The 65,725-nt window shown below is 46.6% G+C and overlaps 1 protein-coding gene across 1 annotated transcript; it reads left to right on the plus strand.

The window, feature by feature from the left end:
* Positions 1–15,079: 15,079 nt before the first annotated feature.
* Positions 15,080–44,290, plus strand: LOC119465833 (arylsulfatase B). Its single transcript, XM_037726304.2, has 11 exons — positions 15,080–15,312; positions 16,924–17,029; positions 20,030–20,189; positions 21,809–21,921; positions 28,197–28,307; positions 34,006–34,143; positions 35,118–35,244; positions 38,072–38,383; positions 39,639–39,777; positions 40,072–40,417; positions 44,055–44,290. The coding sequence occupies exons 1-11, from the start codon at positions 15,290–15,292 to the stop codon at positions 44,217–44,219; spliced, it is 1,740 nt and encodes a 579-aa protein (XP_037582232.1). The 5' UTR covers positions 15,080–15,289; the 3' UTR covers positions 44,220–44,290.
* The last annotated feature ends 21,435 nt before the right edge of the window (positions 44,291–65,725 follow it).

Below are 65,725 nucleotides of genomic sequence, written 5' to 3' on the forward strand. Positions count from 1 at the left end.
TATTCTCGCAGTCGACAAGCTAGTTAGTTACAATTTCGATATACGTTTGGTCAGATCTCTCAAGAATGAAGCTCCGGTTGCGTTAATTCCAACAGCATATCTGGCGAATACTAACAATACGCTAGGCTTGCTTCAGGCAATAACTTCCGTATCCCGAAAATACGTGCTAACTACAGTAAACAGACAGTCATCTTTTCATCTCTTTTACCGGGCAACAAAATTCCACCAATAATAAAATCATCCCACTCTACTTATTCTCTTAAAAAAACAAAATTTTGATGATGAAGCCAGAATAAGCGTAGTTGTTTTTTATTGTGACATGTTTTAGTGATGTTAAAAGTAATGTCCTGTATTTTATGCATTGTTATTTTACCTTGTATATCTGGCATATATGTTAAACATTTTTTTCTTTGTTATTTTAATGGCCTATTACTTCTAATAATTCCAATATGTCCACACCTTCTTCTTACAGCGCTGAAGTTTTGGTCATTATGCTTGCCTTTTATCGGCTTCTTGGTAATCTTAATATTGCACTGTATACTTACTTTCTGATTGATTCTTTCATTGAATTTTATCGTACTAATTTCAAAGCATTGTATAGTGTTCTTTCTATTAGCACTTGCCATTGTTAAAGGTATAACAAATAACTTCTTAATACGTTTTGTCATTGCAAATTACTTTTTCTACTCAGTGCATCATCATGACAGATCTTCGTACAGTCTCCGACTATGGGACCTCCTCCTGTATATGACACCCATCCAAATATGTATAACTCTATCGCACCAATAGGTCTTCAACATTTTTTTCCCCTTCATCTGTTCTATACAGAGCAAGCATATTTGCTGCGCTGTGGCGACGAACAAACCTTAGTTGTAAATCAGCGCTCTGTGTCTGTCTTCGTGTGGTCTCCCCTTCTTTTTGCATTGTTTTAATCCAGATTGCTGGGACTTGAGCGTCTCTTGCATGACAGCCAACAAGAGCACGACAAAACGGTGTGCTTCTTGTTGACCTCCACTGGACGTGACCCGGCGCTCACGTGACGGATGGTAAAGCTGGGAATTGGCTCTGAAAGCGCACTTTGATTCCTCTGCACTGTGTAAATACGCTGGAGAAACAGGTGGTCATGCCAAGAATGGTCCTCGAACGAACCCTAAAAACGTAGCCATGTGGCGCGAGTTCAACGTGCGATGTGTCAAAGCGAATCAATAGAACTGAGGAACTGAAGCGTTCGATCTGCATGGTCAAAATAAAAACGAGAAGCTCCCGCTAAATTCCGCGGCAAGCATGCGGAGAAATACTGAATAAAAAAAAGCAAAAGCTAGGTGCGACTTATTATTGTTTATAGCAGGTGTTTATACACCGGTGTTAAGCCAAACGGAAGTAACTATGACACTAGTCGACATTAAAATTGCTATTAACTAAACTTTCCTTTCTCCGGGAAAATGAAGTAAAAGCTGCAGGTTGCAGTTTTGCAGCTTTCAGGTACACTGTACAGTTCAGAGACCAGGTGGAGTACACTTGCTAATATTAGGGAGACAAGACACACACGCTCTAGTAAAAGAATAGGCTTCAATTAAGGTTCTCAAACCAAAGCGAGTATTAAAACGTGGGAGTCTTCAATGGCTGTCGCGGAGTATGCAACGCTACGACGTGGAAGGGGACCGGAGGAGACTAGCCAAGACTAGCCAAGTGCGTCTGTAGTCGAGGAGTCGGGATATTGACAAGGACGCAGCTCAGCAAAAGTTAACAATTAAGTTACATCGTGAAGGTCAGAACAAGAGTGCTAGAAATGGCGGGGCCGCCTAAAGGGCCCCTGAACCATCCCGAGGTCGAAATTTAGTTGTGATGTTGCAGTTGTGCACGAGTCTGCAACGAACACGTCGCCACGAGAATATTTCGAAATGGTGCCGTAATAGCGGAGTTACACGCGTTTGATGATCAAAACACGGCCCTCGCTCGTTTCGCTCTTTCCTTCGCTAAACTCCGTTCGCAAATCCAACAGCAAATAAAATGCCCAATTATAATAATGATGACACCAAGGATGATGCCAATGTTTATTTCTTCAGCGTTTTACTCAGTCTTGAAAGAGCTTGATAGGGCCAAGAAGCCGGTCTGCAGAGCAGTGCACGTGGTGGTCATCCGTGGAAGCTCTTACCTAAACGGTCCGTGGCAGCAGTGAGTGGTGGCGTTGTCTGCGGAGGTCACTTATGACTGATGGAATGGGAGAACTCAGAAATGTCACTAATAGCGTGGATAAAGCACCAAACTCGGCCTCGGGGGGGGGGGGGGGGGGGGGGCAGTTAGAACCCCCTCCCCCCCGTCCCTGCGCCACTGGCTCCTATCTAAATACGCGGAAAAGGAAAAATCGCATTTCTCGGCAACCACTGCCTCAGATTTGATGAGGTTTGTTGAATTTAAACTAAAATGTTACCATCTAGTGAATGTTGCTTGCGAATTTTCGATTTAGGTCGTCAATTTTTCAATAAAAATTCGCAAAAATCGAAAAGTTTCAGAAAACAACACTATGAAGTTCTGTAACTCGGCAATGAAAAGCGATATCACAGTTCTGTCAATTGCACCTAATAGTACATCTAAACCGGCCAAAATTGATATATATTACATGGCTCTCAAATAAACGACTAATATGTGAGTAGAACGTTTGCAAAGCCCTTGTAAACAATATAAAAAATTCACACAAGATATAAATTGACATCAAATTTGTCCGCTTTGGATGCTCTAACGGTTGCAGTTTACAGAACTGCGATATCTGTTCTTTGTGTAGAACTACGAATTTCTAAACTTTGTGCTTCTATTTTTTTTTCAAGCCTAACATTTTCTAAAAATTCCTTTTAAGAACTTGAGGCCTTAAATCGAAATTCCGCTTCCAACGTTCACTAGAATTTAATTTTATCTCTCAAATGCACAAATTTCACAAAAATCAGCACAGTAGTTATCTCAGAAAGGTGTTTTTTTTTGCGTTTTACGTGTATTTGAATAGACGGCATCGGAGTTTGGCCCGAGCTAAAGCTTCCTCTTAACCTTAACATCACTGTTTGCCAGACACAAAGCCCATCATGTTGAAACGTTCCCCACCTTGCGCTTATTTTGACCCTGAGTACTACATTTCTTGCAGCTTTAGCTGTGGAAACTCGAGTTACTGAAGACTACGTCAAGCTGGATACGGGCTTCGAGACGCAGGAATAAATTACGATGACTGGCGTCATCGAAGGTAACCTCGACCCTCTCCCTGCCGGTAAGAAATACGTCGTCACTTTCGCGTTTGCCATCAAATGGGCCGCACCAAGACTTGACGGGGCCTTCGGCTGGTAGGCACTCCTGGCGGCTCGCGTCGCAAACAGCAATGGGCTCAAGTCCAAGAGGTCAAATGTCGTACAAGTACTGTACACGCCTTCTCCTGTAACGACCACAGTGGCCACTACCACGGCGGTCACTACGACGAAGGTGACCACAACGGAAGCAACTGCAACTGAGATAACCACAACGGAAGCAACCACAAACGAAGTAACCACAGCGGAAGCAGTCACTACAGAAGCCAGGTCTACGACGGGAAGAGCTACGACGACGACCGCTGAAGATGAGCGCACGCAGAAATCACGTGGTGTACCGCAACCGTGGGTGTGCGCCTTGATAGGTGGGCTCACAGCAATGATCGTGATTGCTACTGTTCTGGGCGTGCAACTCAGAGTGAGCACGAAAAGCCGGAGAATGTACGATTTTCTGGCCGGCCGACCACGGACAGATCAACATGTATCTGCCAGTGCTTCAGCTGTGCTGTAGCGATACATGTTTCCACGGCATCGAAATGATGACAAAAAAAAAATGTCGGATTTCGGACTGTGCCAGACGTGTTGTTACCTCGCTCCTCAACTGTCTATACTTCGAACGAGTGCCCCCACACTAGCTGTATGCGGTCATTGATGACCACATAAAGCCAACAGATAATGAAGCCAAGGAAAGCATCGGGGAAATTAAGCGTGGATAAAATTAGAATGTAGAAAATAATGAAGAAAAGGTGAATGAACGTGGACGAAAAGATAACATGTCGCCGGCGGGAGCCGAACCCGCAACCTCCACATTACGCGTGCGTTGCACTACCAATTGTGCTACGGCGACGGCCATCAATTCGTCCACTAACTTGGGTATTTATGTTTACTATAGATCTAGTCCTAGAAGGGTTAGCCAGCGCCACTCAGAACCATGGTGGGCTGATGCCCTTTTTAGCCCGATGGCGTCATGTAACACGTGGTCTTGGGAGAGCAGGCGCGTGGCGAATAAACCCTCGCGTGCTATACCTAATGACATCAAGGCTGCCAGATTCGAGACCCTCGCAATGAATAAACGAGAGAAGTTGGGAAACGAGGGGCTCAATTTTGTTAATCACGATCAGATAAAGCCAACAGACAATGAAGTCAAAGGAAAGCATCGGGTAAATTAAGTGTCGAGGAAATTGTAATGTAGGAAATAATGAAGAAAGGGAAATCAAAGTGGACGAAAAGATAACTTTAAGCCGGCGGGAGCCAAACCCGCAACCTCCGCATTACGCGTGCTTTACACTACCATTCGTGCTGCGGCAACGGCCATCAGTTCGTCCACTAACTTGGGTACTAATTTGGGTACCGGCGCTCAGCTTACATCGGTGCCAGCTTTTTGACAAGAGATAGAGAGAGAGAGAGAATTTATATGAAGGGAGATCAGAGAGGTCGGCCTGAGATAGCGCGCTCTAGCCTGCTTTTCTGCACAGGAGGAGGGGAAACGGGGACGTGAAGGTGCTTTGAGGGATGGTGACGACACAAGAGGGATGCGTGAAGACAGGTTGGTACGCCTCCTGATAGGCGGCAACCGGAAGATCCTTTAGACACTGCGTCCCGGCTGTTTCGAATTGAAGGTCTCCAAATGGTGTCCTTTCGAGCAGAGTTCAATCCGGGGGAACAAAAAGAAGTCGGCCGGGGAAAAGTCAAGACGTGGCTGCGTGGCGTTTCCACGTTGTGCTTGGCCGACAATTCCCTCACTTTCAACGATGTTTGCCTCTGCGCACTGTCGTGATGGGGGATCCAGGTAGTATGCAATCTCACTGCCGACGCGGGGAGCCCTGGTTATTTCCCTAGCGATCGAGTACTTCCGTGCAAGATCAAGCGTCGACACTTTGAACATATGTAGCGCGCCATTTTGAACTCTTACCTAGGTAAAGAAAATGAAATCAAAGCACCTTTCTTAAAGAAAGGTGGTTGAACGCGAAGCTTTCTTCCATGCAAAATGAATCACAGTCAAAGCCCAAAGCAAACGACCACGCAGCGAAATAAAGAAATGCTGAGTGACCCGAAGCGATGCATATGTGATTTGATTGCTCGTTTATGATTGTATTTCTTGAATGTTGTAGTTGAATGAGGAGACATTTCGTTGAGTTGCTTAACCTTTATTTTAGATCATGTAGCTTTTGATTATACGCGCACACTCACCATGCACTTTCACGGACGACTCTACACTTGAACAGTGTTGCCTTGTGATCGCTGTGGTAGACGGTCAGTCTCTGGCGTTGCTGATACACGGGATCGGCCTTACGGGCACGATCGCGCTCGCATTTACGCTCGCGTACGGCAGCCTCTTCTGCCGTGCGCTGCACCCACGGCCTACCCATTGTGACGGCCGGGAATGCATTGCGTGACACGCGTAATGCAATGCAGATATATACAGTTCGTCTGGATAGCGTGGCATTGCAGTACCCATTGCTCTTATCGGTACAACTGCGAATATAAACTGTAGTGTTCTACGATACGTATGTCGTGCTCCGTTGTTCTATTGTGTGCGCAGATAGTTGCATTGTGTAAGCTGGCTTTCCTGCAGTGCGTTTTCGGCGCTCACGGACGAATCAGTGAGACATAGAAAGCTTCGCTTTAAAAAAAAACAAAGAAAGGTACTTCGTTTAGCAATCGAGTGTTTCTCCCTGTACCGCCTCGCCGACACCTGCAGTGGCTCGCATGCATAGCTTCAACACCCCTGCCTACCAATTTTGCCTGCGTGCGCCGTCGTGCAGCTGTACAAACAAGAACATAATTGGAACGCTACACGAACACAGAGCGATGTCTGCTCGGCATTTGCGCATCGAGCACGAATAAAATGCGTGAAAAGCGTTTTCAGATATTTTCTTTTTTAAACGATTTTCATGGAATCTACGCAGAAGATCATCAACGTTCAGAAATTGTTACTATCCGCCTCTTCACTGGTTGCAAAGCGCGCTTGCCTGAAACCCCTTGCGAGAGGTGTGTGCTGGTCGCACGTGAAGGACGAAGTTGACGGAAGGAGCTGCACGCGTTGCATCAGGCTCGAAGTTTTCTGCTAAATTTACCACTGGGAACACTGGCACTGCAATCGCTTGGCTAGAATGGGAATGATGGTTAGTATTAGAATTTGTCTCGTCTCGGTGCTTGTGGATTCAGACGTTCTCGTCACGGTCTTGCGCTTTATCTTTCTAAATTTCCAAGCAATAACGTTCTTCAGAAGGCATCAAGGCAATAAGACTCTGCGTACATGAATATACCACCTTATAACGCAATGTTTTGTTGATTAAGATCAATTTTCACAGTCATCAAGTCGTTTCAAGGCTAACCCATGCAGGCAGTTTCCAATCATTCCCATACTGGCAGAACCACCATGATTGATCCTTGCACAAAAGCGCCAGAATTTCCTTGGTGATGTCTTACAGAAAACTGAAACTCGGAAGCAAAACGCGCATGGTTGAAATGCCGTGGCACATTTGTCACACTCTTGTTTTTGTTGTTTTTATTCCGTCTGCGCTACTGGGGGTCCGGCCAAGAATTTGGCGGTTTCCGTAAAATGAGTAGTAACAGATTAGAAAATAAAAACCTAAAGACAATTATTTCACGGCTTTCATAGTGGAATGGTCATCGTATTAGAATTGATAGAATTCGAACGCACTGCCTTTCGGTATACCTCTTTGGGTATTGATGATCACACCTCGTCCACTGGAGGCCCCGCGAGCGCGAAAAGGAGATCTATGTGTTCCACCACAATGGCCGGGGCGCCAACTCCCAAGCAAAATAGGAGAGTGGATAACCGGGCCAGTTGGTATATATTCATGGTTGTTTGGAAGCGCAAACACACGTGAAAAAGGCTGATTTCCATACTTTGGTGATCGCAGGCTTTTTCTCTGACCTGCAATGCAGAAGGTACCGTTATATACGCGGTATGGAGAGCAAGACGAAGAAAGTCGAGCACTAACTTGCAACCATGCAGGAATTAAATAAACTAGAAGGGAGCATCACGTCACACAGCCAATCTTGGCAAACGAACTCTTCGTGAAGCGATTCCCTTCGCCTTTTCCCTCGCACTGCCGTGCCAACACGTGACCTCTGAGACTCAACGTATTGGCCGAAAATCATTAGTTCCCGGTAGTTTTTAATCGATGCCCACTTGTTCGGCTGCCCTGCCGTAGCTCTGCCTGCAAAGCGGGAGCACTAAAGCCTACCGCATGCTTTGACGTAAAGATCACGTGTTGGTCTGACTCGTTGAGCTTCAATTGTGTTGCGCCATGCTTGCGCCCAAACATACACGGGGAAGCTATCACTTTGTCAAACAGTCACACATGCGTACGTCAAGCCGTTTTGCACCAATGTCCTTTTCTGTTACTTTCACCTAGTAAAGGTGACTATTGCAGCGATATCAGCTGGTTATATTCAGTTACATGCTTCGACTGAAGGGTGAATGATAGGAAATGCATGCACCCTGCAAATACACTGCTGATAATTGCGTTGAGAAAGCACGTTGGCAGCTTCTTTATAAATAAGCTGCTGCCGTAATTTCTCAACAAATTCCTTTCAGGAATGCACGACTGCAGCAGACGATTTCATTTCATTATTTATTTCTTTACGATCGACGTTTGTGTAATACCTGCACCGCCCTGAAAGTAAATCTTTCAGGGCCGTTGGGGCAATAGTGTGAGGGTGTCGAACCGAAATCTTTTGGGGTTCGGTTTGCGTTCGAGTTCACGCTTTTCGGTTTGGTTCAGGTTCAGCTCCTGAGCGAAAATAATAACGGTTCGAACCGGTTTGTAACATCCTGAACCGGTTCGTTGGGGTTCGCATGGTTTCAAAGGGAAAAAAAAAGAAGACTCGCTTGCCCCTGGTTAAGAATTACGAGATGATTCTGGAGAACTATACTTTTTTTTTCTTTTTTGCACGGGCATTACCTTGAAAATGTTATCACAAAAAACTATGCGACATCCACAGTTTCATTTAGGGGTCGCGATTTGTAAATTCCATGTGCTTCGTGCCTATGCAACCCCCCCCCCCCCCCCAAAAAAAAAAAATTGTCTTCGTTGAATTCGTGAAATTGTCGGCGGTGGTTGTCCATACAGTACAAATGACATACCCAGTCTACTGTTAACTACCCTTGCGTTTACATTTTATTAAGGAAGGCACCTAAGAGGACGTTGCAAAGCGGGCTGCTGGGCTAGTTGACTCATGGCAAGAAACCGAGCACGAAAGCAGGACAGGACGGGAGAGGCGGCAAAACCGGCGCTCGACTCACAAACAGGTGCATCCGCACGAGTCGCGCGAAATACAGCTGTGGCGGTGAGATTTACCCGAACTACGTTTTCAAGTGAATTGAGAGGCCGAAAATTTTGGCCTCCAAACGGGTGATGCATAGGACATCAAAGGCGGATGTCAACTGGGTTTAAAGACTACTCCATTTTGAAAAACGTAAGTTAACAGAAGGAAATAATTTCTTTTCTTTTTTTTTCCGGATGTCGTTTAGACGTTCAGTAACGGTTAGGTTCGAACAAAAAATAACGCCAAGGATTTTATTTTTAAAACGAAGCTTTATATTTCTAGGCAAGATCGTATATGGCTAGGCGAAATCGCCTGTGTACAGAAAGCTATCATCATCAGCATTGGCTCGAGGGTCATCATCTTATTCCGCAGCTGGCTCGTTGGCGCCTCTCGGGTTGCGCTCGCTCGTGCTCGGCAGGCGCTCGTGCCTCCGCTCCCGCGTTCGTCATCGTGGTCGTCGTCTTCCACAGCTGGCTGCGTTGCCGCTAATCATTCCAGCGAAGAATTTCGCTTCTCTTCTGCCGTCGTAATGGGGAGGGCGCGTTTCCGGGGTTATGAGCCATCGCGTAAGGGGGTATGAGCCAATAATTGTCTTACGCAACGGACAGGTTTAATTTTGAAGCAATTTACCTTCAAAGAATCGCAATTGCGACAGTGGCGGGCGAATGCTGCTAACCACGCCGCCGAACAAACTCGAGACATCGAGCGCAAGCGACAACGGCTCACTGCGGGCATACCGTCGGTGACGTCGTTCTCTCCGTCGCAGCCGAACGTGTGTGTAACCTCATAATTGCGAAATACTTTAATGAACCCTCGGGATTAACCCAATGATAAATACCGGGGCCGCGCGTTTCAGCTTCGCTGGTTAACCATCTGCACGAAGTAAAAGAGCCAACGATTTGTTTTAGTTGGCATTTGAGGGCGATGGTACTTAAACGGGTTGCCTTTCTGGTATTCTGGGGTCGCGTATTGACAAGGCTATTGTAGAAGTATAGGAAACTTGATTTATCTGGTGCTGATGCTCACTTTTGCACGACGCGCCCAACCAGAGATAACATGAGTGCCTCGCGTGCCCCAACATCATGATCCGAGCGATTGTCCGCGTATGCCTATGCTGACACACTTGGCAGGAAGAAAATATTAAGAAAGGTCAAACTTCGTATGTTTGTTGATGATTGGGTGCTTTATACAAACTTTTCTAGCATTGAAGACCAACTCGAGTTGAAGAGCGTTCTTGCTTCGTTTTGCCAATGAAGCCACTCCTTGCAAATGTCGATTAACATTAAGAAAATAGTGTCGATGCCTTTTACTGACAAGAAAGGGCCTTTGTATTTCGCTTACAGTAACGCAAACAAATATCTCTAGTGCGTCAACGAATTTAAGTATCTGGGAGTCACTTTCACGAATAATTTGATATGGCACAAGCACGTTGACCTCATCTATTAAAAAGCGCTTCAGAGACTTGGTTACGTCAAACGCACGCTGACAAATTCCACTAAGGAGTGCAAACTCACGGCCTACAAAACGGTAGTTCGACCCATCCTTGAAATTTGGTCTCCTCACCATCAATGCGACATAGATAAACTTGAAGCTGTACAAAAATAAAGCAACAAGATTTATATAGGGCAGGTACGATCGCCATTTCTCACTCTCCTCGCGTGCTCAGCTATTATCCCTACTGTCGCTGGCTCAGACACGCACATGTGATCGTCTTATCGTGCTTCACAAAATTGCGAGTTCTTCTGTTCATGTCCGCGTGCCTTTTTTTTTTTTTTTTTTCGTCACAAGCTCTGTGCGCAGAACCAGGCGTACAGATTCGATGAACATTGTCCCGCTCAGGTCGCAACTGAACTGCTTCAAATTTTTTATTTCTTCCGTCAACAATTGAATTGTGGAGCAAGTTTGATGGATCCGTTAGAAGACTACCCACGGAACAATCTTCTACAGAAGTGATAAAATATATGTCGTGTTAGTATTCGTTAGCATTTTTAGTTTTGATCTGCGTTCTGTAAACCTGTTTTACCTCTTCTGTGTGACCAATTAACCTGTTATATTTTGTAATCGCGTTCTTGAATCTTCAAGGTTTTGTATTGACCCACCCTTGCTATGTCTAAGTATGGAGACAGCAGTATTTGTAAATAATAATAAATGAAAGAAAAGAAAAAAAGAACAAATAATAAATTCCGCAGTAGGCGACTGATTGGTGAACACTCACGACTTCCATTTTAAGGTGGCCCAGGCGCTAGAGGGGTAAATGACAGTTCTGTGTTCAAGGAAAGGTTTTATCAACTGGAAGAGGTTTTTACAGCAGTTATGAGATGTGAGAAACTGTAATACTGTGAAGTGCCAGACGCTGTGGAAAGCACCTTTGAAACCAAAAGAGAATAATGAGGCATGTAGCTTTTTTATCTTTAATTTCATCGAGTTTCTTAGGGAGCGCGTATAAGGGGTGAGAGAGAGAAGCTACTTATGTGAAAGCAGACATTTTTGTCTGCGTGCACACGACCGCTGACATGCTACTCTGCATGGGAAAAAGGAATAAATGATTCCAGAGGGGAGTGGAAAAAAGCAAAATAAATGGGGTGCCCTATTTTCATGTGTAAAACCAAATTATGTAGGATCGAGGAGATTATCAAAGTAATATCGACGGGAATTTAAAAAGTCGTTATAAATGTTGGTAAAATATAGAATTCATTATATTAGACCGGTATGGCGAGAGTGAATAGGCACCGTGGTTAGGTTTTCCTACAAAAATAGTGCAACCTTTTCGCCGACCAATACGACAGTTCAATAATTAAAAAAATTATATATGAAAAGGAAATGTCGGTTGCTTATAAGAAATGGAACTTTCGACGTGGGAAAAGTGTGCTCGCCCAACCCCTGAGCATAACGGGTGTTACCTAAGGTAGTTCGATTTCCTTAATGGTGAAAGGCCAGTCGCAAGTCAGATTCTGGTAAGTCACCCGCCGTGGTTGCTCAGTGGCTATGGTGTTGGGCTGCTGAGCACGAGGTCGCGGGATCGAATCCCGGCCACGGCGGCCGCATTTCGATGGGGGCGAAATGCGAAAACGCCCGTGTACTTAGATTTAGGTGCACGTTAAAGAACCCCAGGTGGTCCAAATTTCCGGAGTACCCCACTACGGCGTGCCTCATAATCAGAACTGGTTTTGGCACGTAAAACTCCATAATTTAATTTTTTTTTCTGGTAAGTCACTAATTGCCGGAGTGTAATAACCATCGTCAGTGGATAGACCTACAGAAATTTGCGCGGATAATCAACTCAGCGGAGTGTAAAACCCTTGCGAAAGCGCCAGCCTAGAGTGGACGCAATGGAAGTGAGAGAGAGAAGCTCTTTATTTGAAAGCAGATATTTTTGTCTGCGTGCACTCGACCACTGACATGCTACTCTGCATGGAAAAAGGGAATAAATGATTTCAGAGGGGAGTGTAAAAAAGCAAAATAAAGTTAAATCTAAAACGAACGAGCAAACCTGATAATGATGTTTACAGATCAGGTGACGGACTAATTCAGTCTTCTCTATATCTTGAAGTGAACCTTGCTTAAACCTTTCCGAGAAGGTCAATTTCTGAGAGCTATCGGAAAAATTTACGGGAATATTGGAATAAGTCCAAGACCCACCGCTGTTTTACACGGCAGCGCACAGGACCTAAGGTGCCATGCAATGTTAGTGGAGCGTAACAAACCATGTGCATTTGGCACTCCAAACAATATATCTCGTCGCGGGTACTGTGAAAGCTTTGTAAGTAACAGTCAGAGTGGAACAGATAATGAAGTGAGCGAAGTTGTTGCATGGCGTTCTGGTTTACAAGTGAGATTTTTAATGGGAGCCGAATTATTTAGCTATGCGCCAAGCCGCTTGAAAACGGATGGTCAAGCAAGATCAATGTGCACTTCATAAGTGGCAAAAGCGCCGTAGCACTGATATTTGTAAATGTCGCCGAGTTGCGGTTCTGGTGTTTTCCGAAAATGCGTACGCGTTGCCCTGATGCGCTTGCGTTCAATCGTCAAATATGGAGTTCATCAGGAAATGCTCCCGCCTGGTCGCGGAACAACTCATCGCAAGGTAGTTTGCCTAATGCGTTTTGGACAGGCGCGCGCGTCGGGGCAATAGCAAACAAATAATAAAATAATTAAAAAAAAAGCTCCTAGGGCCTTGACATTTTAATATAAGACGACTTATATTACCCCTGAAAAAACGTCTTCCCAGCAATGCATTTCTGTTTAATAGTGAAGCCGACTTTAAGGGGATCGGTGTAAGCTTGGTCTTTGTAATGTGGCTTTCCCACGTTCTGTTTTGCGGTGAAGCCTGCTCAAAGAAGAATGCGATGCGAACGGGGCCCGATAACGCTATCGCGTTTCCCTCTTAAAGGCAAAGCTTCAGCGTCCTCCAATGTTTATCGCTATAACCGTTGGTACAGAAAGTAATGTGGCTCAGCTTCGACAGCATTTTTAACGCGATAGAGTTAACGGCCCCGTGTCGCAGAAAAGCAGGTGTCGGCGTTTGCTGCCGGCGGCGTGCTCCATCAGAAAAAAATAATCCCGAACCACTACCACGCCGGTAGTAATTCTCACCTTCCGCGTGGCTCAGAAGCGTAACTGAACTAATTGAATTTCTCTAAGTAAAATGTGCAATTCAATTCGTAAAGTCTGATATATACACAACCTGCAGACATGATGGCGTGGCATAGTAATTTGAATATACGAGAAAACATAATTCTGTCACGTAGAAACACAAATCCCTTTTTCCTTGCTTAAGGGGGTATGAACCATTGATGAGTCACTGCTTGTAGCCTCTGCCTTACGGGGGTATGAGCCATTGCTCTGCGCCGCACGGCCGCCGGGATTGGCCCACCATTGTTTTCTATCGGGACCCGTGTCGCAGAAAATCCGGTGTCGGTGTCGGCGTCCACCGCGCCCGATAACGCTATCACGTTCCACTCTTAAAGGCTAAGCTTAGGGGTCCTCCAAGTTGTTTAGTGAATTGTGGAATACCGAGTATTCTCGATACAACCCCCGGTTTCTTTACATCCGGATATCTAAATCAAGTCAAGAAAAAGACTAAGGATGTACCAAACGGAGCAACTGCTGACGTTGGGATGGAAGTAGTCCTAAACGGTACATAACCCTAGTTTCCCTCAAATAATAACCAGCGCGAAAGCACTCACGGGTCACAATGTATCCTCGTTGTTACATCTTTGCTCAATAACACGGAAGTCGGCAATATTCCATATGCCCTTAAAATGCGCAAATGCCACATCGAACGTGAGCCACATCGAAAAGGCACATCAAACATGAGTTTTGATTTAGCTGTGATAGGCAGGGTCCCTTGCTAGGGTTGTAAAGCAGCCTACACCTTCTATTAATAATAAAAAAAGAGAAAGAAACAACATACGTGTGGTGTGGCGAAAGCGAACTCTGCATTCGACGCGTTGGCCAAGCATCACGGGAAGACAGGCCATATCATCGACTGGAACGCGGTAGCTATCGCTTCCAGAGAAAGAAAGATCCTAAATTATTTAAACTCTGGGGTTTGACGTGCCAAATCCACAATATGATTATGAGGCACGCTGCAATGTGACACTCTTGATCAATTTTGATCACACGGGATACTTTAACGTGCACCTAAATTTATGCGCACAGGCGTCTTTTGCATTTCGACAACGGCAAAATGCTGTCGTCGGTGCCGGTAATTTACCATGCGCCCTCGGGCTTAGCAACGCACGTTTCCTGTTTTCGCGTTGTTTGCCGCTTAGCTGACGTCAAATGAAAAGTGTGCCCTTCACGGCCACCAGCTGCTCGAAAAGCATCGCCTTGTTATAATGAAGTGGAACATTTATGAGCCACTTCAACCAGTCAGCCGATCGATATTCGCCAGAGAGAGATGTGCGGTCGGGGCCGTGTTTCCTGTCACACTTCGCCACATGCGGGGATTCTTGCCTGCCTGTAACACTGCCCAGCTGTGTTACATAATTACTAGAGACCGATTTATTGGCTTGTTCTTATGCAAACAAGCGTGCCAGGAATAATAGATACACATCTGAGTATGCGCTTCAGATCTCATTATTGAACATTAGCAAAAGTAGGTTAATTAAGTGACATAAGCCGACGAAGCAATGATCCCTTAAAGCTTGTCATTTTCTGTGCCTTTTTTTTTTCTGAAGAAACCTTTTGCAAAAAAAAAAAACCACCTAGGGGGGGATGTAGAGTTCCGATATATGTCGTGCAGGAAGGTTCTATCTTATGGTTAACCTCCCTGCCTTTGGCATCTCATTTATCTCTCTCTCTCTCACTCTATGCAGTACAAAACAGAACATATAAGAAGCAAGGCAAAAGTACATCTAGATGTCAATGTTACCCTTACTGAAAGTGTTTTATGCTACTGGTTTCGCCTGTGCTACAGCAGCTGTTGAATATATATATATATATATATATATATATATATATATATTTGTCGCTAGAGCGCTGACGTAGGCTCGAACACCGACAGTGTCACACAGGCCGGTCGACCGCGTATGGGTGCGAGTCCTTGATTGGTGCTCAGTGGTAAGTGGTAAACGACGCGCTCACTACGCGCGCGGTGCGAATCGTGCCAATTTACTCGGCTTCTGCGCTTCCGGAGCGGCAACACATCTGACCGGAGCCACAGGGTAGGGCGTGGACGACTGTTATCCGGGCGTGCGATGTACACGAATGCTGTGCTTCGGTAAGAAAACACAGCTCATTTATTTGAACAGGGTAGCGATTTAGGTGCGTTGGTTATTGATAGTAATCCCACGGAGCGCTTCGTGTCTCCTGTGCCTCCTACTTGAGTCGATGTCTGGCAGCGCTAGAACCGGCTCATTTGATTCCAATTCATTTATTTGATTGCAATCTTTATGGTGCAAGGCACCTATATCAGTTCCCATTCTCGTGTGCTTTCCGATATAGAAACACACCCGCCGCGGTGGCTAAGTCCAGCTGAGGCGTTGCGCTGCTGAGCACGAGGTCGCGGGATCGAATCCCGGCCGCGACCGTCGCATTTCCAGGGAGGCGAAATGCAAAAACGCCCGTGTGCTTGCGTTGTAGTGCACGTTAAAGAACCCCGGGTGGTCAAAATTAATCCGGAGCCTTCCACTACGGCGTGCCTCAAAATCAGAACTGGTTTTGGCACGTAAAACCCCACAAAGAAGAAGATAAAGAACCACGATCCCTATATAGTTATACTTTCAACCCTTGCTGTAATAGACAGTGCTAGTCAATACATGTCATATCTTTCTATCTACTTATGTTTTTATCTATCTTTGCCTGTGTGGCCTTCGCAGACTGCGTGACAGTGCCCACAGAAACAGTTCTGTTTTGTGTGCGTGTGTGATTTTCTTTTCTTTCCTTCCTTTTTTATTCTTTATTTTTACTTTTTTTCTCTCTCTCCTTTCGCATCTCTTTACCCCTCCCCCGGTACAGGGTAGCCAACCGGAGATAACCTCTGGTTAACCTCCCTGTCTTTCCTTTACCTTTTTCTTTCTTTCTCTCTCTCTCTCTCTCTTTGCCTGTGTCGTTGGCTATGCCTATCTGCCTATAGGGCTGCCTTAAGTTGGAATTAAATTTCTTCCATTAAAAAAAAAGATATCACGGAGTGCCGAGTGGTCGAGGCAGATTTTTTGTAGTTAACCTCATATTATTTGTAAATATTGATACATTTGACAAAACTACGAGAACTTTATGCGCGACTTTATGAGGTGCAGAACTCCGCGACAGAAACAACATAATGGTATCGTAAATTGTGATCACTTTTGGATAGATTAAACTACACAAATTCCGCACATTCCGGTTTACGTTCAACAACGCTTACCTTGATAACAGAACATTTCGCAAAGCTCACAGAACCAATATAGAAATGCGCGTAAAACTTGCTATGTAACGTGTCTGTTAATATCAGATTTAAACTCTATTAGTGGTAAATTGGAGATTTAGCAATATTTTATGATTGTGTAGTTACGGAGACGTAAACTAATAGCAGCCATCACGGATTGGCCGCATAGCACTTTCTTTCTAACTTATCAACGTCTAAAACCTTTGTGATAAAATGCAAAATACTTTATTGCAGCTCAACTTGTAACTTCAGGGGACCCTGAGGCTCCAGAATTTCCACAAGTCACTTAGCTATCTTACCTTTGCTCAATAATCTCTCATAGCGCCTCTGTTTCCACAAGTCTGTAAGGGTGAAAACCCCACGTCGGTTACGGCTTTTTCTTGTACTAGTGTCCTAGACTGCTTGGTTTGTTCAGACAGCAAAGATGATATTCATTTTTATTCTTCTCATGCTTCTTATCGCTAGTCTATGCACCATCGTTATCTGCGTGTGCTTGGCAACATCTCAGAAGCCGAAATCCGGCAAGGCTTCCAGATCTCCCCACATTATCTTCATCCTGGCTGACGATCTTGTGAGTACTTATGTTTTGACAATCACCTTTGTCAAGCTAGTGCAATACAAGCCTTAACCACAGGAACGATTTCATATACGTCTTCATTTTTTTCTCCAAATGCTCGTGCAGCCGGTTAATAATGACTGTTGTCGTGAAGGCCGCGAGAATTGACAAAACGTAGTTCATCGGCTCACATTTTCAGGTGCATTGTGCCTAATATCTTGATTTTTCTTCTCCTGCCTTTCTCATATCACTGTCTATTTATTGCGATAGCAATTTATAGACACTTAAGCCACATTCCGGCCATCGTCGTTATCGCTGCATTCTGCCTGATAGCGTTACTTCTGTCTTTCTCCTATCACTGTCTTTTTTTACACAACAAACTTCTGAACGTACGGTCGTTAGCGAAAAATCTCGAGCCACAGCATCTCTCCGAACAGTTGCACCGACCACTTGGCGGAACTGCTGCCCTCAATTCTGGCAATGCGAAACTGAATATTGTGAGAAGCAATCGCCCCTATACTTTCTCATCAGTTTTGTCCACGATCGCTAAGATCGGCTTATCAGAACGTTGTGAACGCGCTCCGAAGGGTTTTACAGCGTAAGCTGTTATGGGCTCATTCCAACAGCCGTTTCTGGTCGCGATGATGCCGCCGCCGCCCCGTAACCGCTATCGCCGAAATGCTCTACCCGCTCTCCGCCGGGATCGAGCCCAGGCCCGCTGCGTGGGAGTCGGATACTTTACCACTGAGCCACGCAAGCGCTTGCTATCAGGCAGAAGAAAAATTCCCTTTATACGCGCCCTATAGGCCGGCGCGCAGGCGCAGACGACCCAAGCCTCCGCCAGTATCTGCTAGCGCTCTGCTCGTGCGTTGCGTTTCGATTTGGGGAGTTATTGGGGATATTTTGGCATGCCCATGTGGTATGGTAGAGGGTAGCTCGCTCTGTACAGAAAGGACAAAGGGGCTGATAAAGGGTGGGGTACATCGCGTAAAGGAGCGTGAGGTGAGGATAGGTGTTGGTACGGAGTTGCCTCCAGGTCGTGGCTTCAGCTCTGGTGAGGGATGGGTGCGGTGGCGGCATCGTTCTTCTCTAAAGGCGGTAGTGCTGAAGCATATCGTAGTAAGTGTGTAGTGTTTCTGGACTTGGGTCTTCTGGAGCCTCTTGCCGTGCCCGGTTGCAGTGACCTCGGGCTATCGTGTGTGCACGATGGTTTCCGCTGAAGGCTTCGTGTCCCGGTGTCCAGATTATCGTGGTGCGGGGTATTTCGTTGAGGCGATTAAGAATATGCTATTTTATGTAGACGGCCATTCGCGTAGGCTCGACATGCTGACAGTCTGTAAGAATATATAGTTCTTCATTTCATCCCGATGCCGAGATGACGAGGGCAATGGCGGCCTCTTCTGCTGCGGTGACGTTCTGCGTACGAACGGAGGCGGATACCAGTTCCTGCTGTCTGTGTCCAGCCACGCTGATTACCATGCCCTCTCCATTCGGGTACATGGCCGCATCTGTCCGGCGAGCAGTGGATAGAGTGCCGTATCTCCTTTCTATTGTTTTCGCTCGTGATTTTCTCCTACCCAAGTGATATTCCGGGTGCATGTTACGCGGAACAGGGGCCACCATTATTTGCTCATGTAGGGACTTGAGGAGTACTGGTTGATTGTTGGTTCCGCCATGGGGTATTGCAACCTTCGAAGAGTTGCTCCGCCTGCTCTAGTGAGGTTGAGGCGAGCGATTTCCACATGTCGGTGTGCTTCAATTAGTTCTTCCAAGGTGTTGTGGATTCCCGGGGATAGAAGTTTCGTCGATCCGGTGCCTAGATGAAGGCCGATGGCTTGTTTGAACGCTTTCCGCAGTAACACATTTATTTGGGCTGTTTCGGTAGATGGTAGGTTCAGATAAAGTGTCGCGTACGTGACTCTACTGAGGATAAGGGACACGGGGCCCTTAACGCTGTCGCGTTAAAAATAGAAGGAAACATCTGTGTGATAACGCTAAGGGCAGAGCCTTGATATTTGAGGCTCTATCTGCTTGCCTAAGGACAATAACATACCGGAACAAACATTCTCGACAAGATGAGGCATGTGTCTGCTGCAGCAAAAAATCTAGCGAGGCCCGTAGGTAACGTACACCTGACTGAGTGCTTGCATTTAAAGGGGATGGAACCATCAACCAGTCAGCAGTCGAGATAAGCAAGAGACGTGTTAGCGTATTGGTAGAAAAAAAAGCAGGGAAGTGATTGGTAGGACCGGATCCGTTACAGGCGTAAGTAGCGGTACAAGGTAGATAAGAAGTTTTAAGAAATAAAAAAAAAGAATAAGGAGATGAATACAAGATGGTAGAATGAAAAACATGTATAGCATACCCGATTAAAACAAGCAAGTTAGGGGACTATTTCTCACCCCTCAATTTTAAAGGGGATGCCAATAAATCATAACCATCGTCATTATCATCGAAGCGGTAAAGAGGAATCCCGCTGCGGTACACGCCTGACACATAAATCGTTTCGACGGCAGCAATACGTTCCATCGCTATATTAATTTATTGCTAAACGCATTACCGTCGACAGTCAGCAAATGATGGGCTCCGCCGATATTTTTTTTTTTCACAGATCCAGTGAGTGAGTGAAACAACTTTATTGAAACCAGTGGATTGAGGCCTGGGCCTAGGCCGTGCCAGGAGTGGTAGAGAGACCCTGTCTCCCAGCCGCCTCTCGAGCTCGCTGGATGGCCCATAGTTAATCTCGCACATCTGAGCTGATCAGCGCGGCCGCGCCCCAAGCTGTTCTGAAGAGACTGCATTTTTATCTTGTACTTGTGTGCAATCCCATAGAACATGTTCTAGGGTGGCGTGTTCTGTCCCACATAATTTATTTAAGTCATCTGGGTACGGTTCGGGGTAGCTGCGATGTAGGTCCAGTGTCCGGTAAGCTTTTGCAGGCGACTCCATCTCTGCAACGTCTATAAAGTGCACCTCTTGAAATTCCACACTGTCGTGGACGTTCCCACTTCGCAGGGCTGGAACGACGTGAGCTTCCATGGATCGCCGCAGATTCCCACGCCCAACATTGACGCCCTCGCGGCTAGCGGCATCATCCTGCAGCGACACTATACGTCGCCAGACTGCACGCCTTCCCGGACAGCTCTGCTGACAGGGCGCTACCCGTCGCGTACCGGTACGCATACGTTTTTAACAACGGAGTTGCTTAAGGCGGCCGTAATTTGTAGCGCGTTAACAGAAAAAAAAAAGGAAGAAAGTTGGATGTGGGCCGATCCTGGCGGTAGTGCAGAAAGAGTCCAAGCGCAATGGCACATACCCCTGTGAACTAGCGAAGCTGAGTCTGGATAAGTCTAGCTAAGCATGGTTGGGACTACTTAAGCTGAGTCAGCCATCGATAGTCAATCGATAGTCAATTGATAGCTAACCGATAATCGACAAATAATCAATAAATTCCGTGAAGTGCTGGGGATGTCTTGGTAGTGCTTAGTCTAGCCCAAATAGCTGGCCAATACCTTGCGATAGCAAATCGATAGCCAATCAATAGCTAAACGATAATCTACAAATATCCATAAATTCCGGGAAGTGCTGGGGCCTGTGCTCTTTTCGACGCCGGCGGTCCGTGAGTTCCGCGGCGCGGGTTTTGCGCCAACTCCTTCGAGAGATGGCGCCACGCTGCGTGACCAGTCCGGCAGCGTCCGGCGCGCCGAGGAGGGTTGATTGGCCGAGACGAGACTTGCAACGAGGTTCGGCTCAAAACAGGTTCATTTCGGCTCAGTAAGCTTTCAAGCCTGAGTCACGGCACAATTATACTTTGCCGGAAGCAATTTCATGCTTACATCTACTCTCGATTACGGGAAGGCCAGCAATTTTTTTGCATTTCGCGGGCATCTGCACTAAGTAGAAAAAAAAGTAATACTTAATAGATAGAAAGTTAGGAACTGTTTAATCGGACGTTTTGCAAACCGTTCTACAACTTTCTAATTGAAAATTTGCGCCCAACTTCGTTACTTCAGAAGTTCGTTAAATATTCTTGTCTAATTATGGAATTAAGCAGAATAAAAAATGGTGGCTCTTCCGACTGCACCACAAACGTGTCGCTGTCTACTGCGAAAGTGAAAGCGGCGACGAGGAAAGACCTTGACTTACGTCAAGGTCTCTCCTTACGTCATCAACCTTACGTCATTGCGGATTCCATCAGAGCAAACTAAGCGAAAAAGAGGCAATCAAATCACGAAGCGCGGCATGCTATGACATCTTCTGTATACTACTGAAGTGAAGACGCAATGTAGCCAGGTTCGAAAACTATTTAGGTGACAAAACGGCCTAACTACGCCCAATGACGGAATCCGTGCCGTAACATTGACTTGTACCTGCTCTGCAATGAGGGCTGGAAATTAAAAGACAAGTTCGACCTTCTTTTCTCGCCTGTACAGTCAACCTTTTCTCGCCGTGGTTGGTGAAAATAGCGTTTTGAAATAATGTTATGCCAGCCTAAATTAACTTAGTGTTTCCTTGTATTAACTAACAGATTGATCGAAAACACTTCATATTGCCGATTTTGTGCATGTCTGTTGCTATGGTAGCTGAAACGGCTGGTAATAGGGACCCTAAATAGACGAAGTCTTTCTCAACTATCAACGACCTCTTGCTGGTTGCCCTGCAAGGGGCGTGTAGTGACGGCTCCGTGATTGGATTTGCATTCGCAGCCCTGAAGCCTAGCGCCCACTGTCCTTTTGAACTAACGTGTCCGTTCTCTCGCATATATTTTCTTTTTTTTCTCTCTCATGTCGACAGACGTGGGATACGAGGTGCTCATTCCAGCAGGGTCAAACGCTCTCTCGCTGCGCTTCGAGCTGCTGCCGCAGTGGCTGAAGCACCTCGGATACAGCACACACATGGTGGGAAAGGTAAGCTTCATTACAGTCACAAACGGCACCGTTTAAGAGGCGGCACGGAGAACATTGTCGTCCGCCAGGCATGTTACGCATCAGATGCTTACATACGAGGTTGATCATGTCGTAGAGAATCTCTTGCCGAGTCCTATACAATCCGACCGGTCTCGCAGGATCGCGTAGTTTCTTACAGATCAGATCTAATCAACGACGAGAATATGGGCATATATTGATCATCATCAGCCTAAGCCCAATCACTGCTGGAAAAGAATTCAGTTTCGCCTATATTAGTAAACCAAAGAAATACAGGAACAAGTCGCACATGTAAGACATACATTTCTACTAAAAAAAAAAAACCATCAAGGAAAACAACTTAAAACAATGTACAGCGTGAGTTAATTCCACACATCCTGAAGTCCTGACACACGATGTATTGGTAAGTTCAAAATATTTACAATCTGTCCACCGGCGTGGACCGCATCGCCTCGATCGTCGTCGCTATTTCCGATGAAAAGCCGTTGGGTCCGCCGAGGCGTCGTGGATTCGACGTCGCTGTCTATCTGGCCAGACGGTCAGGACGACGGGGCGACCGAAGCGCCTGAATTGCTGCGCCGGCTCCGCTAAGCTGTGGATTGTAGCCGCAGAGACTCTCGGAAACGGCGCCAGTCAGCCTGTAGCTCAGGTCTTCGGTGGCGCGCCCGCTCAGCTCACGGATCGCGCCCGCGGCAGCTGAAGCACTGCCTCCACTCAATTGTCACCATCTCCACGAGCCATCCGTCCCGTCCGGCCACCAGCTCCTTCTCCTGCCCGTCGTCCCAGAGCTTAGCTGGTCTACTCCATTTTAGATGTAGAGACATGGTAGTGGCACATACCAATCTGGGGATTGGCTAAGAACCGCGTAGTTGGATATAACAATAAGAAAAGAGAACTGCCTGCTATGTATCCCTCGTTGCTTGCTTGCTTGCCTGCCTGCCTTCGAGAGTGGCTCATACCCACTATGGGGAACTGACCAAGAATCGGGTGATTTAAGAAAAGAATTATAGGAACTAAAAAGAATGAGAGTCATAAAATTGAAGAATGTAGCAACGAAATCGTCTTGATTCAATTACATACCTCACAGCAGCAGCACTTCTTCTTCCTTTAACTTATGGCACGTACCCACAAGGGGGGATTGGGCATGGTTCGCAATGGAGACATAATATGGAGTCCTTGCTTCCTGTTAACATATTCATCAGCACTCCATATATTTGAATATTAGTGATTACAAATTATTTTTCTTTTTTTTCTTGAAAAGTTATCATGCCAATTCTGACGAAGATGCTAGATTCCTTTCGCAGTGTTGGCCACGTACCTCTACGTGCACTTTTGCGCTTCTTCTTCTTGCATATATTCAGCTCTTTTTGCCCGGCCACTTCCTTATTTTCGCACATCTTCTTTCTATTTATCTCTTCCTCTGCCACCTCGTGCTGTCTTGCTCTTTTTCAACTTCTTTTTCTTCATTTCCCTGTTCCTTTGTTAACTCATGACATGCCTACCTTCAAGGGTTTTTCCATGTTAAAAACCCTTGAAGTGCGTAAGCATTTCTGTGGTTACCCAACGAGAAAACTGTCCGTGCGTCCCTCCGTCCATTGTGGAAGACGACGACGAACGCGCGAGCAGTGGCACGAGTACGTCTCTGTGACCACGTGACGTGTGCAATCAGGCACGCACTAGGCACACCTTTAGTAAGCCAGAAATGTGGTGCAACCGTGGTTTCGGATCGGAACGTCAGCAGTAATTTGCTTATCTCATCAGTTCACGTTGCGCCGCCTTCCGCAGCAGCACTGTCGCATCTACCGTAATGGCGCCAAGACAACTGTAGCCGCTGATCAGTGCTAGGATTACCAGCAGTGTTGAGTGTGAGCCCTCAACACCACGTCGTAACTGCGAATGCTTACGCATCATTCAGATAACGTAGACTCCCTGAGGAGTCTACGTAAATTTTTCATCATTCTCCTTGTATTGATGTTTGTGCCGTCTTCTTATCTCTGCGCGACACTACCACATCATATCCTTCACCATTTTATCGTTTGCACCAATATGTACACTCGCCGCACATCACTTCCCTTCACGTATTCACTTCACGCTTCACAGAGTTCACTTTCTAACACCAAAAATCTAAACAAATTCCGAGAATTGTCTACTAAAGCGTAAGCATTTTTTAGCCCGTCTGTGACTTCGTTTTTGCTTAGTGTTGCTTACTTGCCTTTCTTCGCTTATGCACGTCTAGCCATGGCCTTTCCGGTGGCAAAGAGCGCTTAGGCTTTAGTAGACAATTGTCAGATTTTCTTGCCGCATCCGAACACTTCAATGCAATTGTACCGATTAAGCCGGAACACCGGGCACAAGCGGGCCTCGAAGGAGCAGTGTGGTCGAAAGGGAACACCAGCTGCCGCAGTAGCACGTGAGACGTAACGTGAGGGGAAAGTGCATCCCTGCAATGGCATGTCACACTCAGTGTCGCTCTCGCAAGCCTGTGTTATGCGCGTGCTCTTTTGTCCACACAAAATATCGGCTGCGTTCTGACTCTGCCTCGGTCAGGCCCAATAAAAACGTGCCAAGCGTCTCAACTCGCTCGCTTGCCCCCGAGGTTTTCATAATTCGAAGGACCCTCAGCAGTGTTCAATTGGACATTGGGCAACCCCAAAATCTCAAGTAGGCCCACACCCAAATTCCAAGTTGGCACACCCCCAAATTCTAAGTTGGCACACCCCCAGATATCGAGTTGGTCCACGTTCAAATTTAATGTTGGCCCACCAACAAATTTATATTTGGGCCATGTCCAAATTTATTTTAGCCCATCTCCAAATTTCAACTTGGCCCACTCCCAAATTTTAAGTTGGCCCATCCTGTTAATTAAATACCCCCAAATTTTAAGTTGGCCCACTTGCAAATATCAAGTTCAACCACCCCCCAATTTATGTTGGCCCACCCCCAAATTTCAAGTTGGCCCACGCCAAACTTTCACTTAGCCCACCTCAAATTTCAAGTTGACCCACCCCCAAAATTCAGTTGTCCCGCCCCTACCTATAAGCTTCTCCGTGCATTTTCTAAGGAGCCTTATGCATCTCTATGGGGTTTCTCTTTATATTTCATTTTTGCTTTAAATTGTTCCTTATCGCTTAAAAAAGCTACCAATCTCTACATTTACACTATCATAACTTTGCAAATTAACCATTTTTGTGCATCACACGCTTTGCGTGACAGGGCTGGGGAGCTCGCCAACGAAAGCTTATGGTTTAATACCCTGGTAAAAAACCATCCAAATCCAAATGCGAGTTACATTCTGATTCCTCACGCATAACCTACATTATGTTTTAAACAGCAGTAGTGTTCCCCATCAGTTTATCAATTGATCCGAATCTCATAAGAACCCGTGTCCTCTCCCTATTGAAATTCCACTTGATACCCTCCGTGCTGTCGCTGTGACTTTCTTTTGCGTCACTGTCGAGACTTCCTAGGGTGCCTGCTTCTCTTCCTAATTCTTCTATTTCCTGCACCTGGACGGTTCCTGTCTGGCTTTGAAAGCTTCCAGACCTCATGCTTGATCTCATCTTCCATCTGTGCTTTCTGAATGCACGCCTTCTTGAGCGATTAGTGTAGCTGCTGGCTTTGTCCTTAAATTCGCAGTTGAAAAAAAAAAAAAGCTCTTCAATATTTATTTTTTGTTATGGGGGCATGCTGCGGTTCTGTAGTTTGCTCTTGCTATTGCTCTGAACCTTTGTGACATTCTCCGCAGTCTTCATATTCAGATGTTCTACGGCTGATCACCCCAATTTAAATGTCGCTTTTATAGTGGCTCTGCAATAAACACCATCATCATCATCAGTCCTATATTTGTGTCCACTGCAAGACGAAGGCCTCTCCCTGTGATCTCGTCTGAAACAATACCATAAAGCGTCGCTAATCGGTGCTTTCTTCGAGTCTTCCTCCAGGGTGGTGATTTCCACTTTCTTCCCCCTTTTCTTGAAGCCTTTCTTCGATATGTTCTTTCTCTTTCGCTTATTTCTCTTCTCTTTCTCTGCTTTCTCTACTCGCTCTGTCTCTCTGTCTGCTGCCATCGCTCGCTTAATGCACGCTTCCTTTTCGTCACTCATGCAACTTCTACACCTGTGTTCACTTGGAACAGAAACGTCTTCCTTGCTCGTCACTAGCTTGTGTTCACAGAGGTTGCGGCTGTCGAAAGTCACCATCTCTTCAAAGCCTTGCCGCGGTCGGGTACTCTCCCTTCTTGCACGACATCAATTGCTCTCCTCCCAGCAGGCACCATTTGCGGCAATGAGCTACTCCCTCCCTCTTCAATGTCCTTCTCGATTTTCGTTGCTGAGGATTGTTCACCTTCATGAGCACGGCCTTCCCGTAGGTACACTGCACCACTGAAAATATCCTCATCACTCGGGTGTTCTACCTATTAAGCTCTAGTCCCTTAGGATTCGGCGGTGCGGTCATCCATAGCCTTACAGGGGTAGTTCGTCTGTAGCAGCAGCTCACATGTGCCAGGTTTCGCTTCAAGTATGCTATTAGTGCTACGTATCACGTTGACTCCTTCTGGAATCTTCATCCCTTCCTGTTGGATCTGTTTCCTCCTCTCGTATACTTTCTGAACTGCAATACGTTCTGCTAATCGAGCGGCATGGCAACGGTTCCTTTCATGCTCAATTAGTTTGAGGCCCTGGTCCTTGATAAGCTTTTGATCACGAACAGTACCTAATATGCTGTCCCAATCCATCTCCAGACTACCAAGATCCGTGAAAGGGCCGGAAGTAAATCCTGACAGGGCTCGCCAATTGCCGCCAATTTCGGCAAATTAAAGATAGAGATGGACAAGTCACACGTTTCCTCCCGATTCCCTTATTAAAATAGACGTAAAACGCAGAAAATCATTGGCAATACAACCGCTGGACCAATTTGAATAAACGTTGTTGCATTAAACAATTAAGGTTAAATTAGAGTCACATGTGTGAGTAGAAATTTGATTTCGAGCATCGACATTTTTTTTTAAATTGCCGGAAATAGGTTAGCCTTAAAAATAAGCAGAAGCACAAGTTTGCAAATCCATAACTCTGCATGAAAAGCACATGTTTCAGTCCTGTAAGTTGCTGCCGTTAGTGCACCTTGAGCGCACTAATTTGATATACAAGTTAACTACTCACGGAAACTTGGTACAATGTTAGGAGCGTTTTGCAAACGTCCTACTTACAAATAAGTATATTACATAGCGTTGTGTAATACCTAAAGTTTGTCCGCCTGAGATGTAGTATTAAATGCAGCTGACGGAATTTCGATATCGTGTTTTATTACTTAGATCTTGCAAGCTTGACCGATGATTTTTGTTTATTTGCAATAATTTTCGTTAGAAAAAACAATTCACGGCTTCAATAAAAAATATGTATCCTACTGTCACTAGATTGTAGCTTATCTCTCTCTGTTTTTTTTTTTTTTCTCTTTTTTTTTTGAAACGCAATAAAGCTCACCAAAATTGTTGCCGTGGTTGGCGGGAAAGACGATTCCTCCGTTCTCATGTATTCAGATAGCAGCGCCCGAGCTAAATCTTCCTCTGTTCCACGCATTTGATGGCCTTCACCGGCTATGCTGTTCTGATGACGAGCAGGAGGCCACGTCGGAATGCAAACACGCTCACGCACTTAAATTTAGGTTCACGTGAAAGAAGCCCACATACTTTAAACTAAACCACGGAGTCCCAAAATACGGCGTGTTTCGTAGCCCTATGTTGTCACTTTGGGCCGTCAAAGCCTCACTCTGTTTCTTTCATCGCTCGCCATTTTATCTGGTCTAGCCTGTCGGTATAGGCTAACCTCTCCATAAACCATCATACTTCCTATCTCTCGCTGTACTCCATAATCTGATTTGATCATATTACCTGCCCAAACAGTATTTTTTAACCTAAAGTCAAGCAGAACACCACCTAACAGAATTTCACCTGTAATTCATACATTTGTCTATCTTTAAGCATTGACACCTATATTTCGTGATCAAAATCACAATCAAATTTATATTTCAGCTCCGGCTTAGATGGGTGTCCTCGTTTATAGATCGCAGATGCTGGGTATCACTCGTAACTCCTTGTCCCTGATCAGTCCTTTCGACATTACTTAAGTGTTTCGCACATATACCTTCGACCCTGCCCTAAGACTTGCTTGCTCACGTGATTGTGCTTTTCAGGTAGCCCCGATAGCAATACACGGTCAAACTGCATAACTGAACGACGGACGGTGCTGTACGTTACGCAGTGGCACGTGGGATACAAGAGTCTCAAGCACACACCGACCTGGCGTGGCTTCGACACGTTCTTCGGCTACTACAACGGCGACATCTTTTACTTCAACCACACACTCAAATACGTGAGTAAACGCTTTGAAATCTGAACGCCTTCTCATGGCAGACGAGCGCCCTAAGTGGGGACGCCAAAAAAAAATGAAGCTCGACTTCATTTGGTGGTCTCGGTAAGAGATATTTATTATAAATTATCGCGCCTTAAAATAAAAATACTAGTTAGGAGTTGGCGTTCACGTCATTCATGTCTGGTCTTGGCCATGCGTTTATCGCGCAACCCACACTGTGTCTTGGTTGGAGAATTAGTCTGCATGTCTCTGACTGGACTCTACTCGGCGTTCAGGTCATCAGGCTCTTGAGGTAGCCACCTTTTAATCAGATAGCAATTATACGGACACTCCAAGCGAACATTTGCCGTCGCCATCGGTGTCGCCGTGACATTCCGTATATATCTATAGGTATATTTAGGCTATAAGCCATGTCATGCTATATGACATGCGGTAAATGCGGGTTATATTGTCACACATGCCATTCTATCCCTAAGTCGTTCATACTAGGTATTACAGCCGTAATTTGTGGTGCGTATGTGCGTATCAAGAAACTACCAAGAAAGAAAATAAACTTCATTGCAGAGGCGGTATTCGAGCCCGCGTACCCCCGGTCCCAAAGCGAGCGTTAATAAAACATAAATGAAATTGTCCGATGGCAGAATTCAAATAGAGGAATCCTAGCACAACAGCGCGTTTTTATTTAGTCAGCTTACGTTTACTTCAGTTCATATACCGCCACTACATGTACGAGTCTTGCACTTCGTGTAATATTCATGTTGCTGTCGCATTCGTTGCTTGGCCCTTATGGTGCAACTGTGAAATTCTATTTCCTTGAACAGGTAACTATATAAGGCCTGCACCTGCCGTGCCTGTACCAACACGTGTAGCAGCAGCGTCTGTGTGCCTCACGCATTCATCCGAAAAATATCACACTGCGCTGCAGTACCTACGCGTTGGGTTTTTTTCCGTATACAGCCGAGTGATTTATTGTCTGCATGCACAGTTTATTTCCGGGTAGGCGATTCATCGGCCCGATGCACCGACAGGGATGTGTTCCGGAAGTAGGCGAGAAGTTTACCCTCTACAGGAACAAGTTATCTTTTAAACTACACTAGTCGCCATATGGGCGTATATGTAGCGCGCGAGAGAGACGCAATTGCCCTCATCGCGTCCTGATTAATGACTTCAAGTTGGGTCCGCTGCTTCAGTGTCAACCAGCGAAACTGGGCTTCAGTCAGGCGAGAATGACATCCTGTGTTTTAGTTCATGTTCGCTTTGAAAAAGTTATATGCGTCAAATTCTTTTCTCGGGATATTTATGTGGTTCAAGTATATCTAGTCCTTGTGTCATCGTAAACTGTGCTTCTTTCTGTGGTGTCACTGTTGCCGCTCTGATATGATGTTTAATACATTTTGCGGCGAGTTTCCTTTGCGTCTGTAATATCCTGTTGCGTGTGGTATATTTCTACGCTTATCATGTGTAATGTGGCCGGAATCATGTCTTAGTGCCAGCATCTACTCATTTAGTCATGTCCATGAAAAAAAAAAAAAGGGGGGGGGGGGGGCACAGTGTATCGACGTTATGCTGTATTGCAGAACCGTCCATGATAGCGAATCAACATTAAGCTAGACAACAAAGTCCTTAAAACATAGAGGAAGCTTTAGCACGGTGGCGCCAATCTAAAAACAAGGAAACGAAGAAATCGTTTTTCTCGGCAACTACTGTACCGACTTTGATCAGGTTTGTCGCATTTAAAATAAAAAGTTAGTTAAAGCCTAGTGACAGCAGAAAGCAAATTTCAGGCTTCAATTTTTCACAAGAATTGATGAAAATCGCAAAACTGAAAGAAACCTTATGTACAAACTTTTTTAACCCTGTAACTCTTCGAATAATAAATGACAACACGATTCTGCAAACTTGACCTAATAATGCATCTGAAGCGGACAAAACTGAAGTATTATACACCGCTGCAAGATATTCCCCTACATTCTCAGTAAAACGTTTGTGAAACCATCATAAACACTGTAAACATTTCACGTAAGCTGTAAACTTATAGATCAAACTTGTTCGTTTTAGAAGATCAAACAGATGTAGTTTACAGGACTGCAACATCTGTTTTAGAGCGCGGCTCTTAGGCATCCGTTCCTGCGACAAGCGTTGGCGTCGTCCCTCGGGGTCTTCGTAACCTTGCGAACGAGCACAGCGAAGGATGAAAGAGCGAACGCGGAGCGTGGATAAAAGACGGCGATAGCCAAGAGATCACGAGGAGCAAAGCGGAGGAGGAGGGTATGGCGAAAGCGTGATAAGAAAAGCGTAGTGACGCGCAACACTTGCTCTGCGGCGACGACGGCTACAAGATGGCGCCTGAGTAGTGCGCGTCGTCTGTTCACCGATGACGCCACCGATACCATATATGGAAACAAAGCGCTGCATGAGCAGAGGTCTGTATGTATGCGGCGGCTGCTGCGAATCGCGCCCACGCGTCACCCACGCGCTGCCTTTCGCAATCTCCCGATTAGCGAGGCAATCGCGCCCCACACTTCGGTCCGTTTGCAACATGCCGCACGAGACAGATTGTACGCGCTAGCCAGTATATCGCGAAATGAAAACACGTATACAGCTGTGCTCGAATTTCGCATTACAGAGTATAGTAATCGTCGGTAATGTGTTTTTTTTTCTTTACAGAGTTAGAAATTTGTAAGCATCGTTTATTTTTTAAGCCTACCAGTTCTCAGCAAGTTGTAAAACATTCCAGGTCCTAAATCAAAATTCTGCTTCGGAGTGTCAAGAGCATTTAACTTTCTCAAATGCAAAAAAAAAACTGATTCATATCGGTACAGCGGTTGTCTCATAAAAAAATTATTGCGTTTTATGTGTACCTGAATATGGAAATCGGAGTTGGACCCGTGCTAAAGCTTCCTCTTAAGTACGGTTCCCAGTTAACAGATGTATTTTTAACGCGATTAGCATTATTTGCCTATTAGGCGCTCAAAGTCTATCCGTCCGTCCGATCGTCTCTCTGTCTGTATGTCTGTCTCTCTGTCCGTCCGTTCATCCGTCCGTCCCTCTGTCCATCCTCCTACGCCAATCCAGTGGCCCAAGTTGTCTACCCGCTTCGGCCACCAAGCATGTGCTCGTGGTCGCAATGCCACCACGGTAGTTCCATCGTCGTTTTCGGCTTCGTCATATGACTCTCGTCATGCCACCGTCATCAAGCCTTCTTCGCCGACCCAGTGGACCTAGTTTCGTCATAGCTTGGGCCACAAAGTATGTGCTCGTGGTCTAGATGCTATCGTAGTTGTTGCACCGTCGTCATTCCAGCTTTGTCATCCGACCCTCGTTATGCCGTCGACGTCACGACGACGTCGACATACAGTCGTGATAAATTCGTTGTCACACCACGACGTCGTAGTGCCATCGTGGTCGTGCCATTGTCATCACTTTAACTTCGTCATCCGAATTTCCTGATGCCGTCGTTGTTTGGCCACCGTCGCCATACCGGCTTCATGATAAAGTCGTAATCACGCCATTGTCGTCATACACTCGTCCTCCCATTGACCTCCTACCGTTCGTGTCGCAAATGTGTCTCGCATCTCTCCACCGCACCCCTCCAACCACTTCCCTGCCAAGCTGACCCAATTTACCGTGTCGGCATTGATTTATACGGGCCTCTTCTATCTACTGGCGCTGCCAACCGATGGATTGTCGTCACCGTAGATCATTTGACACGATATGCTGAAACCGCCGCCTTACCTGACGCATCAGCAAAAGACGTCGCCTCGTTCATTCTACACAACTTTGTTCTCCGCCACGGCGCACGTCGTGAACTGCTGAGCGATCGGGATGGCATATTCCTCTCGGACGTGCTGCAGTCACTCCTATCGGAATGCCAAATTATTCAGCGCACCACTCCCGCTTATCACCCACAGAGGAATGGCTTCACAAAAAGATTCAACAGAACTCTTGGCGACATGCTATCAATGTATGTAGGCGTCAGACCACTCCAACTGGGATCTTGTACTTCCCTTCGTCACATACGCATATAACACTGGCTCCCAAGCCACTACCAGGTTCTCACCATTCTTTCTGCTTTACGGCCGCCAGCCCTCCAGCACCATTGATACGGTTCTCCCGTACCGGCCGGACCCTGCCGACTGCTCACCTGTTGCTACGGTCGCTCAGCACGCCGAGAAATGCCGACAACTGGCCCGTTCGTTGACGTCTGCTCAACAGTGTCGCCAAAAACAGCGTCATGACCACAAACCACCTCCTCACCCTTTCGCCATTGACTCCCTCGTGTAGCTTTGGGTCCCGCCTGTTGCTGCTCCTGGCCTTTCGTCGAAGCTCCTTCCCAGGTACCACGGGCCCTACCGCGTGGTTGCGCAAACATCACCAGTTAATTACGTGGTTGAACCCGTGTCGCCATCTTCCGACCTCCGTCGTCGCGGGCGAGAGACTGTGGACACTGACCGGCTCAAGCCGTACTACGATCCGCTGAACTCTCCCTAGGTCGCCAGGATGGCTACTCTTCCATAGCGGGGGTGATTGTGAGGAAGAAGATCGGCACGCTGAACAGCCCCGTTGCCATCGTGTGGCTCGTGCCCAGTTCGCTCTCTGGCTACGCCCTATACCTGCTGGTGCTGCGCTTGTCCCTGCCGCTCGACGACCCGAATTAACCCCCTTTACACATCGTCATCATTCTAACATCGTCATGCCGATCACGTAGTCATCACTTCAGTAAAGTTATTCCAATGTCGTCATGACATCATCGTCATAACGTCATCATCGTCATAACGCCATCATCGATCCATGGACGTCATTTCTTCTTCGTCATTGGTTGTTGTCATACCGTAGTCGCCAGGCCATCGTCATCCCACCACCTTTGTCCTTGCGTCGACGTCATACCTTCTTCGTTATTTCATCGTCCGTCACTGCGTCACTGCTTCGGTCGCATCCATAAAGTCATACCGCCATGCTCATGGGTGAACTTGGTAAGCGAGAGCGATAGCAAAGTGGGACGACACCGAAGTATGTCTCATGTAGTGGAAACAACGGTAGTCTCAGAAAGACCACTATTTATGTTACGTAAACGTGACTTCAGAAATGTTTTGGGTTGCTACATGGCTCGAATGCTAATCGCATTAGCTTCGACAGTCATCGTGAGATGGGTTCTGTCGTATTTTTTTCATAGCAGTGACTCTTAGCGGTGCTTCAGGCAATTGTCTTGGTTTGTGGCAGGTTTTAATTGTTTATACAATCGTCATCACGTTTTCGTAGAAGTCGCCACGAAACACAATTTTTTTACCCATCTATATTTTATTTAATGCCCCCTCTACCTAAATCTAAGTTGCATTGCACCCCGATCGAAATGCGGCCGCACGGCCGGAGTCGAACTCCCGACTTCGAGCTTTGCAACGCAACGCAACACCATACCCACTAAGTTATCGCGACGGGTCATATGAATGATTGGAGATGTGTGTAGCACAAGAAGATGTTTCCTACAGAGAGAGAGAGAGAGAGAGCAACAGAAGAGAGGAAAGGCAGGGAGGTTAACCAGACGCACGTACGATGTTTCATACAGAAAACTGGTAGAGTGTTCGTAGTGCTGCTCACAAGGGGGAGTCATATGCGAAGAGTGTCAGCTAGAGTGGTGGCGTAGCCTGAGCTTTAGACCACCGAGTAATGGCACGCATCGGTCTGGTACGTGTCGACGCAGGAAGGTCACTGCGGCTTGGACTTATGGCGCAACGTGGGCCATTCAACGAAATCTGTCGCCGACCTCAACGGCACCTACTCGACGAAGGCGTTCACTGACGAGGCAAAGCGTATCATAGACGAACATGACGTTCGAAAGGTGAGCTTATAGTTCGCAGCTTTTCTTTTTTCCAACAAATCAAAACAAGACAAAAGAGTCGCATGACGACGGAGACTTGTATTGACCGCTAGCAGACGACTAGAAGAGGTCGCATCCGGAGCCGACGTTTCGACGAGGGCAATTCTCGAAGAAATGTCCTTTTGTGACACGGCTCTGCGAGGTCAAGTTCCCTAGTAGAAATGCTGACTCTCAGTTGAGGCTTGACATGTTCGCCGACTGTTAATCAGTACACTAGAAAAGTGGTTTAGTGCGTCTTCAGCACATTCGCGGCGAATCTATGTGTGGAATCAAAGTAAATATTAGTGCAGTGAACTCTTGGATGAGTTGGCGTGCATATTTGTTGGTGGAAAACGAACACGAATAACAGGTACAAGAATGGACCTCTGCTATTTGTACGTTCACGTCCGAGTGATCTTGGGCTCCTTCCGAACTTTCAAAGTTAGGCTTCATTGTGGTCCAGGACCCATACGCAACAAATATCTTGAGTAATTAACAGCTACGACTGGACATTGCAGCAGCAATAGTCTCAATATTACACAGGTGGCCATCGTGCGCAGCGGGAGTCAGAACGCCGAACAGAAATATGTTCTTTTGGAATAGTCTTGTCGTCTCTGCAGAATGGAGAGATAAACTGCCTTGTAATAAAAGCCAAGAATGCCAGCCAGGCATGCAACTTCGGGTGTATGCCGTAATATCCATCAAGTGATAGTAGGTTATGCTTAGCTAAGTAAAACGATAAAGAAACGAGTCTGTAAAATTATTCGTGCTCGAAGGTGAGTCAGACGAGCATAGTGTCTGAAATTCTCACACGCACAGTGTGGACACAGGCAAAGCATTACAAGGAGCACATAATCAAGGAGAGACATCACAAAGCGTTTTTTTTTTTTTCGGTTTCCTTCAAACATTTGGTGGCGAGTGCTAAAGTAATGACATCTATTGTCGTTATTCTGCAGCCCCTGTTTCTATACGTGAGCCACGAAGCCGGTCACACCATTTGCAGCAACTGCACTGTAGAGGCCCCCAAGGAGAATGTGGACCACTTCAAGTACATCGCAAACTACAACAGAACAGTCTTGGCAGGCGAGTTTCTTCTTAATTTTTTTTTAACTCGGAGGATATTTTTGTGCCCCTATATCATGCATGAGTACCCGTACTTCAGAGCGCCTAGTAACGTAAGAGTGATCGCTCTACGAACTGTATATATAGACATCTTTATCTACGGCGGCGCCATCTTGAAAAAGAGGCGCCATCTATCGTCGGATCGGGCTAGTTCATCAGCTTACACTTACATGATACTTGGCTGTACGAGAAAAGCCGTTGTCCGCGCTGCACGATTGCTTTGTTTGCAGTTTTCTTCCAAAAATTTTGTGTGTGCATGTACTATTGCGGTGGTTGTGTTGTCAAAAGTTATAATTTAGGTTTTCTTTTTACCGCTGTCTCTGGAGAGATATATTTCGCAAATTGTTTCGCTTAGAGGGGCATCCGCACTGCCAGACAAATTTCCTCAAAAAACTATAAACCATACTTTATAGACAGCGAGAAAAATGTTAATGGACACCAGAGAGATGTGCACAGCTCACGCATGCATTGCTGACTGCCCACACAAAATACTCAAAATACCTATTTTCCCCCCTCTCCCCCCATACACCCATGCACACACACCTTCCGCTCGCTAAATAAACAAAAAAAATATCAAAAGCCAATTAACATTTCACTGACATAGTACATCCGCTGCTGCTCACGCAGGCGTGGAAGCACTTCTAATGTACATACATGCATGTTGAAGCCATCGTAGTGCAAAGAAACACGGACAAAGAAGAGGTCAAGGCACCATGGGCGCTATGGTATCTTGCAAACGTGTACATGTATGCGGCTGCATGCGAAGGTCGTGTGATGCAGGCCCTCCTGTGCATTGCACATGGGGGGCGTATTGCGAATAAATCACTTCTTTTGCAGCGCTCAAGAACAAGGGCACAGAGACGCAAAGATGACACAGCAATGTGTCGTGTTTCCTTCTGCGCGTTAGTGTTATTGAGCGCTGCATAAGCGATTTATCACCAACCAGTCCAGACGACGCCTCCACTTCAAATAAGAGAGTGCAGAGCAACTGTAAACACGTGCTGAGCTGGATCCTACAAGACGTCGAATCGAAGATCACAGTGTCAGCTGAAACAGCTGAAACGCACGACAGGGCTGAAGATGCTCAGTTGCTATAGTATCTCTCGCTTCCGAAAGGTATTTTTACAGCCGAAAACAGTTCATTTCATCCGCCTGCCACGCGGAGTCACCGGAGTGCGAAGTAAACTGGAGTCACCTGACGCCAAATTATTAGACATAAAGCACGTTAAATTCACAGTAATTCACAATGGCGTCACTACCGGTGAGCGCCGCCGCTGGAAAACAAGGCTGTGCGCGCATTGCACGGAGTAGAATAGGACAGTGGCGAGGTGGAGAGTGGAGAAATTATTGCTCCGAGTTCAAGCTTCCTCCTCGCCGCGAAAAAAGGTCTATAAAGTATTGGTCTATTATAGACCATAGAGATCAAACCACCATAACATAATAGAGCAAAGACTGTGAATAGGATTGAAGCAAACCAAAGTGGTCACTGGATGGTGGAGACTCGAGGGAACCAACAGCGGCCAGACAAGGGCAATTTCACGTTGTGCCCAAAGTCTCGACAAGGACCGAAAAGCTGGCTGCAGGGTCAGGCTTCCGTTGTTCGCCATTTACTGTTGAGAGACAGAAAGAGGATCACTACAGCTTACTGCACGCTTCAGGCTCAATCTTTCGGGAAAAGTAAGTAAACAATTAAGATAAGAAAAAGAACAAGCGGTACCCAAATTGCTGTGCAGCAATAAGCGAGCGCTCTTGAAAGATTGGTATTGTACAAGCAAATGTTTATGCGTTTCGCAGCACGTTCCACAAGCAGGACAGTGAAAGCCTCGATACTTATCCTAGTCGGCGTATAGACGACTTGCCACATTATCGGGGTTAACGAATGACAAAGTAAAGCCTACACACTATAACAGCAAAGTTAGCAGAGGTAAACCTGTTGAAATTACTCGCTTTAGGCGACGCTGTGGTCGTTACAAGTGGAGTGTGTACAGAAAAAGTGCAAGAAGTGAACGGCAGTGGGCAGACAGATGAGCCACCTTGAATGCGCGCACTTTTACAGCGACGCTTTTGCTAGGTTCCAGGAGATCACATCCGACAACGGAAGTAGATAGATAGACCGGAAGTAGATCAAGAAATTCGGCTCCATGTACAGCGGTTGGCTCCATGTGCGTGGTGGTTTGGCTACATGTGCGTGGCGGTTTCCCGCCAGTTGTGCCTTAGCACATGTGTCAAAACGGATGATGGATGGCCCATTGTTATACCCCTCGCCACCGCCGATGCCTCTTTCCCAAGTGTCGCGATACTCGGCAGCGGCACGTCCCACCAATCATTGTGCCCCTTTGTCTCGTGACGTATAGATCGCGATAACGCTGTTTTCAGCAGTTGCCCTTTGAACTCGCTATTGGACGGACGCTCGTTTAAGTACATCTGTACGGCATCTAGGATTCTGAAGTCAGAATCCTGACGATGCCGTACAGTGTGCCGCGGCTATGAACGCTGTGCTTCATACGCTAGTCTATGACGATGGGGCGGACTTGGCGCAGCAAACGCACTACTTGGCCATCGCGCCGGCCGAAAACAAGACGCCGGTGTCCTTGCTCTTTGACGAACATGCCGAAGACGCTCATTATAGTCAATCATTATAATATATAAATTCACTATAGCAATATTCACTATAGCAGACCTACTATACTGCCAGCTTCGCTGGCTTCCATCTTCACAGTAGTGAAAAAAGGGGCTCCTAACGTTTGTTTGTTTGTTTGTTGTTGTTTTTTTTTTTTTTTTTTTGCAGGCGCTTATGAAGTCATGGACCGTTCCATCGGGGAAGTGTTGGCGGCGCTGCAGTCTCGCGGCATGCTCGCCGACAGCCTGGTGGTGTTTACCAGCGACAACGGCGGCGGTCCACTGGCCTCGCCGGCCGTCGAGTACGCCAACGCCGGCTCCAACTGGCCCCTCCGCGGGGTCAAGCAGGAAGTGTGGGAAGGCGGTGTGCGGACGCCGGCGGTGCTGTGGTCCGGACGCCTCAGCGGAAGCTTACCCCTACCCCCGTCGCAGCAAGTGGTGCACATGTCCGACTGGGCGCCCACGCTATACGCAGCCGCAGGTATCGCACACAACGCATTACCTTGGAGATATATAGCATCGCCGTCGTCATCATCATCACCACCATTGTATAGCCACCTTAAGCGTAGTGCGGAACGAAGGCCTCTGTAACAAATCTGCAGTGACGAGATGACGAGGTTTGCGGGTAAAGAATTGCCCCTGTCCTGTGTTTGCTGACGCAGGACATGGGTAATTCTATTCCCGCAAACTTCGTAGTTTCATCCCTCTCCATATGCCCGCTACTGCGTTCTCTAACTCTTGGCAACCATTGTGCTATCCAAAGACAACACCGGTTATTTGCCTAAAGCATTACAGAGCATGGTCGCCTCCATTGATTCCTTAGGTTGCAATTGTGCCGCTATGGCATGATGTCTTTTACTGGGTTATTTAATGACGGTATACAGAGAACGAAACCTTCATGTAAAGGAGCTTCGTTTAAATTTACTCTGAAGCATTTCATAACATCGCAAATAACTCGCCCAAATTTTTAGACGGTACGCTCACGGACGTCGCAGAGAAGCATTATTTCTCTTTAATCCCCAAACAGAGCTTTATTATACGCAGTTTTATCAAAAGTGGGCTCCATAAGTGTTTAGCGTGTGCCAAGACAACCTTCTCGTATCCAATAAATAGCGTCGGCGACACTACGCAAGCGCGCACAAGCAAGCTCGGCTTTGTTTATTCAGCGTTCAGCACTAGTAGCGCTCACTAACGTACGGGCACATTCGACTGGTCGCTTTCTAGTGCTCTCGAGCACTCGCGTGGTTCTACTTACATTCGGTTGGTCGAAATCGAGCGCTCGGTACACATTCGCCTAGTTCATTCAGAGCCCCGATCTCCGGCTCAGAGCACTCTGAGGCGTTCCCACCTCTAACCTAGGAGCGCGGTCGAGATACGACAGAAATTCGATCACGTGGCTGCTTCGAATGCTCTGGAAGCTGGGGAGTCCGGGGAGTCCGGCGACAGGCCTTCTCTGGCTCCAGTCTCGAGATGGCTCCGCATCGCTCCGAACTAATTAGGACCGCGGTAGAGAGTAGTCGAACGTACCATTACTTGTACAGCTCAGACAGCTAGCCCTACCCCGCACCTTTTCCATGTCGGTGTCATTCTGTGTCCTATGGCATGTCTCTGTTCGCATAGCAGAGAAACGGCCCTTGCAAACAAAAACTGCATCGGCACGAATCAGGACTCACCTTATCCGTCAGGTACCTTCATTAGCCCATCCATGCTCGCTGACATTCTCTTGTCTTTTCAAGGCGGCGACCCTAAAGACCTTGGTGACGTGGACGGCAGGAACCTGTGGGATGTGCTGTCCACCGGTAAAGGCAACGGGCGCCAAGAGGTGCTCCTGGAAATAGAAGGCAAGCTAGAAATGGCAGCTCTCATCTCCGGCAGGTATACAACGCCCATATTTTACTCTTCAATAGGCGCAGAAAATACTAGGATAAAATAAGCTCAATATGCTTTCAGAAGTGCGTCGGGTTACTTGTCGCCTTTATTGTCGCCATCGGCTCCATTTGGCTCAGTGCCTAAAGAAAAGGCACATTCCCGAAAGATTTCTAATTATGCCTGCCCTGGACCCGCCGATTTAGGTACAAAAATACACTCAAGTCATGTACTTGTGTTTTGTGCTTGTGTGAAATGCTTGGGCGAAAATTAATGGTACGTGAAATTCATTTGCGTGCTCAGGTACAAGCTAATCAGCCGACCCAGCGGGCCAAATGACCCGCAGCTCGACGTTCAAGTGGCCCCGCCGCAAGGGCAGCCTCCGGAGGACCTCGACCTAGACGCCCTCGTGACGTCATCGGCAGCCTGGCAGGCGCTTCAGAACGCCTCCATCGACGCCGGCGGGCGAGGCCAGTCTTCACCGAGACCAAACTGGCGCCAAGAGGCAACGCTCAACTGCAGCGGCAATGGCAACTCAGCGAACAACGACAGCGCGCAGAGCAACTTCAATCCGTACGACACGGTCTTCGTGTTCGACATCTTCAGCGACCCGTGCGAGCGTAACAACCTCGCATCGTCCAATACTAAGGTACTAAATGAATGTTGCAGTCGGCAATCTGCTCTAGTTATCTACGCAGGCATATCTGCCCTTCTACGAAAACCACGTGCAGCGCTAGCTCGAGCGCCTTTACGTAATTTGCTTTCAGGTGATTACTGGCCATCAGATGCTATAAAAATGCCCCCGAACAAATTGAGCACTCTTGAGATATCTAATCACGCATGCTGTGATTTACTATTTCCGTGTAAGAAATAAAATTGCAACTGCCTATAGTAGTGACGCAGACCACGTGGGGCCATGTGGCGTAGGAGGGGGCAAACTTAGCCACATGTTCAGAACTCATGTCTACGGAGAAGGTTTCAAATACAGGTGGCAGTCCATGACAACAAACTCCGCACGCAGAATATCGAGGTAGAAATACAGTACAACTCACTTGTCCGCAGCTTTGTCTAAATTTTCGCGGCACATATCGCTTGCATCATCTTCATGTTTTCTCGGTATAAGTCGTCGCAGCAGCAGGCTATCTGCCTTCGCTCAGTATCCGTCAACGTGTTCGGTGTCATTTTACCGTCACACCATCGCACACCTTGTTGCTGATGATGATAATACCCTAAAGCGATACACATACCACTAACGTCCTTAGTTGTGACTGTCGCGTCGTGTCAGGTCTGATCGATTCACCTGCAGCACCTGAACCAGCTCAAAGAGAGAAGTAGTTTAATGATTTGAAAATGTCGAGAGGTCGGCCGGAAAATGGAACATCTGGCCTGCTACTCTATGTAAGGGAAGGGGAAGAGGGGAAGAAAGAGGGTCACAATAGGGGATGACAATGGGAGGAACAAAGTGAAAGGACACATTGCATAAATATCACAATCGTGAGTCCAGACCCATGTCGCCTAAGAAACGTGAACCAGCTCAAGAGGTATACTGCACCCTGTCACTTCTTTCAGTGGTGCAGCAACAGGGTCCTCTGTACCACGCCGTTAGTTTGAAAAGCTACAGGAAATGTGCAAGTCGGGTTCACGATTTGGCTGCACCCTCCCTACTGACGGTACCGATTGGCGCAGACGTGCAGGTGCCATTCATCAGTGAAGCTAGACGACTAGGCGCTATTGAAACCCCGCTTACGCACGTCTGCTGTGTCTACGCAACGCGGTGCGTGTTTGCGCCTCAGAAGCCGACCAAACCTGCGGTTCGGGACTTCTCAAACTGACAGGACGGCAGATTTTAGGAGGACAGAACAAAACGCCCGCATCGCGTCTGCATCTCGGCAATCGTTACGAGTATCGAGTTGCGCCTGCACCTCTGAAATTAAGCTGCACAATTTCTGAGCTTCTGCTGCCCCGCCGTTCGCGAGGAGCAGGCGAATCGAACGGTCTAGACCTGTCGTTATCCTTTTCGTCTGGCCAGCCACTGCAGTCTAGACTGGCCCCAAAGCTTTCCTTCGAATATGCCTCTACAACATTCTATTTTTCGTCTCCATCTTATGCATTCTTTTTCTTTGTGATATAGATAAGTGTTTAAATGGTACACGAAGTTGACGCCATGATCGCTTGTTTCATGTACGTGTGACTTGCACACACACACACACACACACACACACACACACACACACACACACACACACACACACACACACACACACACACACACACACACGTCTCAAACCTCTTGAGTGTTTTATATACATCCGATATGTGCAACCACGCATTTTACCTTTGGATAGGAAGTTAAAGTTAGCGTTTGCATTGGTTTGTATCATCTTCTATGAAGGCTCCAGTGTCTTCTGTGTAATCCACGCAAAAAGGCGGGAGAGGGCGCCAAGGTGTGTGCGCAGATATTTCGGAGGCAACAGCCGTCATTCTTCGTATCCATGCTAGATGGCGCCAGATTACCACATTTCTGGCACCAGTTAGTATGAACGTTGGAGCACGTATTCGCAACAAGATGATGCCTGTGTCTCCTCCAACAAAATTCCGGAGATGTTTCAGCAGAATGTAACGGATTGTTACCTAGCCTGGACCGTGGGCTACGTCCACCTTCCAGAAGGTTTCAAAGGAGATGCCATTACAAAATATCATCGTAATGAGCAGCAGCAGCAAACAGACTTCACCAAGGCACGTATTCGCGTGTTGCTAGATGAAGTTAGTGGATGTGCACCTGAAGCGGCGATTGATGAGCAAAGAGCACGTACTTCAGCGACACCGCGTGCCAAAGAGACAAACTTGCTATCCCAAACCTTTTCTCTCGCACTAAAGGCCTTAGGAGTGTATCATCATCATCAGTCTATATTTATGTCCACTGCAGGACGAAGGCCTCTCCCTGCGATCTCCAATTACCCGTCCTGCGCTGGCTGATTCCAACATGCACCTGCAAATTTCCTAACTTCATCATCCCACCTAGTTTTCTGCCGTCCTCGACTACGCTTCCCTTCTCTTGGTATCGATTCTGTCACTCTAATGGTCCACCGGTTATCCATCCTACGCATTACATGGCCTGACCGGCTCCATTTTAAATGTGAAGCATTTCTTGGCAAACATTTGCTACTTTGACAGATAGATAGATACTATCTATCTATCTATCTATCTATCTATCTATCTATCTATTCTATCTATCTATCTATCTATCTATCTATCTATCTATACTATCTTTCTATACTATCTTTCTATACTCTTTCAATTCTATCTATTCTATCTATCTAGCCGCCTACGCCTCGGAGCTCTCATGGCCGTTTCGTTAACTTGGTATTTACCAAAAGTGGAATAGTATGACAACAGTGAATGACGAACATAGATGATAGGTCGTGACATGAATGTCATGACATGCGTGTCATGTAGGTCATGAAGCAGCCGCCTAAAATGACAGTGAGCCAGCGAAAAAAACATTAACACTCAAAAAGCCACTGAAATGGGCTCGGACGTGGGTACTAACGGAAAGGAACACTTAGTCATGAGCATGACTCAGCAAACTCATGCATGAGCATGACTCAGCATGACTCAGGCATAGTCATGAGCATGATTCAGCAAAAATGACAATGACTTAGCGAAAAAAACTAACACTCAAAAACCACTGAAATGGGTTCGGACGTGGGCACTAAGTGAAGGGAACACTAAAGGACGATGGTATAACTCATAGTCATGAGCATGACTCAGCAAAAATGACAATGACTCACCTAAAAAAACATTAACACTCAAAAACCACTGAAATGGGTTCTGACATGGATACTAAGTGAACGAAACACTAAAGGATAATGGTAGAAGTCATAGTCATGAGCATGACTTAGCAAAAATGACAATGACTTAGCAAAAAAAGATCACCACTCAAGAACCACTGTAATTGGTTCGGATGTGGTACTAAGTGGTACTAAAGGTGAATGGTTGAAGTCATAGTCATGAGCACGGCTAAGGCTTTCGCCTTAAGGTCTCCTAGGCATTGTTAAAGCGACTCCTGGGGACTCATGACGTGAATGTCATGACATGCGTGTCATATAGGTCATGAAAACGCCGCCTAAGTCTTGGTGCTCTCATGGTCATTTCGTTAACTTGGTAGGCTCCCCGCACACTGCTTCGCATAACATCGATTCCCACAGGGCGTGGGATCTACCGGCTTTTTTCAGTCGCAGTTTTATGGGAAGAAGCTTCCAATTTTCATTTTTTTTCCTTTGTAGTTGCGTGACAGGCTCCTGAAGAAGCTTGAGGCATACCGGAAAACCATTTCACCTCGACCGAGCAAAGAGGAAACCGACGAGCGTGGGTATCCGGAGCATCACCGCTGCCTCTGGTCGCCCTGGATAGGCGTGAAGCAGGCGCCGTACCAGAACTGCCCCTGCTGAAAAGGCTGCCGATGAACTGCGTTCTAGACCGGCCACGCTGCCAATAGTGCAAATAAACACGTCCGAACACACTTCCGTCGCCATGTGCCACCATACAGAAGGCTGGATATATTCACAATAGCCTTCTGGGATCCCCACTGACCTCGCCTTGAAGAACAGTCGTCATCAATATGAGAGGGAACACCTTAATTTTTTTTAGACACTCGTAGGGGTTAAACACAGATGCCCTCCATAAAAGTGTTCAATGATACTAAAGGTTCAGGAGGAAAACTCGTTGTGCATCAAGTTCCTGGATTTGATCCCATACATGACGAGTTATATCGTCGTATAAAAAAAGACGAAAGGCGAAGCATCGATTGCGATAGCAAATTTACACAGAGCCATACGAATTAAGGATAGTACTTTTATCGGCCGTACTTGTCAACGTTCGCTTGCTAACTAAATTAACAAGCATGGTGCAAGCGCGCTCAGCAAACATGAACACATCACACTCGATGACCGCGGACACTCGCTGTCAAAACTCTGGTGTGAGGAAACGCGACAGCAGCAGCGAGCGAAGTGACCTTCGTGCCTCTGCCTATCGCTTCAACGCAAACTGAGCGCTGAGAGAACGCACAAAGCTACGAGCCGCCGACGATAGGACCGCGCCGTGCAGCCGCCACATACGCAATTGCAGCCGAAGTAAAACGCCGCACCTCTCCCCCCTCCTCCCCTCCCCCGGTGCCTCGCAACGTTGGGTGCCTCGCGCGCGACAGATAACGACGCACTTCCTTCCCGCTTTCCTCCCTTTCGCGCGGGCGAAATTAGGCCGCTATCGCCGGCTCACCCTCGCACGCTTTCACTCGCACATAAAGTAAACGGCGCGCGGCGACGATTTTATCGCCCCTGCACTTTATACGGAACCTCACGACGACGGCGACGCCGACGGCAGAAATGCGTCTGGCGTGTCCATATAATTGCTATCGCAATAAAGCAATTCGCTCTACCCTTTCATATTAATGACAACTGTACATCTGCCAACTTAGGGTAACGACGTTGTTTCCCGAACAGACGAGCAGGGCACCCTCAATGGATGTGGCGTACTCACTGATGATTGCATTCAGCATTTCGGGTGAAAAATGTACTTGGGACAGAGACATCAACATTCGCTGAGCGACCGTTACCGCCCGAGGCCTAAAACGGAATACGAAAAGAGCCGTGTACCCTTCTTTATGTGAACGTTAAAAACCTCAGGTGGTCAAACCCAAACCGGAGCAACCCACTATACGGCGTCATCATGACTCACTGCGCAGTTTTATGATATTAAATCGCCCAATGTAATTAAATTTATTATGATAGGATCAACTGAAGCAAGACTATTATTATTATTATTTGATTTGAAAATTTATATACATTTGTCACGAAAGGGAAAGCGAGGAGCAGGCTGGCAACTGCCACCGGAAGGGGCACAAAGACGGAAAGGCAAAGGTAAATGAAGACCGTTGTGACCGGCCATCCTCCTACATGAACACAAAATTAAGCTGATGACGAAGCGAACACACAAGTATGACGAGCCCCATAAGGAATGTCCGCATATCAAAATAACCCGCTGCCAGCTGACTCTAGGCACATCGGAAATACAGCTGGACTCGACGAAGTGACAACAGCGACCCCATTAACGCCCTGCCCCTTCATTCGGCAAATTGTTTTTCTCTTCCGCCGGTTGTCGGCACACAGACCAACGTTGTTTTTCTCTACGGCCACATCCTCAAAACGGAGAGCCAGGCAGATAAAATCCAGCGTTATCGTGTGTGTTTCCTACGAGGAATCTTTACGCCTAATCTGGAGCACACACGCTGCTTAAAATACCCCACGAAAGACTCCTTAGCGCGATCATCTGTTTAGACGGCAGTTTCGATAACCTATGTGTGATTCGGCCTGTGCCGCCTCTAAACGCCGTGTTTTCACGGATGTAAGCCGTTCCCGAACCTAAGCGTGCGTGTGCGTGCGCGCGCGTGTACGTTGTGCATGTGCGTGTGTGCGTGCGTGTGTGCGCGTTGTGTGCGACAATTGACTACAGGGGTCACTAGCAGCGCTTCTCTTAAACTGCACTAATGGCTGGATCTGTGTTAAATTACTACACGTCCAAATGGTGGTAACGGAATCTTGCAATGGCGAGTACTAATTTGCGTAGAAACGTAAGTCCTCACACGTTCGCTTGTTTCTGCTGGTACATCGCAGGTTATTTTGAGTTTGCTATCAGAATGTTACATCTGTTGCCCGGAATACAAAATTTTATTTCGTCTTCTTCCAACTTAACCACTTTGGCACCACTTTAGTCAAAATGGACATGCAGGAAACTGCACATTGGCTGGGGGTCATGGGTTATAATCTAGAAAAAACGGTACTACGACCCCCAAGAAAACTATTTCTTAAGGAGCAAGTGTGTTTCGGGTGCTAAGTATCGCCGTATTAAGGAGGAGAGTAACAGGATGATATAAGCAGAAAGCAACGCAGTAGAACCGACAAACCGACGTGAATCCAGGAAGCGGGAAAAAGAGAAAGCGAACTCGTATGTCGAACTAGAGCGCTTGATCAGCAGGACGCCTTACGTTGTTATCTTCCGGCCCTTGCGAGCATTCGTGTGTAGATTGTCAATGCCCGCCGCGACTGGTACAATCTCCATGAATTCTAGTTCTGCTAAAGGAAGAAAAACACAAAAGAGTGCGTTGTGGAAAGAAACCTGGAAGTAATTGGACGTTCAGCGACATTCTCAAAACCAGCAACCGCAGCAGCGTTTGCCCCGCTGGGCACCAGCGTTGGTGCAGGCTTAATTGCTGCCACTGCGTCGTTGCTCTGGTCGTCTAGCGGTGCCAGGGCGATAGTACAGATAGGGTTCCAGATAAGTGCGGAAAGAACGAGTTGAGCCAGACGCGAGACATGCAAATCAAGTTAACCTCTTTGTGAGAGCTTAGTTCAGTTCAGCAAAACACGAACACTAATAGACGTTATCTACATTACCTGATTATTATAATCCATTTGAATTAAACATAAGAATGAACTTCCCCTTTTCTTAATACGAGTTAATTTTCTGCCGCCTGGCCTGATTGTGATTAACAAAAAATTGAGCCCCGCGGTTACCCTTATTCCTCTCTCCCATAATATTTGCTCGAAACTTGATACAATGATAAGAAAATAGTCATTTGAAGTTAGCCTTCACCAGCTTCAAAACGTTTCTCAAGCACATAAGCACCGAACCCGCGCGGACGTGACTTCCCCTGCTATTTTCCAAACGAATAAATCGAGATTTGTACTCGGGCCTCGTGGCCGTGACGAAGCAATCAATTTCTTGCTTTATGCTGTATAACGTCTCAAAGCAACAACGCCTAGGGACACGCCATGCTGGAGTGCACCAAATTACCTTCGACCACCTGGAGGTTTCTTTAGCATCCACCCAAAGTACCGTACGGTAGCGTTTTCATGTTATTCGCACATAGGACTGCTGCCACCGCGGCCGGGAATCGAACCCACGAACCTAGTTGTTCGTACAGCGTGCAGTTGCCTATCTTTCTTCAGTGCCTACCATATTTTCTGCATTGCTCCAACGCTGCTTAAAGGCTGTCATTCAATCACAAAGTGTGCCCATTCGTTCACGTGCTATGCTGTCGTCTCGTGCGTCGGCTTTGGCATGTAAGCCTGTGCCGCAAGACGAGGCGCGTACTATATAGCTCACCTCTAGAAATTAGAGAACATCATGATGTTGCGCTATGAAGCCCAATGTCACCTCTTCGATGCGATTAGCATTCTTTGGGAAGGTCACCCACTTTGCGGTATTGTCTGTCCCTATCTGACCTTCTCGTCAGATCCAGTGACCCAAGTTAACTGGATGTGACCCACGTCAAGCTAACTCTCTAATAAACAATGTGCACTTCTAGTACTATCGCGCTCAATATGAGCTGAACAATTAAAGACGACACGTCAAGTTAACTCTTTAATAAACACCGTGTACTTGTAGAACTCTCGCGCTCAATATGAGCTGCAACACGCGAGCCGGGGCTGAAACGACGCTTTCAATAAAAATGTGGAGATGGTCTCGCCATTTCAGCAATGCGCGTACCCCATGCTTTCCGTCGTCTGCTATCTTCGCGGAGCGATAATACACTGATCCACTGAGCAGCTATAGCTTCACCGCAGATAAAAAATAAAAAAAGAACTAAAGAACAAAAATTCGACAGAGACGCTTAAGACTGCTTACGTGTGGGAATGTGAAAACATTATACCGTTTGTAGACCTCGGAACGTCATGAACATGTTCATGTTATACACTCATCATGTGGCGCCACCTCCTGCCCATTTGCTGCGCCGTCACGTGCCCAATGACGCACACACTAGACACACCTTTAGTCAGCCAGAACCGTGGAGCCACTTGTAAATAACCTTTTCCCTGCACCTATGCTGTCGAAAGCCAGATCTGTCTCTATTTGGTCAAGATATTCTTTGCCGAGTCCGTAGAATGTGTATATAGCCGGCAGCGAAAACACTTTTCTTTAAGCTGCACACTTCCACCCTGTCAGTTTCATGGTTCTATGAAAAAGGATTATATGTACCCTGGAATGCAAATTGTAGACTTTGAAATCAGCCCGAGACAATAGAGTATTGCTTTATTCTTCGTCTTGACGCATTTTATTTTTGGGACATTTTACAAAGAACTATCAAGAAATAACTTCCTCTCACATGTTATGGTATCCAGTTCCTTCCTTTCAAAAAGACAATCAGTAATACACCATATGATTTGTTTATGTTGTTAGGATTCTAATCATTATGGAGAAGCTGAATGATCGACAGACAAGGTCTGTCTTTCGAGAAGAGGCTGCTCAAGTGCGTAGCGTGATTGTCACTTTGATCGCGTTCCTGAGTGAATTTCGGATCTGGACGCTTGTCTTCGTTCAATTTTTGAACTTTATTGACTGCCTAGCAAGTGTGCATTTGTTTTTCATGTGTGTATAAATGTAACGTAGCTAATTTTCGCATGAAACTACTCATAATTCCATGCAATAAAGAAAAAAAATAAGTCGCCGTGGCGTCGGGGGAAGCGTGCTCCTCTCGCAATCCGGAAGCCCGGGTTCAATTCCCACCCCGACCGAAATGTATCAAATTTTCTCTTCAAAGCCTTAATTAATTTGTTTACAGGAACCTCTCCGAGAAAGTTGACGTCAATCCGAGCATTTTTTTACTTGTTTTTACTCTTTGCGCCGTCGGTCATTTTTGGTACCATCTTTCGGTCACGCCGACGCCGACGGATTTTCGCGTAATGGGGCATATAATGCTTTCAGATTAAAAATACGAGAATAGTTACGAAGCTAGGGCGGCGTGCGACATGACGAAGCACGCTGCACGCTGCGCTAAGGCTTAAGGACTTACGTGCTGTTCTTCGGGCCACTGTATTTTCGCTCCGCGAAGAAACCAGACAGCGCAATGGAGTTTGGTCAATGCAGGTGTGTTTTACGAACGGCGTAGAATTTAGCACGCTGTCCTGAAAGAACTGTCATTGAGAGCCTGCACGACTGAGTGATTGAACGTGTGTAGTTCGCAGCAGAGTGTGTCATTCAAAGACTAGAATGTTTACACTGAGACATGTATAGCTATACTGCACTTAAACCGCTGGTCGCCTTTACCGGAAGTGAATGCTCTGTGAACTAAATTGCTTCTACTACGCACATACATATCGTTAGCTCAAACGTGCCTTGGTTTCGGCCATTATCAGTGCCCTTTATTATGTTCTTCACTGCAGCTGAACGTGGCAAAGAGATCACTTTTTTTTTCGAACCCGTGTTAATGAAAATACATTCCATGCGCACTCAACAAACGGTGCTAGAAGCCAGCGCGCTATATCCTCCTGAGACCCGAGCCCAACTACGGAACATAATCGCTCTTCGAGGCGGTTTTTATTGTCTATTGTGATGTTACGCACTTGAAAACCATTTTTCTTTAAATTTATATGCCACGGTTAGATGCCAAAAGCTGCGTCTCCATGCACGTTTCCATGTCTCCGTCTCCTCATGTTTGCTATGGCAAAAACTGCATTTAATTGTTTAAACGCAGAGATGAGTTTGGAACTAAGTGTAGTGCATTGCCACGTTGCTTCCGCGTCCGGTATATTTTCGCGCAATGCCACTAATCTCGAAACGCACCTCAAGGCTGCTTTCGGCCGTCTGGGACGACACAGAGCTCTAGATCAATTGTGCGTCAAATTTCTCGAAAGCGGATGACAAGAATATGAGTAAACCACTTCTTTACAGTTACACGTGCACCGTACTTCATACCCAGAATGAATATTTTGTGTAATCCCTTCCGAGTGAAATTAGGAAAAAAAAAAGTTGAAGGCAATATGCAATGTATTGTACAAGGGGTCTTAAGAGGATATAGGCCATATTTGTATATTAAGCCACCCAATAATGTTCCCTGTTGCCGACTCGACGATCATTTCCCAAAGGGATGCAAACTACATCGTGTGTAGTACGCGACAGTAAAATGCCCGTATTAGGAATGCACCTTCGTAGCTTTCCTGGTTCGCACGCGCTCTAGAAAAAAAAAATACAGATACAAACAAAAAGCTCGTTGTTCACCGCCGAGACGATGACAGCAGATGACGTCACAGCTTCCCTTGGCGCTTTAGTCGCAACGGCGACCGCGGAGGAATGCCTGCCCAGCCGGTTCGACGCCACATCGTAAAAAAAAAAGGGGGGGCTCTTTTAATAACGACGCGACCCAGATACGCTTGGTCTGCCCGCAGAAAGAGGGATAAAGAACAAAAAAGAAACACGTGGCAAGAGAGTGAAAAGGGGAATGCCGAGAGAATTGCTAAAGGGCGTTTTAGATCGACCGGCTTTCTCCTGCGAGCCGCTGGCACGGAAAAATTAAAGAAAAAAAAAAGTCAAGAATCTCCCATCCTTTATCGAAATTCTCCGCACCAGCACCTCGAATGGAATTGCGCTTTCTCCAGAGCACGTGGTCAGACAGCAGTTTCCTCGTACACACAGCCGTGGCGTTGTAAATGATCTATCCTGTATAGGAGCAATGGGTTGCCTCTTTGCGGCATCCGCGCCGATTCGCTAATGTTTGCCTCGCTTTGTAGGTTTTGTAGGTTTTGGACTGCAACTGTGGGATCTAGTGCGGTAGCGCAAACGCGTCGACTGTGGGGGGCACAAGCTGGTCCGCGAGCTGTGCTTACGCCTGCATCTTGCTTTTGAGCGTAAGAAGAATAATGCCCGCTAAGCGTATGGCTTGCGCGAACACGTACGTCATTCCCGTGAATAGAGCCCAAAATTGAAGTGCATGGATGCCTTCTCTAGCAGAAAGTACAAAAACACCAAAACAGCAAGGAGTTCCTTCAACCTGCTTCTCTAAAAACCCTTAGATACGGTTGAAATACGGACACCGTGGCATGCCCTTAAACGCGGAGCTCCTTTCACATTGGACGAAAGCTTCATGCCTCGTTTGAGATTCAGTGCCGATAAAGCATAAAGGAAACGCGTACCCTGATTGGGCAATGACGGGAATCGTCTTGCTCTTTAATCAATTAGAAAAGCGCAAAGTAGCTAGCTACACGAAGACAGAACAGCACAGACGCTTCTATAAGAACGAATATCATTCTGATATAAATCTTTTGTCAATTGTTTTCCGGCCGCATTTCGATGGGGGCGAAATGCGAAAACACCCGTGTACTTAGATTTAGGTGCACGTTAACGAACCCCAGGTGGTCCAAATTTCCGGAGTCCCCCCGAACGGCGTCCCTGATAATCAGATCGTGGTTTTGGCACGTAAAACCCCGTAATTTTTTTTTTTAATTTTCAGTAGCACTGTTTTCTTTCTTTATAATTCGCATTTTTGTTCATTGTTCGCGTTTTTAAATTTATTTTTGTAATTTTGATTACTACTGTTTCTCCACTACTTTTATGGTAAATCTTGTTAAGTTCTTGGGTTCAATCTCATCTTTCTGCTCTAATCGATGTTTTACTTTGTTATGGTGTTAACGTATTTTGATCTCTATGTATGTATTTACTGTGCTGCCCCCTTACACAGTGCCCCACCAGTCTGTAAGGTACTTATAAATACATAGATAAATGATATATCTAGAGAAGAAGTAAAGAATAATTTCATTGTCTGCATGATGATGATGATGTAATGGCCTCCACCTTGAAACGGGGCGGTGACAAATAGTCACCTTGCCTGCGTGATTTAATCAGGTATGCTATACATGTCTTTTTTTATCTAGCATTTTTGTATACATTTCATTACTCTTTCTTCCTCTCAATATCTACCTTGTACCTCTACCTATGACCAAAAGATCAAATCAGGTCGTATCAATCTCTTCCCTGCTTTTTCCCCACCAATACTCTAAACGTCTCTTGCTTATCTCGACTGCTGGTGGATTGATGCTTCCGTCCACATTAAACCCAAGCGCTTCTGGAAGGTGTACGTTACCTACTGTTCTCACAGGGTGAATCTCTTTACATTACATTAGGATGTGTTGAGTGGTCTCCGGATTTTTGCTGCAGCATACACATGCATCATCTAGTTCTGAACATATGCTCCGGTATGTTTTGGTCCTTAGGCAACCGGCTCGAGCCTCAAATAACAAGGCACTGCCGTTTGTGTCATCGTACAGATTTTCCCTTCTAACATCTTTCTTCTCATTCTTGTAAATATCCATTGTCCTTTATGTTTCTATTTTTTGCATCCAATTCCCGCTCTCTATGTCTCTCACTTTCTTTCTGATGACTCCTGGTTGTCTATTTACAGTTTGAATGATACTGTACTTGGTTGACAACTTTCTTGACCTCTTCCATTCTGTATCCACGCTTTTCAGATACAGATACTTGCGCACTTTAGCCACCCATTTATTTTCATCCATGTTTTATCCATGTTTTCTGCACATGCGCAGAAAAAGCACGGCGTTTAAGAACCAAAGCTCAGCAGTCTCAGATGTAGGGAACTCGTCACATGAGTTTTTCAAGCAACCTGTTCTCGACTTTCCGCAAGATAACAGATGTGCTACTAGCGCAATCGCAGTACCTCTGCATGACGAAATAAAGACTCCAAAAACTGTCGTGCGACAATGTCCCTGCTTCTTCCTAATATAGTAATTTCAGCAAACCATATGGCACGCATTTGCAGCTTTCTCAAGTAGCAGGTAAATGTTCATATCTTTATTATTTGTTTAGTGGGGTGTTCTCCGGATACAGGTAGTTCACAAACCTAGGTGTACTCTACGTACAACCCAAGATAGAGGCGTTTCATAAAGTGTCCCCCCTGCGCACTGCACAAACAGCTTTGCGTGCTTTGTACAAGTTGACTTACATTCCCATTATCACCACGAAGGAAAGCCTGCCTTAACCTGGGGTTTCTACAATTCACTCTGGACCAATTCATCGCTGGCTTAGTTAACTTTGTGCTTCAATGCATAAAACAGCGTTTTCCTCAAGAACTTAACTGGAACAGCCCACGCATTTAGTCGGACACATTGAAAATTAATATCTCGAATCTGGTTCAGTCCCGAGAATTCGTTCTAAGTGGATACGCCTTGCGAACTTAGCAGCTATAATTCGTAGATTGAAAGATGTGTCGTAAAATAATTAATTAAAGAGTTAACGTAATTACGTTAATTATTCACTTAGGCGTTTTGATGTCTCGGGGAAGTAATGGCCGCCTCATCGAGTAGTTTAGATCAAGAATTATAATTGTGCTATCTGTCACAGGCAATTTTTAAAAATTTGGTGCAGCTAAAATGATAGAGAGAGAGAGACAAAATGATTTAATGAAAAGCAGGGAGGTTCACCAGGACTGAGCCCGGTTGGCTACCCTACACTGGGGGAAGGGAAAAGGAGAGAGAGAGATTAAGAGAAAAATAGAAAGTCCGCTGTTGATATCGCTGACGTAGCAACAGATCTCTGTCCTTTCACTGATGATCAATCAGTCCGGATCATAGACGGTCACTCAGTCCTGTAGCTAAAATGAAACTATACAGAACCAGTGCGGTGGCGGGCGAGGGGAGAGGAGCTATTGCCATCAAGGGTACATGATGATGATGATGATGAAGCCTCAATTAATGGCACAAACCCACTGTAGCGGATAGGCCACGAACTGGGTGGTATATTATTGAAAATTAAAATAAATTAGTTCATAAATAAATAGGTAAAAAAGGAAAATAAATGAATAATTCAAGAGGAGAGATAAACCGATAATAAGAGAATATATACTAAGGTAGTCAGCCTTGCCCAGAGAGGAATAGTTATATGAACTTAATAAAATAAGTACAGTGAAGGATAGACGTAAAAATGTGTAAGTTAAATTTTGAATAATAATACGAATAATATTGCAACTGAATTTGTGCTTTTACATTTTGAATTTTTTATATTTTTAAGTTCATTGAAGGAGAAATAAATCAGTCAATGGAAAATGGGAAAATATTAACAAGGCAACCTTTTTGTTTCACAGAGGAAATTATAAATGGCTCGGCAAACGTTCCTGTGGATATATCCCAATACTGTTGCTCCAAGTGAGAGTATAGTAGAACTGCATAAAGGGCGGTCCTCGATTTTGAAGCGGAATTTCCAGACATCGTGTGCGATGATTAGAAAACCACCGACACAGTAATAAAAAGTGATCGATGGTTTCCGGCTCATTACAGAGGTAGCATAAAGGGGATGCCGCTAGGCCACATCTGTGCAAGTAAAAATTAAGGTTTGGAATACGGCAACTCAGCCTTGTAAATGATACTTCAAATTGCCGGTTAGGACACCATTGTCGGTTAGGAAACCAAGAATTCCAAGAATAATTTAGATGTATAAAGTATGTAGACCATACACTGCAGCCAACAACATCCTCCTTCCTCTTTGGGTGAGCTTCTCCACGGGAATACCTTCCCGCCAATGCGCATGTTTTGAATCAAACACTCGCCGTTGCGCTTTCAGTTTATATTCGCCCCCAAAATAGCTCGACCGGCCATCGCGGCAGCTCAATGGGTATTGGCGTCCTGCTGCTCCTATAAGACCGGCGTCCTTATAGGAGCCGCAGCCAGCCAGGCGACCCTGATTAAGTTGGATGGGAAAAACACACGGGTGCTTGAATGAGGCGATCGATAAAGAAACAAAGGGGGTTCAAAATACCGCAGCTCTCTTTACCATTCCCCCTACTGCGGTAGTGTCTATCATAGCTCAAGCTTCCTTTTGGACGTCCAACGAATCAATCAATCAATCAATCAATCAAATGTCCACATGTCTCCTTCAGCAAGTTCGCGCCAGTTTCTGGGGTTGAGAAGACTTGGTTTGGTTTGGTGCCTATAGAAATAGCACAACCCACTACGGGGGATTGGCCATGAATCGGGCGGCAGTAGGAAGAAAAATGAAGGATACCTAAATGGGATTTTCTAACTTAAGAATGAGATAATAAATGAATTATAATCGTTAATATTAATTTTCATGCTACAGCATCTTAAAATTTTAAGCAATTATTTTTGTTGTCTTGTGAAAAAAAATTAGCATGGCAGTCTCCTTGTTTCCATTACAAAATTAAATATGGCCTCACATACGTTCCTATTACAGTGTCCAGTGCCGACGCCCCCAGAGATAGAATGATAGGTAGCGTAATAGTCAATCCAAGTTGGCGGAGGGGACCTTCTAGAAGTCTTTTTCTATGCATGGTGAACCTACGACAACTATGAAAGCAGAAGAAGAAGAAGAAGAAGGCCGACATGAAGGACGCGCCATCAAGACAGCCGGGACGCTCTGGGACTTCTCGGGTGCACCGCCATGGTCCTCCAGTCAAGCAGAAGAGGACCGATCGCGGAGCTGAGGTCCGGCTGCAATCGCTGGATGCTAAAACTACGAGCCCGGAGCAAGGACACGGGGCAAGGGAAGCGTTCTCTCAAGGAAGCAGCAGCTGCAACAAAGACAAGGAGAGTTTCGCGTTCTTTTGCTTCTGCGGAATGGCGGCGTCGGCCGCGTTCGTCATCGCAGTCATATTCGCCGGCCTCTACCTGAGCAAGGGCCACAGAATAAGAAAAGGACCCTCGGAAGAGCTGCTATTCTGCTGCCCGGAAGAAGCAGAGGAGTTATTCAGGTACGTCAACACCAGCCTGAAACCTTGCAGAGATTTCATCGCGTACACCTGCTCTAACGATATTAGCGAGAAACGGTCGAAGCGCCAAGACAAAACCACGGAGCTCATGTCCGCCCTCATTACGGGAGTGCTTCCCACGGGATTCAAGAAAGGCCAGGCCGGACGCTTCCTCACTGCCTACTATCGGACGTGCATGGAGGCGGTGCCGAAGAAAAATTCGCTACTTTCTTCCGTCGCCGTAGCTCTCTGTCAAAGCACCTGGAAACGGCTCGGGCTAATCGATACCAGAGCGGCCTTGGCGTACCTCTTTGCGGCATCCTTCAAGTATTATCTGCCGTCAATTGCCATTCCCTCTGTAAACTGGTTGAGATCGTCGATGACTTTCCGTTTAGCGGCCATCTGCAATCCCGTGTCCTTGAAGCAGGCCTCACTGGCCACTCCCGTCGAATCGGTGAACGTCTGTCTGAATGCCACTGCGACTATGAAGGGCACGCACAAGCTCGCGCTCACGTTGTGCAAGTTGATTAGCACCACTCCGGAAAACAAGAAGAATTACGCGTTGCCCAACAAAAGCGCCGCTTTCCACCGAGAGGTATGGAAAATAGACGACCTCGAAGACGCGCTGAATGGCATCGGTTATGCTCTTGCAAGTTTCAAGTCTATCGAGGTCACTCGCGGCGACGGAATCCGGCTGCTGCACGACTTTTTTAACAAAGCAGAACAAAATCGCGGCGTCATCACTACCGCCGTCAATGCGGCCAGCTACTTGATTTGGCATAGCCTAACGCGAGCCGCCACGACTATCTACTCCAAGTACGACGGCTCTTCGACTCGAGTCTTCCACATTTGCAAGGAGAGCGTGTCTGACATGAGGCGACTCTGGAATGCGTTTGTGGCCGAAATGCTCAGCAGCCCGGACAAGGATGCCGAGGCAATGGCAATATTCACCGAAGTTAAACGCGCCGTGTTCTCCGACTGCCAGGCGAGCGAGCTCTTCGAAGCCGAGGACGCCGAGCACCTCAGCAAATTCTTCGGCGATCTCACTCTGCTCACTCCCACGGCGGCCAGCCGGTCTACGCTAGTCGCCTTGCCCAAGCCGACCCGCTCCTTCGGCGAGAACTTCTTGAGCATTCGCTCTAGCGAAGCCGAAATCATTGCCAATCGAAGAAGGCTCTACCGCGATCTCGATGCGACATTCATCGTCGGGTACGGCCTCATAGAGTTCCTTGGTGAGCGGCGGCTGCTACTGTTGCCAGAGTCTTACAGCTACATCGAAACCGGCTCGAAGAACCATGACCTGCCGAACAGAGCTATGGTGGGCCGCATGATGGCAGAGAGCATGTGGTACATGACGCTGTACCAGATGAGTTGGAACGCCAGGACGTCGGCTAACATCCAAAGCTTGAAGAGGTGCTTCAAGGAGAATTACTTCGCGGAATCCGACAAAGAGCTGGACAAGATGACGGTTGCAGCTCTCGGGTTGTACTCCGTCTTGAACGTGGTGGACAGGACCCATTGGCATGTGCCCAGACCCGCTTTTAGCCTGTGGCAGCTTTCTCATGCGCAGTTCTTCTACGCTTTCACCACCTATTATCGCTGCCCGACATCCGTCCGGCGCAGCGATGCGTCCTACATCAACGCGCCGCTCACTTACATCGAAGACTTCGCAGAGTCTTTCAACTGCCCCTCCGGGACGCCGATGGTGAAGCCCCGTCACTGCGCCATTCGAGGTACTCGCACTTGACCTCCGATGCGAGTGATATAAGGTTATCAGTTTCCTTTAGTCATTCGAGACTGACAGCTTGCGTCGAACTCTCACCTTGTCTGCCTGTGTGTTTGTCACGTGAACTATATTTGCATCGTTTGCTTTGTTTTCCTCCTTTATTTTGCGTTCAAAACTGCACTGCCGATACCTTTCGGAATGGGAGTGAAGAAACATGGCAGAGTGCCACGTAAAGCGTAAAAAGAAGCGATTGCGTATACTGACATTCTTACTTGAAATGGCCTCTGAGCACTTGCGAGGAGTTCATTTTGTTGCTTTGACTTGATAGACATTCTTGAAACATTTGGAATCTTTGTTTACTGTTTGCAGGATCTTCTGCAATATACATCCCTCAATAAATAGAGCGCTGCTTCTAAGTTTGTCAATATTTTATAGTGTAGCTTTCGACCGTGTTGAGCCCACCCTTTACGTTGCACCAGAGGGACGCTCTATGTATGCGTTCCTTCGGACTTGAACTTTCGTGAGCGTACCTGTGGGTTATTTATCTTTGTCTCGTGTTATTTTTCGTTTCTTTACACGAGTCGAACGTTTCTGCAAATAACTTTTGAGCAGTTGATAGGGTGTGAGCCATTCACAAGTTATTTTTTTCTCGTGATCTTTGTTATGTTACGTCACGAAATAGAGATGGACAAATCGTGGACGTGCCGCTGAGCCCCGTAGATGGCTGAAACGTACACTGTTCCCTTACGGCAGACTCGAGTTTGAATTCAGCCAGCTGTGTGTTCACAGTCAGTGGGTAAATTGCTCCTGCATTGTTTTCTGCACATTTTAACAAATCTCGTTCGAGCTTAATAATAAAAAAGGGGGTTAATTACTTCAAGAACGTCAGCAAGCTGCAACTGAAATAGGCTGATTTATGGAGTTTGGTATTGGCAATGCTATATGAAGGTTGGTATTGACAATGCGGTGGTATTGAGATTCCTCAAAATTGGTCTCGGGGATCAGTAACAGGTGATGAAATAAAAATAAGAACAGTACTGCGTCACATGTGCTGACATACGTAAAATTTTGAGCACCCGCCGCGGTTTCTTAATCGCTAGGGCATTGCGCTGAAAACCCGAGAATTTAATTTAATTTTTTACAATTCTAGGTGACATTGCCTTACTTCATACCTTGTTGAGTTTTTTGAATGGCAATACATCGCTATGTTCCGTGTGCTCCATCGAGCCACGTATTGGTGAGTTCCTGCGAGCGATCAGAACGCTGACCGCTCAAACGGGGTACAAACTGCTTAATTATACACCACGCTGCGTAAACAAGCAAATGTCTGCATCACATTACGATTGTATCCGTCTTGTTACTGGACTTAGACGAAACTAGACTAGCGGCTCTAGTGGCGCCGCCGTCTAATGTATACATAAGCACACACCACTTCTCTTCATGATCCAACCCAATACTTTCATTCCCCTTCCCTCTCCCCCAGTTCAGAGCAGAAGACTAGACCGCACCAGGGCCGGTATTTTGTAGCGATGCCTTCCCGATGCTAATGCCTGTTCGCGCTTGGTCAGTGGCACGGTGTAAAATATATTTACATCTTACACCGTGGTCAGTGGTCAGAGCGACGGTCCGCTCACGGTGTCAACGGGATCAGCCGGCCGTGAGTGGTGGATGATAAGACTAGTAGAGAAGAAAGCATAACGCATCGCTACAAAATACCAGCCTAGCTCCTGATGACCTTTATATATATATATATATATATATATATATATATATATATATATATATATGCAAAACCAAAAAAATACCGCAGACTAGGACACGCGATCCTCAACACCACTGAGTTGGTTTGAGCCTCCTAGCACACTCCGTTGTTTTTAAAACATTGGCTACTTTTAGCTGCGACACCCTGTACATATATATAGTTGCTGCATGCCAAGGTGTGAACCATGGCGGAAAATAGTGTTTCCCAGTAGACGGTATGACAAAAGATCGCAGGTGCAAGACAGATACATACGTACATAAAACCTTTTTATGTATTTTATTTCTTCAGTGAAATATGGTTCATAAAAATTGCTAGTGGTACAGTACTCAGTTATATCATCACTAGTAATGATTCTCGCCAACTAGCCCGGCAGCATACGTTACAAATATATCACATCAACTAGGTCTCATCAGCAGTGAGGCGGACATTACTTGGAACTGAAAATCTCAGTGTTATGTTATGCAATTATTATCCCTGGATAAATTTCATTTAATCGCTCTGTGGCACGCGTAACACTTTCGGATTTAAGTGGGCATGTCGGAAAATGAAGGCATCTCCTTTTAGTAGAAATCCTGTGCTCAGCACAAGTTTCGAGAAATACATTATGTGACGAAATGCATCTATATTTCAGATGACACTTACTACCACTGCGGAAAAAGTATAATGCTGATACGGAGTGCTCATAAATGCATTTTACCACAGATCTTTAGGGCGTAAGATTCAATATGTCAATGCACCATGTCACAACCGTTTCAATGTGTACCAAAAGCATAAAACACGTGCGTTTCTGCCTTCCACCTCCCACTGGAGTGGGCTCCAGTGACCGGGAGTCGAACGCACAGCCCCGAGCCCTGCAACAGAACGTCATCGACACCGAGTCACCGCAGTGGACGTTGCATTATTAAAATTAGACTATGGGGTCTTACGTGCGCAAACCACAATCTGATAATGAAGCACGCCGTAGTTAATTTTGACCACCTGGGCGTTTTTGAATTACGCCCCCATCTAAATGTGGCTGCCGCGGCCGGCCTTGAACCCGCGAACTCGAGCTCAGCAGGCAACGCCATAAACACTACGCTACCATGGCGAGACCACACTGTTCGCAATGGTTGCACAATTATGTTTCTATCATATATACAAGGTATAGCAGCAACAGGAGACGTATTCTGCGATGATCACTTTCGGCGATAGTATCGCTTCGGCGATAGTATCGCTTCGGCGACAGTATCGCCGTCAGGCGTGCGCTGATTGGTTCGTTGAGCACTACGTCACGTAAGGCGATAGTATCCCCGAGACGATCGTCGCAGAATACGTCCCCAGGCCGCCCGTCACTCGCGCTGGGATAAACCGATAAGAACAGAGGCAGTGGTGCCGGGTTGTGCCTCATGCTGTGTGATACAGCAAAAAAAGGAAGAAAAAAACTAACCCCAACATTCTAGAATGTCATTACCGAGCAGAAAACGCCGACGCCTCGAAAGGATTTAGGAAAAGGCCCCTTCTAGCTTGCCAGCAATTGCTGCTTAAGCTCCGATGTCGATGACGACATGCGGTCCGCTTCCTTTTTCCACAGGGATGGATGCCGTGTGCGTCCCATATGATATTACCTCTCAACGGTTGCCGTGGAAACGCGCTTCTGTTTGGAACATGTAGCTCTGCCCAGTAAATAGAGTTAGCGTGTTTCTTCTCTTTCGGAGTGGAGGGTCGGAAGATAGAGGTGGGAGGCTGTCCGGCTACCCGGGTCTTTGCCCGAATGCCGGCCTTTTACCTAATATATATGCATAATTTACCGCAAGCCAAGAGACATCTCCGTCTTTCAAGCGACCGGACATCGTTTGGTACGGCCATTAAAACTGTTACGCCAAGTCTAGATGACTGTACTGTTAGTCTGTTTCACACTGCTATCTTGCATACGGTGTGTCAAAGTTCAGGCTAAAAGTGAATATATGCACGCGAAATTCATTGGTTGCCTCATCGGAGCCACTCTAAATCCAGTAACTAAGCAACGGCAGTTACACACCAGTCTCGTACCATTTTCTTTTAAATGCGGGCAACGTAAACTAATTTAATAAAGAAAATCATCAAATCAACGCTGTCACTTAAGCGGATTGATGATTTTTCAGAATTCGATACTTGCAGCAGTTCTTGAGTGGTCTCCAGCATTGCGTCAAGTACCGCTAGAACTTGATAGTAATCCATTAGAGTAACACTTTGCTCGTTCATGAGATACACAGTGGATGCCAAAGGAAACAAAAGTCAGCCTAATGTGACAGAGGACTAGGAGCGGTGATGCGAAAAGAAAGTGGTGTCAGCGGATGCACTTCGGTAGTGAAGAGATTGGAAGGAGAGGCCTTCCTGCTGTGATCCTGAAAACAATTCCGGCAGAAACCATCTCACGATGGATGTCAAAGTCAATGCAATTAGCATTGAAGCAATGTAACGAGACACCGTATCGCCCACGCCGAAACGTGCATGCAGCCCGATTCCTCTCTCGCGCGGCGCCATCTATCGGCGTCGCCAGGAAGTCCGCGCGTGGCGCGAGTTCGATTCCGCCGAGCACAGGGGGTTAATCTGTAAGAGTCCACCTAGTCGGACTGTCCATTTCGGCCGCCGCTGATTGGCTGCAGCTGCACGAGTGAGGAGGAGACAGGTGCCCCCAGCCAGTCTCCTTCTCGCTCGTGCAGCTGCAGCCAATCAGCGACAGCCGAAATGGACAGTCTACTAGGTGAACTATTACAGAATACGCACTCAGGATAAAATTTAAAGATTATTTTTTCTCACTGAAGAGCGGCGCACACGCGGTGGCGCATATTCAGTTAGTCGAGTTGGCGTCAAAGAGGTTCTTTGAAGAGCGGCACATGCGAGTGGCTCATACCCAGTGCTCCAATTAAGCTGTTCTCAAACAGGTTCGTAGAATAGCGGCACAAACAACGCGCCACGTACCCATGTGACCCAAGTCGGCGTCAAAGAAGTTAATTGAAGAGCGACATGTACGCAGTGTCACAAACCCTGTGACGGTTAGTTTAGAACGCTGTTCCCTCAGCACAGCATCCCGATGCGCTACCCGTTAGACCGTGGGACAACCCAGTGACCAAAGTTGGCAGGAAAATGGTTAGGGAGATAGACAGACCCCGGAAAGTGCGCCAAGTACCCTAAGAATGCTAATCGCATTATTAAGCTGCCTATGATAATGACGGCGATACAAATACGGTGTTGCACCACTCTTGTGGTCACCTGCGACCTTAAGCCACTCTAAGTAAGGCCAGGTGGTATGTATGTAAAGCAGGCGTGATCACTATACGCAAGGAAATGAGGCGAACAAGCGGCAAACTGTACTCACGGCAGTGTTGGCTCGTCGGTCACGTTTCCGAGGCAAGTTCCCAACGGCAGTGTGCTCTCAGTGGCGCGATATCCGATACAATAATAGATTTTCGGACTCATTTGGGTAATGATCGAACGAAAGGCATACACGCTCGACTGCTGCACGTACTCACACCGCCCACTGCAGGAGAGAACCATATTTCGCGATCGACAAATAGAGCCGGAACCTCGCTCTCAACCACACGCTATCTACACGTTGGGCAAACGCGCCAAAAAGTCCGGCAACGTGCAGAGACCACGCTAACCACGCAGCAAAGGCTCGCTCACGCTGTAGACTCCCGCGCAAGCATCACCCCCCAACCACCTCGTATAAATCACCCGTCGCCACTTCGCATGCTATGGGCACCAGAGTAGTTGGCTTCGGAACGCATTCGCGCCACGCGACGGAAAGCCTAATCAGTCGGAAGACGGGTGGTGTGTGACGTCGTGGCTGAGTTGCAACGAGTCATGCCGCAAGCAGCTCGTCAGCGGCTTCCTTTTGTGCAACGTGATTGGGTGGCGCTGAGCCACAGAATCAAAGCCTGCGGACGAGCGCCGTCCGCAGGCTGAACCGGTGGTCCGTCCCATCGTGTGGATCCAGCATAATGGTACCGACAAACCGATCACCGGTGGGACGGTTATCGCCACATCGCTCTTTTTTACTCCATCATCATTGCCGCGACCCTTCGGTGACGAAAACGATATAGACGATGGCGCAGAATTTATGAGCGGCGTCTTTAAGTTATCGGAGGCTTTTATCCTTACCCGTGAGTGTCTTTTCGTTCTTTGGAAGCCTTCTGATTCGCTTCGGTAACCCCGACGGTATACAAAATGAACGAAACAAAACTGCAATCTCATCGGCCGCCGCGGGGTCGCGCGGCTCGCCCTTTCAAAGCTTGTCGTCTAGCATGCCGTGCATCTTACGTACCTTGAAAACCAGGGCTACGTGTTTGATAAGGAGCCAGCCACGGTGCACGTCCTAACCCGCCGGCGCGTAGCGGAAGCAGCACGATCCGAGTAGGCGCTCGTTCCCAGTACGACAAAGTAGGCTCGTATTTGATAGTTACCTCATAGAGAAATAAATCCAACAAGAGGGGACACTCGACAAAAACTGGCAACAGGAAACACGTCACGCTATAGTATTGATGCCGAACGTTAGCTGCCGCGAGCATCGAAAAAAAAAGAAAGTGAAATTAACTTAACCGACATTGTTTTATTTTATTTTTTTATTCTTTGCCACGAAAACTAATATATTTTGCGTATAAATGAACTTAAACTAATACGTTGAAAAATAAGTCGAAAAATAAGCAAGAAAATAAGCATGAGCCTGTCGCTATAGCGACAGGCTCATGCGTCATCCGCCAGACACTCCACCGAAGCGAGCGAGGACGGCTGAGCGCGCGTTTGAGCGCGAGCCCGCGGCGACCCGTCTGTCTCCCCCCCCCCCCCCCCCCTTTTTTTTTTTATGTAGCCTGGTTTCTTGGGCTCCCGGCGCAATCTTGCGCTCCTTCTGCACTGGGACAAGACACCACTGCACTATTGGACTACGGCAAGGTGATAAATTTTGTTTCACAGTCTACGACGCAAATTAGGCTTACGGCACGCGTGACCGAGACTTAAGACGCGGTTAGCGAAAAACAGCTCGGCCGTCCTGGCGTAGTTAATTTGAGTTAATGAATCATGCTGGGACATGTTTTCGACGCTTCCTAGGGGATTAATGTAACTTATTTCGGTTCTCTTGAGGTTCACTGGCCGTGCAGCGCGCTGTGACGCAGTTAGCGATAAGCAGCTCGGCCGTGGTGACAAAGTTAGTTTGGCGTGTAATGAATCTTGAGGGACAAGTTTGTGACGTTTTTTGTGGCCCCGCAACAACACACACCTTCTTTCGGTACTCACGTCTGTCGAAAACGCGATGGGCGATTGCCAAGAGTGATAACATGGGAGTGTGTTGCTGGCGTCGGCAGAACGCGCGAAAGATAACGCCGAGGAACATATCAGAGACTTGTAATTCGAAAATTCCGTCTTCTAAAGGACTGAAAACAGGCTTTGCACCCAGGCATTTGAGTGCGAGTAGAAGGCATTCTGCGAACGTCTAGCATGGTCCGGCTGGGAGCCTCTGTTGCGTCCGTCGCTGTGTATGTAGCGTACCGTCGCGTCGCCCGAGGCCAAGTTTTGGAAACGCCAAGTCACCCGTGTATTTGTGCTGCTAAAGTGCCGGAAATAATGTCCGGAAACGGGGGAATGCTTGGAAATCAGATGTTTTCGTATTTTATGGTATTGTCTAGGGTATTTTCTACGCCATGTATGTAAAAGCGAATTGCTTTTGTTTGTAATGCCTCCCATTCACCGCTTTCGCACGTTTCGCCTCTACACGCAGTATTCCTATGTCTAAATACCAAAGTGACACATGCTTGTAACATGCTGTTACATGCTTGTAAATTCAACATGCTTGTAATTTACTTTTTTTCATCTGATGCCATCCGGTGGAGCTTCATACGGGAACTACTGCTTACCTGGGGTCACAACCTTGGATGAACGCACAAAAAGCGCGGAACGAGCTTTTATA

The sequence above is a fragment of the Dermacentor silvarum genome, chromosome 10 (genome assembly GCF_013339745.2).
Source record: "Dermacentor silvarum isolate Dsil-2018 chromosome 10, BIME_Dsil_1.4, whole genome shotgun sequence".
NCBI classification, from domain to species: Eukaryota; Metazoa; Arthropoda; class Arachnida; order Ixodida; family Ixodidae; genus Dermacentor; species Dermacentor silvarum.

Coding starts and splice junctions, on each gene's coding strand:
- LOC119465833 (XM_037726304.2), top strand. CDS start 15,290: ATGTACACGAATGCTGTGCTTCG. Junction 35,245..38,071: donor CAACAGAACAGTCTTGGCAG/GCGAGTTTCTTC, acceptor TTTTTTTTGCAG/GCGCTTATGAAGTCATGGAC. Junction 40,418..44,054: donor TCGCATCGTCCAATACTAAG/GTACTAAATGAA, acceptor TTTCCTTTGTAG/TTGCGTGACAGGCTCCTGAA.